Source organism: Oncorhynchus nerka, linkage group LG14 (assembly GCF_034236695.1).
Source record: "Oncorhynchus nerka isolate Pitt River linkage group LG14, Oner_Uvic_2.0, whole genome shotgun sequence".
Taxonomy (NCBI): domain Eukaryota; kingdom Metazoa; phylum Chordata; class Actinopteri; order Salmoniformes; family Salmonidae; genus Oncorhynchus; species Oncorhynchus nerka.
In genome coordinates, this window is record NC_088409.1 from 41,183,327 (window position 1) to 41,243,782 (window position 60,456).

At 41.2% G+C, this 60,456-nt stretch overlaps 2 protein-coding genes, 1 long non-coding RNA gene and 1 pseudogene across 7 annotated transcripts; 1 reads left to right on the forward strand and 3 right to left on the reverse strand.

Moving 5' to 3' along the window:
• Positions 1-3,217: 3,217 nt before the first annotated feature.
• LOC135559462 (protein rapunzel-like) lies at positions 3,218-19,502 on the reverse strand. Its single transcript, XM_029679708.2, has 3 exons — positions 19,401-19,502; positions 5,229-5,318; positions 3,218-4,730 (listed from the first exon to the last, which is right to left on the reverse strand). Exon 3 carries the CDS (start codon positions 4,678-4,680, stop codon positions 3,505-3,507), a length of 1,176 nt encoding a protein of 391 aa, XP_029535568.2. The 5' UTR covers positions 4,681-4,730; positions 5,229-5,318; positions 19,401-19,502; the 3' UTR covers positions 3,218-3,504.
• Positions 8,319-9,999, forward strand: LOC115141093 (uncharacterized). Of its 2 annotated transcripts, XR_003865325.2 has the most exons (6): positions 8,319-8,436; positions 8,647-8,714; positions 8,941-9,033; positions 9,146-9,322; positions 9,561-9,602; positions 9,774-9,999. It is a non-coding gene; the product is annotated as an uncharacterized LOC115141093 (long non-coding RNA). The 2 variants fall into 2 exon arrangements; XR_003865326.2 differs by lacking the exon at positions 9,561-9,602 and having other exon boundaries at positions 8,323-8,436.
• Positions 19,503-19,903: 401 nt separating the features above from the next.
• On the reverse strand, positions 19,904-29,094 carry LOC115141092 (uncharacterized). Of its 4 annotated transcripts, XM_065000075.1 has the most exons (4): positions 28,945-29,094; positions 24,773-25,298; positions 24,460-24,665; positions 19,904-21,994 (listed from the first exon to the last, which is right to left on the reverse strand). In XM_065000075.1, exon 4 carries the CDS (start codon positions 21,923-21,925, stop codon positions 20,741-20,743), a length of 1,185 nt encoding a protein of 394 aa, XP_064856147.1. In that variant the 5' UTR covers positions 21,926-21,994; positions 24,460-24,665; positions 24,773-25,298; positions 28,945-29,094; the 3' UTR covers positions 19,904-20,740. The 4 variants fall into 4 exon arrangements, with proteins under 4 accessions (XP_064856147.1, XP_029535567.1, XP_029535565.1 ...); XM_029679707.2 differs by lacking the exon at positions 24,773-25,298; XM_029679705.2 differs by having other exon boundaries at positions 24,460-24,917.
• Positions 29,095-42,084: 12,990 nt separating this feature from the next.
• LOC115142236 (uncharacterized) lies at positions 42,085-54,855 on the reverse strand (annotated as a pseudogene).
• Positions 54,856-60,456: the final 5,601 nt, after the last annotated feature.

The window sequence follows — 60,456 nt, forward strand, 5'->3', positions numbered from 1 at the left end:
ACTTTTGTCATTTTAGTGCTCTTTCTTTATTGCATTGTCTGTAAGCGTTCAAAATACACTGAAAACATCCAAAATCCATCATCTATACAGCTAACAACAACAATGCGATGTCAAAGCAAGTTGACATTGAGGTTAAAAAAAGTGTGTTTATCAATTTACCTGACTTTGAGAACCATTACTTTATACAAAATCAAGACGTCAATTTTCTTTTAATGCTTTTTCTATACAAAATCTGAAAATGTCAACTACATTTGAGCAAATTTGGAATTTTACCTCATTGTTGTTGTTGTGGATTTTACCTTTATTTAAGCAGGGAGTCACCATTGAGACCAAGGTCTCTTTCATAAGGGAGCCCTGCATATACAATTTCATGAGACAAAAAAAATACAGTATAAAACAAGTAAAATACAGCAGAATACAAATATTCCAGAAAATCCGTTACATTCCTCAATAAGAACGTCCCCAATAAGCACCAGAACATCCAATTGTAATGTATTTTGTAGTTGCTTCCAGCAATGAGGTGCTTTAAAACTAAAAGCGGATTTACCTATATTTTAACAGAGAAGTTAGGTAAGTCGTAAGCTTGTGTAATAGGGCTTTGTAAAGAAAAAAGGAATAATGAAGTATACGGGACTTTAATGAGGACCAGGCAAACATTTGCTACAGGATGCAGTGGTGAGTATTAAAACGGTCACCTGTGATAAAGGGCTATGGTAGACGGCATCCAAAGGTTTAAGAGAACCCGATCATGGGAGAACCAATGAATACATATGTAGTCCATCTGAAACAGTTTTGCAAGAAGTAGAGAACAACACATATTTCGTTTTTCCCACAATAAGTTGTTTTAAAGTTTTAAACCAACCAGGGTTTTCTGTAAAGCAACAAATTCAGATTGTAGCTATAACATAGCCTGGTCAACAGTTGGGGAAAGGCATACATAAATGCAACAGCGTCGTCTGCATACAGATTAATATGACACGTTTTAACAGATAGACCAATATTATGTACATGAATAGTAAAGAGAACAGGTCCCAGTACAGACCCCTGTTGTACTCCTTTTGTAATATCCAGGAATCTAGACTTGACACCATCAGAAATCATGCATTCTGTCCTATCTGACAGATCATTCTCAATCAATTTGCAAGAAGCCTGATCCAGGCCTATTTCAGTCAGCCTTTGAATGAGAATATAACGATCAACCGTGTCAAAGGCCTTGGAAAGGTCTACGAATAAGGCAGCACAATGGTTTTTATGATCATGATTCACATGTAAAAAAATTCATGTGAAATGTCACACGTGTCCAAAAACCACATGTCTGACTTGTGAACATTTTCAGGTGATTTGTTCACATGTCCGAAAACCACTTGCTTTTTTACGTGTTCTTTTCAGATGTGATTTTTTTCACGTGTTCTTTTAGTTGTAACTGTGGTGGACCTTTTTATTATGTATTGATGTTACTCTTGAATCACTATGATAAATATAATAGTTTTTCTTGAGTGTATTTTTAACAAAGCTGGGATTTACTTTGAAGTCCAAAGTGTAGGAATACAGGTGAAATGAGTTATTGACACAGACATGGTGGCGTAGCAGGAAGATCAGAATGCCGTGAACCAAGAGGTTGTAAGTTCAAGGCGAGGACATGTTGAATAATAATTACTGTATAAATAAACATACACAATGTATGTCAAATACGTAAGTTGAAGACTATGTGACATTCATGGGACATCCTAGCGACTCCTTTTTGTTTGCAGAGTATCACCTGTGAAATTTCATGTGAAAGAAATCCACGTGAAACTTAATATTCTCATATGTGAAGTGTTCCAAAATCACATGGTTTCACATGAGAAAGGTTAAGTGATCACATGTTCCAAAACCACATGGTTTCACAAGTGAAATAACATTTTACATGTGCAAATCATAACACTTTCAGACTCTGAAGATCTACTTCAGCCCTTTTCAACTCAGGTGTGTGCAGAATTAAATCACATTTAATCACGCACTGGAGTCGCTAGTGCGCGATGAGACAAGGACATCCCTGTCGGGCAAACTCTCCCATAACCCGGACGGCGCTGGGCCAAATGTGCGCCGCCCCATGGGTCTCCTGGTAGCGGCCGGCTGCGACAGAGCCTGGACTTGAACCCAGACTCTCTAGTGGCACTACCCCCACAACATGATGCTACTTCCCCCGTGCTTCACTGTTGGGATGGTGTTCTTCAGCTTGCAAGCATCCCCCTTTTTCCTCCAAACATAATGATGGTCATTATGGCCAAACAGTTCTATTTTTGTTTCGTCAGACCAGAGGACATTTTTCCAAAAAGTACAATATTTTTCTCTATGTGCAATTGCAAACCATGGTCTGGCTTTTTTTATGGCAGTTTTGGAGCAGTGGCTTCTTCCTTGCTGAGCGGCCTTTCAGTTTATGTCGATACAGGACTCATTTTACTGTGGATATAGATACTTTTGTACCCATTTCCTCCAGCATCTTCACAAGGTTATTTTACTGTGCTGTTGTTCTGGGATTTATTTGCACTTTTCGCACCAAAGTACGTTAATCTCTAGGAGACAGAAAGTGTCTTCTTCCTGAGCGGTGTGACAGCTGCATGGTCCCATGGTGTTTATACTTGCGTACTATTGTTTTTACAGAAGAATGTGGTACCTTCAGGCGTTTGGAAATTGCTCCCAAGGATGAACCAGACTTGTGGAGGTCTACAATTGTTTTATGAGGTCTTGGCTGATTTATTTAGATTTTCCCATGATGTCAGGCAAAGAGACACTGAGTTTGAAGGTAGGCATTGAAATACATCCACAGGCAAACCTCCAATGGACTCAAATTATGTCAATTAGCCTATCAGAAGCCATGACATAATTTCCTGGAATTTTCTAAGCTGTTTAAAGGCACAGTCAACTTAGTGTATGTAAACTTCTGACTCACTGGAATTGTGATACAGTGAATTATGTGAAAGTGAAATAATCTGTGTGTAAACAATTATTGGAAAAATGACTTGTGTCATGCACGAAGTAGATATCCTATCCGAGTCGTTGAAAAACTAGTTTTAATGACTCCAACCTAAGTGTATGTAAACTTCCGACTTCAACTGCATATAAAGAGGGAAAATGCAGTTCTAGTTATGTAAAATGTTGAGGGATTTCTTACAGACAATACAAACATCAGGCTTTTATATTTACACACTTCCTAAAAACTCTATGATTTGATCAATTTAGAATATGTATCAAGACCCAAAGTTTAATTTACATTATCAGAGGCAACACAGAGTTTACATTACAAAGAATAGATTAACAGGTAAAACAGTCTTTGGTAAGTATCATGCTTTATAATAAGTGTTAGCCAGTGTTCCTCCTCATTAGTATAGCTGGGGATCAGAACTCAACTGAGAAAGAGAGAAAGTACTTGGGAATGTCAGTCTTAGTGCAAAGACCAAATTGGAATTAATATAATCTTGGTATCTATGGCTAATTATTATAAATTTTTAAAGTGAGAAAACGTCAATTGCAGTGAACGCAAACATAGAAGTTCTTGTGCTCCTCCCAGTAGTGTAGCTCTTCGGCAAAGCTCCAGACACAGGCCAGGTCTTTGCAAGTCTTGACCGTGTGGACTGCACATGCACCTGGCAACTGCTCAAACAGGAGCTCAGCTGTACCCACTACGGTGAGTTTCTTCTGACCCTGGATCAGCTGCTGGATGTGGGCCTTGTTCAGAGGCTCGGGTGAGGCACTGTAGGACACCATGATGTTCAGCTTCTCGTCTGTCGCTGGCACCTGAAAGCGATTTTTTCCTGTGGGGCACTGGATGTTATTTTTGTTTGAGAACAGGCCCGAAGGGGAGCTGAATATACGGACAGACCAGCACACCCAGTCATACTTTTTTTTAAGCTTCTCCAAAATGGCGTCAGCCAGCTGCTGGTTGCTCAGGTCAGAATGGTCCCTAACCAACCTCCGGGAATCCAGTTCAGCCTGCTTGGAGAAGCTGGTGATGCAGTCCTCGATGACAGCATTCATTTTCACCTGTACCTCCTTCATCTTTTCACCCCAGTCTTGAAGAAGCTTCTCTTCGTCATCACAGTCCTTTAGTGCGGTGTAACCCATCAGAGCGATGAGGCCTATGCAAAAGAGGTTCTTCAACCTGGCACAGAAGTCTTCCATGGCTCGTCGACTTTTCTCTTCATAGTTAAGAGTAATCTCCAACACTGACTCTCCAGAGAAGTTGTCTCCCGTCACGGCACTGTAGAGGGTATGTAGGTTTTTGTCGCAACCTGTTTTGACGAAATGCTCCATGAAAAGCTTCTTTTTGACCTCACGAAACTTGGGTTTGGCATTGAGGATGTCCATGTACTTGCGGAACTGGTTGGAGATGTTCTCCTCTACAGAAAAGTAGGCAGCGTCCGCGCCGCTCTTCTTGATTTCTTCGTTAATTCGCTGCATCTCCTCTGAAATCACCTCCAGGTGTTCACGAACCTTCTGGAACTGCTCCTTCATGAACACAGCTTCCTTACTCTCCACATTGTCCAGGGCCAATTTCACGATGGGAGCAGCGATGGCGAAAATAGGGAAGAGGTCACCTGCAATACTGGCCACCACCTCAGCTCCCTGTTCAAACACTTCCATTACAGTCTCTACCATGTTCTTCTTCTCTGATACAATCTTCTGTAGCTGGCTGGCCATCTTTGCTGGTATTGTTATTATTCAGTGCACAACAAATACCAGTATAACATCTGAAAAAAGAGCATAAGGGCATGGTCAAAAGGATGTTCGGAACTGTTATACATCTTTTTACCCCTTTTTATCCCCTAATTTCGTGATATCCAATTGGTAGTTACAGTCTTGTCCCATCGCTGCAACTCCCATACGGACTCGGGAGAGGCAAAGGCCAGGAGCCATGCGTCCTCCGAAACTCGACCCCACCAAGCCGCACTGCTTCTTGACACAATGCTCGTTTAAACAGGAAGCCAACTGCACCAATGTGTCGGAGGAAACATTGTACACCTGGCGACTGTGTCAGCGTGCATTGCGCCCGGCCCGCCACAGGAGTCGTTAGAGCGCGATGGGACACAGACAATCCCTCCCAAAACCCAGACAACACTGGGCCAATTGTTCAAGGCCTTAGTTAAAATGAAGGAAAAGTTCAACAGCAATACCAAAGTCTTAAAAGCTAGGCCCATATAGTTGATTACCTCCCTCCCTCCGTACAGTATATTATTTTCTGAACTTACGTAGAGCTGTTCCGCTATTGTTGGACTGTAGCTTGCTTCCCTGCTCAAACTCTAAACTAGAGTGGATCTCTGCTGGCCTCACAGTGAGAACTGATAAAGAAAGAGAGAGGGATCAGTGTACATTTCAGTAACCAAGCCTGCTGGGATTACAGCTGGACACACCCAGTGAGCAATAAGGCAACAATGCAAAGAGAATTCACAAGTGAGGGATGACACATAGGGGTAGATACTCTATGGAGTTTCAAATGTGTATTTCAAGGTAGTGTTTTAATGGTTTTATGTTATAGAAATGTTTTAAGTATTTACCATTTATTGTCTGCATTATACACTCAATTCAAGTGTGTTGTATAACACATCAACAAAGTGCCAAATGGGGAAAAAACAACCAACTAATGAAGCTCTGATCTACAGTATGAAGCATGCACAGCAAGCAGAAAGCCAATTAGTAACTTCAAACACTATGATGTACTAGAGTAGACTGTGACTGAAGGGGTGGTGCTAAGTGCATTGTAACAGTGTACATTTGAGGAAATCACATACAGTATCTACCATTGGAATAACATAATACAAGCAGGAAATAATACTAATTTCAGCCTGGAGGCCATTTTAGATTTAATACTATCATTATATGTGTTACAGAAAAAGTTAAAGAACATTTATTATACAGTATAACGTATACACCGCTGCTGAAATAAATCATGGTGAATTGTATTTGACAATTGGCATGAAATTACTTCCAGGTCAAAGTACAATGTTATAAGCTCACAGTTTATTAATAAAAACCTAATCCATTCTCCTTTGGCCCTTCAACTACCACCACCATCCCCACCACGCTCGCTCAGCCAGTCCAACCAATGCCACAGAGGGTGTGGGAGTGATAAACTGTCTGTTGGAGATTAAACTTGCTGAGCAGGAGTGCATTTTCCACAGTAATGCCAGTAACCACAGCAACAAGACAATGGAAACTATTCTGTCAGCGTCTCAGTCTGCCTTTGTCTGCTGCTGAGGTCTGTCCCAAGTGGGTTTACACTGCATAAGATCAGTGAAGATGTCACCCTCATTTCTCAACCTGATCTATTCACCTACAGCTGTCAGGGGAGGCACAGTCTTTTTGCCCATAGAAAACAGAGACTACTGAGAGAGAATTGTCTAAGAAAATCCAAGAACTCTAGAACAATCTCAATACAGCCACTAGGCTACCTGGGGCGGCAGGTAGCCGCTGGGGCGGCAGGTAGCCAAGCTGTTAGAGTGTTGGTCCAGTAACCCAAAGGTTGCTAGATCGAATCACCGAGCTGACAAGGTAAAACATCTGTCGAACTGCCACTGAACAAGGCAGTTAACCCACTGTTCCTAGGCTGTCATTGTAAATAAGAATTTGTTCTTAACTGACTTGCCTAGTTAATTAAAAAAATAAGAGATTTTAACTCTATTAAATCATCATCAATGATTCAAAGCTGACAACACCTTGGATGTGAGACACATGCATTTGACCATTTTCTCACGCCACACCTCATATGGCAGACATTAGATGAATGTAAAATGTTACTAATATAAAATAAAAAATAAAACAGCCTCAGCAACATTTATATTAATAGTTAAATGGATGTTTTGTGCAAAAGGTCCCTTCAGTCAAATAGAGCAGCTCATAGACTTTCCAAGACGGTCCGTGCTATTCGGGCTCCTTGGGATGTCCACACCTCTATCAAGTATAAATGTAAATTAGTTAGGTTTAGTGTTAGTTTAGGGTAAGGACGTCCCAAGGAATCTGGATTGCAGTGACCGGTCATAAAGTGAGAGACTGGCGCGGTATTTGAGAGCTTGGCGGTGACACAGACATAAAATGGTTTTTTGTTTTTGTTTTTACAAGCGGCAGAAATGATTTGTGTGTCTGTCTAACTTGCATTTATTAGGACACTAGATACACTGCTGCTGCTATATTGAACCCCCCTCCATTTGTTTTGTACAATGCTGCTATTCGCTGTTTTGTACAATGTATAGTCACTTCACCCCTACCTACATGTACAAATTACTTCAACTAACCTGTACCCCCACACATTGACTCAGTACCGGTACCCCCTGTATATAGTCTGGTTATTATGTTATTGTGTTACTTTTTATTATTTTATGTTTTACTTTAGTTTGTCTGGTAAATATTTTCATAAACTCTTCTTGAACTGCACTGTAGGTTAAGGGCTTGTAAGTAAGCATTTCAAGGTAAGGTCTACACTTGTTGTATTCGGCGCATGTGACAAAGTTTGATTTGAAATAGCTAATCCTGGCTACCAATGTTCTAGCATTAATTTATTGAGGCAAGCAGATCAGAGATGTCAAGGTGATACTCAAGCATATGCCACGTGGTCATATTTTTCATGTTTTATTTTGTTATTTTGCATTTAATGTATGTATATAATTACTGCTGCTAGGGGAGCTGTGACGTCGATGAAGTGAGTTAGTGAGATATTTAACATTTCTTCTTCATTATGGAGAATGACTAGTTCTGAAAATGAAAGTTTTTCCGTCTCATCATTTTACCCTATTAATTCAGGTATGTAATGTGCAAAAATGCAATATGACTCAACATTTTGAGGTAACATGGTTAACTACATAGTCCATGCGTTTGGTGATATTTGAAGGCAGGTTTTGGTGATGTTTGAAGGCAGAAAAACTGGTTGGTATTTTCCCCATTGTAATTAAGTTAATGGAGTTAGGCAAGGTTGCTAATGGTTTACATGAACGAGAAGGGATTAACATGGCGTCCAAAGTACAGAAAGTTTTTGTTCAATGTTTTAGATACAATTTGTTTTATTTTCTATGAACAAAGGCTCCGTTTACTTTAGGTAATATACGTAAATATGTGATGGCATGATAAAATGTGTTAGTGTTAATATTTGTACGAAAATAGCATTTAACAGTTCGCTAGCTTGATGCTAACCAAATTTTGCTTGGCTAAGCGCTATAGTAGTTAGCTCTAGCCTAGTTGGTTTCAGTCAATGTCAGTTTAATGTAATGGTTGTAGTGTAATGGTGTAATTAAATTGTTAAATTCCTGCATAAAATGGGTATTATGCCACCTCCTGGTGGATTAGTGTGTTTACATTGTCTAATACACTCAGTGATAAAGGTATGGGATTCTGGGTAATCCACAGCAGATCTATGGAGAATTGCTGTGTGGATGAGTTGAAAATTGATTGGTCCCGGGATAGAAATGTGTAAAGTTGACATTACATCATAAAATCCACCTTTTACATCGTACATTAGCAATTTATGTTATTAGTAACTAATGCTTTTGGTTTGGCGTCAAATAAGCCAATCTTTATATGTTATTTGCCGAATCTCAGTTTGCCATGTGAGTTTTATGCTAGCTAAAGTTCCCTCTTTGAAGTTGGTAGCTAACTTGAACTTGAATGAATCTTCTTTAGGAGTGCTATTTATATCCGGTCGACTACTCATCATTCATCCATACTGTGTCCCCCCCCCATGACTGCAGGTAATTTGACAAATGTATAAAGTACATGTTTTATACATTTATGAGCACCAGCTAGCAGCGTAATAGCCTGGTTTTGTTAGCTTAGGAAAATGTGGTACATTCTAGGTGTATTATATTTCTTCGCCACAATACAATTGTATATAACATTATTGCATATACTGTAGTATATTCTTCTTTTATTGACTTAGTGTTTTTCTTTTGCTGTTTTTGTATAACGTACTTTGAGGTCACTGATACTCCACTTGATGTGGAAATTGTCGAACCAGATCAGAACGCCTTCGAAGACCACCTTCAGGCACGGACTGAGGTTTTTGACCAGGTAAAAATGAGTGTCCGCTGTTAATTTATTTTCTGGACTTCCAAGAAATATATAAGAGATGTATTTGTGATAATATGAAATATAATTGCATTTATTTCTATTCTCAATCAAGGTGAGACTTGAACCTGGACAGGGCACATGAGAAGGAAAGCCACCTGAGAAGAATCAAGGGGACCAAGTGCTTCGACATCTGGGTGAATGACTTGGGTTGGAAGAAGGACGAAAGGAAGGCGAGACCTGGGAAAGCTTGGTGCTTTTTCGCTCCTAGCTGGGGTCAACATCCGTTAAGGTGAATATAAAAATCTCAGATGATAACTATATGCATTTGCCGCTTCGCGGCATCACCATGCTGTCAGCAGTACCAACACTGGCCCAGTGGTTTCTCCATATAGTCAATCTCAAGGTTAACCACTGGGTCTCGTTAAGTAACCTCCACTTCCACGTAGGTACTGTTAAGGTGTATGACTCCAGTGGTCATGACCCCACGCTGGAGTTTCTCTCACAACTCATCTCTCTATCTTTTCCAGGGACCATCCCTTATAACCCCACTAACATCAAATATTAGACAGGTATCCTTTCTTTTCTGTCTGCCATTAACATTATTGCATGTCTAATCAAACATTTAAATTAAATCATTCAATAACTGTATTTTTACATACCTGACATTCATTGAACCTGTGTGTTTGCTTGTTTACATCTGTCTCCTACCCTGTTCCCTTTACTCTGCTCCTGTTCTCCAGGATCCAAGGATTCTGCCTAACACCCAGACATGGATCCACCTGATGTTCTCCATTATCAACCACCCTCCAACTTTTCATTACATGAAAAATGTAAAGAAGAAATTCAAAGACAACTCAGTAATGAACGTTTCTATAGAAAACTGAGTGTTGATCCCACACAGGTGTTCCAAAAGGATATATGCTCTAATCTGGAGCCCTATTAAACCACCTCATCTCAAAACCTGAATATGAATATCTTTGCTGCAAATGTGCCATACGTTCATGCCTGTACATTTTACCGAAATTACACAAACCTAAAACACAACAAGGCAATTATCCAGGCAGACCAGTGGTTGCAGGAATAGGCTCAATGCTAGAGCCATTGTTGAACTTTGTAGACTCTTTTATTAAAACTCATGTGCAAGCATTGCCATCATATGTAAAAGACTCTATAGACTTCATAAACAAGATCTCACCAATAACGGGTTTAAAAGAAGACTATTCTGGTCACATTAGATGTCGAGAGTCTATATACCAGCATTCCCCATGTGGGGGGGCTGGCAGCACTAGCACACTATTTGGGAGACAGAGATACTAATGAATATCCACCAACAAACTTCATTCTAGACCTGGCAGAATGTTTTGAAGTATAACTATTTTAGGTTTGATGATGAATACTACCTCCAAATGAGTGGAACATCGATGGGCTCCACATTCGATCCGAGCTATGCAAACCTTTATGTGGGTCTTTTTGAAGAACGTTTTGCTAATAATGAAAACGAAAATCCATTTTTGAATAAAGTCCTGAAGTGGTATCGATATATTGACGACATTTTTTGCATATGGGAAGGAACTGAACAAGAGCTGTCAGATTTTATGGCACTACTCAATGACATTGACCCCAATTTCAAATTCACTATTGAATGTGACACTCGTGACAACGTGTTCATTACCTCGATATGTGGATTGAGAAATCAAATGGAACCCTGTTTACAACTCTGTATAGAAAAGAAACTGACAGAAATACTCTATTTACAGGGGGACAGCTTCCATCCTGAGCCATTAAAAAGAGGACTTCCAAGAAGCCAGTTTTTCAGACTGCGCTGTTATATGCCACTCCACAGAGGACTATCTAGAAAAAGCAGAGGAGAGGCGCATTAGGTTTCTAAGAAGAGGCTATTCGCCACAATGTGTGGATGAACTGTTACAACAAAGACCCGCTAAAGCTAAAGAACACTCCGTAATGTTCACAACCACATATACTTTGAATTCGCGAAAAGTGGGAGGTGTGGTCAAGAAACACTGGCATATTTTATCATCGGACCCAGCTTTGCCAGCTGAATTTAAAAATCCACCACTTATTGTGTATAGGAGAGGTCGCAATTTAAGCGGTAAATTGGTTCATGCCAACTGCCAGCCACAAAAGAAAATCAGCCAGGCTCTTTTACGCTCTCTACCAAATGGTAGCTATAAATGCAGAGGATGCGCACAGTGCAACAATATGATGAAGTGTGAATATTTCTGCCACCCACACACAGGAAAACGGTTCCAAATAAATGTCATCATTACGTGTTCTACCACCCATGTTATTTTTGTGGCATAGAGAAAGTTAAGATATCAGACAGGGGAGGTGATATTAATAATACTCTGAGCAAAAGAGAATGTTTTTGGATTTTCACCCTCCAGACATTATTTCCTAAAGGACTTAATGATGAAATGCCTATGTATGTTATGTTGTGAATTTGAACATGAATTATGTGCCTACTTAAGATTACTCTGATGTTTTTCGTACAATGTACCCAATGATTAATGAAAATTTGCTATGTCCTCATTGTGGTTTTATGGACGTGTTTAAAGCGTCTTATTTATACACTTTTGTAGTGTTTGTGAAATGCATATTGTTATATTTGGTAGGACTTATTTGTTTTTCCGTTGCCTCCAAGCCCTTTCCATGCGTGGAATGGATGTGGGTGGAGCTAGGTCTACATAAGGGTGCTGATTTTTAAAAATTCACAAAAGCTGTGACGAAGGCAGTGAGGCCGATATGTAAGCTTATTAAATATCAGTGATACTATCAAGAGCTATATACACTGCTCAAAAAAATAAAGGGAACACTAAAATAACACATCCTAGATCTGAATTAATTAAATATTCTTATTAAATACTTTTTTCTTTACATAGTTGAATGTGCTGACAACAAAATCACACAAAAATTATCAATGGAAATCAAATTTATCAACCCATGGAGGTGTGGATTTGGAGTGACACTCAAAACTAAAGTGGAAAACCACACTACAGGCTGATCCAACTTTGATGCAATGTCCTTAAAACAAGTCAAAATGAGGCTCAGTAGTGTGTGTGGCCTCCATGTGCCTGTATGACCTCCCTACAACGCCTGGGCATGCTCCTGATGAGGTGGCGGATGGTCTCCTGAGGGATCTCCTCCCAGACCTGGACTAAAGCATCCGCCAACTCCTGGACAGTCTGTGGTGCAACGTGGCATTGGTGGATGGAGCGAGACATGATGTCCCAGATGTGCTCAATTGGATTCAGGTCTGGGGAACGGGCGGGCCAGTCCATAGCATCAATGCCTTCCTCTTGCAGGAACTGCTGACACACTCCAGCCACATGATGTCTAGCATTGTCTTGCATTAGGAGGAACCCAGGGCCAACCGCACCAGCATATGGTCTCACAAGGGGTCTGAGGATCTCATCTCGGTACCTAATGGTAGTCAGGCTACCTCTGGCGAGCACATGGAGGGCTGTGCGGCCCCCCAAAGAAATGCCACCCCACACCATGACTGACCCACCGCCAAACCGGTCATGCTGGAGGATGTTGCAGGCAGCAGAACGTTCTCCACAGCGTCTCCAGACTCTGTCACATCTGTCACGTGCTCAGTGTGAACTTGCTTTCATCTGTGAAGAGCACAGGGCGCCAGTGGCGAATTTGCAAATCTTGGTGTTCTCTGGCAAATGCCAAACGTCCTGCACGGTGTTGGGCTGTAAGCATAACCCCCACCTGTGGATGTCAGGCCCTCATACCACCCTCATGGAGTCTGTTTCTGACCGTTTGAGCAGACACATGCACATTTGTGGCCTGCTGGAGGTCATTTTGCAGGTCTCTGGCAGTGCTCCTCCTGCTCCTCCTTGCACAAAGGTCGGAGGTAGCGGTCCTGCTGCTGGGTTGTTGCCCTCCTACGGCCTCCTCCACGTCTCCTGATGTACTGGCCTGTCTCCTGGTAGCGCCTCCATGCTCTGGACACTACGCTGACAGACACAGCAAACCTTCTTGCCACAGCTCGCATTGATGTGCCATCCTGGATGAGCTGCACTACCTGAGCCACTTGTGTGGGTTGTAGACTCCGTCTCATGCTACTACTAGAGTGAAAGCACCGCCAGCATTCAAAAGTGACCAAAACATCAGCCAGGAAGCATAGGAACTGAGAAGTGGTCCGTGGTCACCACCTGCAGAACCACTCCTTTATTGGGGGTGGCTTGCGAATTGCCTATAATTTCCACCTGTTGTCTATTCCATTTGCACAACAGCATGTGAAATTTATTGTCAATCAGTGTTGCTTCCTAAGTGGACAGTTTGATTTCACAGAAGTGTGATTGACTTGGAGTTACATTGTGTTGTTTAAGTGTTCGCTTTATTTTTTTGAGCAGTGTATTTAAATCTAAAATATTGCTAGAATGGTTTTCACAGCAGCTTCATAACGTGTTCGGTACTGTAAATTGTAACGTATCTCTTGATGGTATTTGTTAGTTCAACATTATTAATTGTATCTTAAGACATACAATATATATATTCAACCACAAGGGTACACTAATGAGCTATGATTTTGTTTTTGTTTTCATAATTGAAGACTGAAATTATTTGAGTGTAGATGACTTGCCTCGTTAAATAAAGATTTAAAAAATGTATAAATCGGGATCCTAGTCAGGATTTTGTTTGTCAATTCAGCAAAGCTGTAGGCAATTCTGGGCTAAATCAATGACAAACAGCCTAAATGTTCAGGCTTCATCATGATCTGTGATCAAAACAGGCTGGGGTGTTTTCGGTTCCGTTTAGTCTAAGGATATGCATAAGAACGCAACTGCACTGAAATGAATAGCCTGATTCAATGGGATTCTCCTGAATAATTCATGCTTTTATCTGTTAAGCTGTTTGGTCAATGTATAGACCCATACCGATTCTAACATTTTGGTATTTTGCATTAGGCATAGCACTACATTGCAGAGCATTTAATAAACCAACCACATTTTCCTGGGATGTTTAGGCTGCGCAAGACCTTCGATAGCCTAGTAGACTGCGGAAATAATTGTGGAGTTTATCATTGTTATAGCCTAGATCGCTTTATAAAATCTGGTCCGTTGCTTTTCCTATGGCTAAGCAAACAAGTGGCAGCATATGCTTTTTGCACGTCTATAACAAGGCCGATATCCACACATACCCCCTCAAATCGAACCCTGCTTTTAATCATAAGACATCTCAACAGAAATGTATAGACGAAGGATTGCATGGTGACAGTGATTGTGTCTGTTATTCCGGTAAACTGGGAAGTGGGGGGGAAACAAGGTCAAATCATGACATCAGTGATTTTCAGGTCAGAGAAAGATGCCAGAGATTCCGAGTTGGATGACTGTTCAAAACAAAACAAAAATCCTAGTCAGCTTGTTTTTTTTCCAGAGTTCCCAGTTGTCTTGAACGCACTGAAGTCGGAAGTTGTTTTCAATGCACCACTAGAGACCTAGGCTACCTCCAACAAAGATAATTAAAGGGGATATCTAGTTAGTTGTACAACTGAATTCATTCAACTGAAATGTGTCTTCCGCATTTAACCCAACCCCACTGAATCAGAGAGGTGCGGGACGCTGCCTTAATCGAAATACGAGTATTCAGTCGCACGGGGAAGAGTGGGTTAACTGCCTTGCTCGGGCAAAACGACAAAAAAGTTAATCTTGTCAGCCTTGGTATTCAATCCAGCAACCTTTAGGTTACTGGCCCAACACTTTAACCACTAGGCTACTAAGAAGCCCTTGATTTCGTATGGATGCAAGAAATAGGAATATCTACACAGTAATGGTGGCTGCGATATCAACTAGCCTCGTAATTTTTGCATTGAGGTGATAGGCCTATTTTAGCTAAATCGACAAATGAAATTGATGAACCAAACAGACACTTAAACTAACACATAACGCGTAACAAATGTAGACGTTTTTAAGGCGTTCATGGTAAGCTCATTCTTAATAAAAGTACACGCAAACTGACACGTGACATGACGTGAACACTATGTATGTGTACATGTCCTGTGACATGAATGTGTTAGAAACAAACTTGTCTCCATTGACAGTCCATATTAATTCATGGTGTAATTTTACAGCACGGCGCTAGGAAGACATTAGCTGACTTGGTGAGAGGTATCATTAGCTTCATTACACTTAATTCTGGCATGAATCACCCCCCATATAGGTGTGTTTTGCATCGGCTCAAAGTTGATTGCATTCGATAAGAGAACGGGCTGCCTCCAGGGAGTGAGCCAGGTGCCCTGTTCAAAGCCCATGGTTAAGTTGGCTCAAAGCAAAAGTGACATAATTATGCACGTGTAGGAATTAGTAGGATTGTGTTTACCCATGCAAAAGTGATTTACTTTTGATAAAAACGCGTTATCTGCCTCCCCAATGAAAAATAGTTTCCATTTTCTAACATGGATTTTATGGAAAATAGATGTATGTTTCTGGAAGATGCACCATGCTGCCTTGTTGACAAAATGACCGAGTGGCACATATTACTGTTCTATTTGAGAATAGCGCTCTTCCCTTCCTGCTTTCGGCCATTGACGTGACGGACCTTTGCCCGGTGCCCCGCGGCTCAGCATAATCGAATCCGCCCATTGTCTTGCCACAGCACTGTGAACTGCGGCACATTGAAGCATATGATTGGTCTAGTTATAAGGGATCAAGGGGATTGGATGCGGGCTTTAAAGAAATTCCCCTCAAGATTAGAGCAGAGTTGAATGGGGAGAGAGAGCGTTCTCCGCAGAGTTTGTAAAAGTGTACAAAGAGCGGCATGATAGCTCTGGTTTATGTACAATGTCAACATAATGATGTTGTTATTATTCCCGTCCCTATAAGGGGGAAATAGTAATGCCGTCTTTTTTTCGGCACCAACTCCCCCATAGTTGGTCGGACAAAGCCCATAGGAAAGATTAATGGCGTTTTTGTAGGGTTTTGGGATAAATGCCGAAAATAAGGTCTTTGGTAAACAAAGACTTACGAGCTCTAATACGTTTTGTTCTATGAAATAACATTCATCAGCCAACATGACTTTTTGTGATAAAAAAAAAATCATTTTGGATTCATTCAGAAAGGTCATGTTAACTGACTGCTATTATCTCATAGAATAAAATGTATAAGATCTCATAAGCCTGTGTTAACCTCAGACCTTATTTTGGGGGTTTATTCCAAAACTCTTTCACCATATTTTTTTTCCAATAGGGATGGCTGAACGAAACAGAGGTAACTCATTTCTGGGTTTTAGGTCTACAAGCTGGCGAGCTCTATTGCAGAATGCAGCCTTTTGACAGCACCTACTAAAGTCAATTTAATCCACACTTGTATTAGTCCACTTGTTTTAGCAGAGAGGTTTGGTAGGGTGACCTGATTTGTAACTATGAAAATAATTTTGTCAAACAGATTGTGAACTCATAAATATACAAATGATTTGGTAAGGGAGGGTGTAGGGGCAGATTTATGTCATCTTGTCTTCAGGAGATTGTATTATCTATTTACTTTATTTAGTCTGATCAGTGGAACAATTCTCATTCTTCATAATGGGGTAAAATATAGGGTAATTAGTGTGCTTGTCAGCAGGAACACTGTTTTCCCCCATAGTTATTTTATTATTCCACTTCTTCCAAATTTGCCACTGTAATCACACATATGAAATCTGATATGCCTATTTGTGTCTTTGAAAATGAATTATATGAGACTATGTATTTTTGCAGCCATTCATGGACAGTTTGGAATAAGTTTGGAATAAGTCACACGGGCCTCAAATAGAATTTCATTTGAGTATTGTGGACATATTTTGTCTAGGTAGAGTAAGACGATAGCAAGGATCTTCAACTAGTAGACATAAACCACCCAAATATTGACATTCATTAGATTTTTCTTGAAGGTTGGGTGATTGAGAAATTCATTGTTATAACAACAACATTTTCAACACTTGGGAAGCATAGATCAGGAGTGGCCTACCCTCCTGGAAAGCAAGCAGCATTTTCTTCCAGCCCTAATTACAAAATACAAAATGTTTGTGTCCTTAACTTGAAAGCAGTCTATGGACAAGTACAGTTGAAGTCGGAAGTTTACATAAACCTTAGACAAATACATTTAAACTCGGTTTTTCACAATTCCTGACATTTAATCCAAGTAAAAATTCCCTGTTTTAGGTCAGTTAGGATCACCACTATATTTTAAGAATGCGAAATGTCAGAATAATAGTAGAGAGAATGATTTATTTCAGCTTTCATTTCTTTCATCACCTTCCCAGTGGGTCAGAAGTTACATACACTCAATTAGTATTTGGTAGCATTGCCTTTAAATTGTTTAACTTGGGCCAAACGTTTTGGGTAGCCGTCCACAAAACTATAGTTTGTCAACAAGAAACTTGTGGAGTGGTTGAAAAAAAGAGTTTTAATTACTCCAACCTAAGTGTACGTAAACTTCCGACTTCAACTGTATACTGCAATCTATGATTTGGTTTCCCACTGCCATCAACCATTAATATAAGTATTTCTTGTGCAGAGCATTTGAAAAGTGATAACAGTCATCGGCACGTGTCACATACAACTTTCCACCTGAGAACAGGGATCAATCCCTGCTTCCAACCTTCCCACTGTTTCTCCCATCTCATTTCATTACTGTCTGAATAAAGTGTCAAACCAACTAAATATCGTTACAATTTCAGCCCCCAAAAAGTGTTCTTTTGAGTGTTCATTTCATGTTCAAAGCACCTGTGGTTTTAATTTTGCACTCTGGTCATAGGCCTAAGGACCCACAGACCCCTCAGCTAGGGGTTGTGCCAGGGGGAAATTAAATTTGCATTGCAAATCTCACTCCACGCTTTCTTCAAAAGTTGACAGCCCTGTCAAATGTAATTGATTAGAATTTATAATCCAGCAGATGGCCGGATACTATTAGATCAGCAGCTATCATAAAAATGATGGTGCAAATGGCTTTGAAAAAGACACAGCTCTCATTGATAGAACATCTGCATTAGAAGCCTGTTCAATGATGGATGGAAGTGAAATGGCATGCATTAGGATAGAAAAACATCCATCTCATTTGATTTAGCCACCCACGCTGCCATGCTAAAAAAATATGAGACATTTCAGCTCTCCACTAAAACCCTAACTCCCAGGGGTTGTCTCGTGGTCTGAGTGTATGTGAAGTATCTCTACCGCACTAAAGCAGACAAATTATCCAGGGTAAAGTGATGGTGATTGTACATTTTCAGATGTGAAAGAATTAGGCCAACATACAGGTTGAATCAAATTTGTTTCCACGTCATTTCAATGAAACTACGCTGAATTGACATCTGTGCCCAGTGGGTACAGAGTCAAAAGGGCTATATCTGTAGCTCTACAAGGGAGGCATATCTCAGGCCAAACCATTCACCAAATAACAAGCAGGCCAGTCAACCTTAAAATGTACATTAACTGATGTCCACTGAAGAGCCTACTGTTAGGCCTACTGAAGTAATAATGTCAACATCATAACTTATCCATTTGTATATCAATATCTGGCCATCAAGATAGATATTTGGTAGTTTCTTCTTTTCATGGTTTGAGTCCTAAATTAAATTAAAATTATTTCAAGCTGCAAGAATAAATGGCAACATTTGAGTGGCCCAAACGAGCAGTAAACTACAGTATCTATGTAGATTAAGGACTAGTTGAGGGAGGTGGTCAAATCATCCTGTGAAGTTTGCCCACATAAACATTGACCGGCCATGACTGGCTGCATTTAACAAATGGACATAGATCTTTGCAAGCTGAGAAGTGCAATCATATTACAGTTGTTGTTGTTAAAAGCTGTTCATGTGGCCTCTTAACGGGAAATGTATCGATTAGCTCGTTCAACAAGGGCTCTAATTGCTTTATTTCAGTATCTTGTTTAACTCCCTATACAGCCAGCATACCTCGTGGATTAATATGATAAGGCCTTGCAACAATACGTCAATTGATTAAATTCAGCTCTGTTGCCACTGCAGTACTTTAATCATGACAATATATAATTATGACCACGAGAATCACTTCCTGGAAAAAGCCAGCACATTATGTCACATATTTTAGGCTACCAACGCCCATCTACTGTATTGACAGAAGTTCACATTGTGTTTTGCGCAATTTACAGTAAAACATTGGATATTATTTAAATGCGCACATGACATTATAAAGTCATGTATTCAAAGATGTCGTCGGATCTCAAAATGTCATAGCCAAGTTTACCAGACGACTCGTTAAAGAATTGCTTAACTAATGAAAACCGCTGCGAAAACTTTTGGAAAACATCCCAATAACTGTTTAAGCCTATTGAAGAAACATTGAAATGTTCATATGCAATAATGCTTGTCTAAAAACTCACCTTTTCATTCGCTGTAGTTTGAGGAAGAAAAGCAAATAATTGGTATGATCTGTTTTTCTCTTCCTATTGGTCATATGGTTATCATATTACAGTTAAAGTGACACACCCATAGAGAGAGAGCTAAACTTGGGTGGTGGTTAAACAAGTTGTTGAACAAATGTCAGCATATTTTCCTGGTCAACATGGAAACTATACTAACTTACACTCCTTTGACAAATAACTGACAATAGAATTTGACCAATGCTATTAAAACATCTGCTGATGGTAACTGTGCTTATATTGCTGGGGCTGATGATTGTTTAGGGAGTAATGTAAATAAACTGTCACACATTATCACTATCGATGTTTATGACTCCGTGTACCTCTGCTTAAACGTTTTTACATAAAGTACCCTCTAAAATTATGTTATCATGCCAATTAGGCTCATTTCCTCAGCTGCAGGTAGAGATAGAATATACAAGTCATAATTTACTATTGCATAATGATGACCAGTAATAACAATGTCCTTTAAATTGTGGTTTATTATGAATAAAGAAGACCATAAACATTTTATAGCTGTATGAAGGATATCAAATGTGTGAATATAGACAGAGATGTAATGTGGTAAGGCTATAGATTTGGACCGTGTGGTGTGTCTATCAACAGCATTTTTCAAAGGAGCTTGAGTAAGTCCTCAGTACATTGATGAGGAGAAATAGTTGTTTGCAGTAAGCTTACATAACATATTATTACGCTGGCTGGTGTGCTAATTTACAGTATGGTCATCATGAAATACTGGAATGCAGGTTAAACAAGGTATCTTACTCTTCTATTTGGTGGGAGGAAGTACCAGGTTCTCATGCATTGTCACTGTTGTTGAGTAGATAGCCACTGCCTGGCATAAAATGTCTCATATATGTCCATTAATACACATGTGCAAATCCTGATAGTTTAAATCAGGTGTGTCAAACTCATTTTGCCCAGGGGGCCGCATTCAGTCTTCAAAGAGATCGAGGCGCCATACTGAAAATTGGTTATATTTCTTCACCTTGAAATTTTGCACAAGACAGTCCACTATCCATTGCTTTTCCCCAAAATAATCTGACCCCGCGGACCATGTATTTGACACCTCTGGTAAATGATAATTAACTACACAAAAATATACAAGGTCGATAAACAAATAAACATTTTGCAGTCTGTAACAAGAGATTATATTTCACACAATCACTAACTAAAGCGTCAGCTAGGTTTGAGATATCAATAAAAACATCTCGAAACTCAGTTATAAACATTCATGAATTGCATTTGTAGTTTTCCCCATTATGTCTACTCTATTTTGCATTGCACTGTTTAAAAAAAAGCTACTCAGGATGAATGCATAAGTACGCTTTTTTGTGTTTTCCATAGTAGTAACAATCCTCTTGGAAGTTGTTGGACTCCACCACTTCCTTATAGTGGCTGACAGCATGCACCAAGCAGTTGGGGAGACTTCTGCTGAGGACCTGAGCCACATCCATCATGTTTCCCTTCAGTTTCTGCCCCTCAATTTCTTGCTGAATCTGACCCTTGTTGATAGGCTTAGGCTGTACACTGAAAGAGATCACCACTTTGATGTTGTTCTTGGTCAACACATCAAAGTAATTAGCTCCTCCTCTACTTCCATGGTACTTCTTTCCAGCTAGCCAGTTGAAAAAGAAAATGCGCTCCTTGTCATTGAAGACCCTGATAGACCAGCTCACCCAGTCAAATTTCTTAATAAGGGTGTCTAATAGGGATTTGGTGAAGTCAAGGTCAACACTGCCAGGTTTCTCCTGAAGATGATGTTCCATGTCCAGTTTGGCTTGATCAGCGAAGTTTTCTGTGCAATCATCCACCGCTGCTTTCATGCGGTTCTCAACATCTTCCATACGCTCCTGCCACTTCTTCACCATCTCATCCCCCACAACCCCTTCCTTGAGGCTGGCATAACCCATGACAGCAATGATGCCCACCACAAAGAGCTTCTTAAGCCTGGCACAGAAATCTTCTACCGCCCTTCTACTCCTTTGTTCTGTGGAAACCACTGTCTCCAGCATGGGGTCACCTGAGGTATTGTCCCCGGTAACGGCATTATAGAGCGCGTCCAGGTTCAAGTCCGTGTCCGTGTTCTCATAATGGCTGAGGAACTTCTCCATCTTCTTCTCTTTGAACTTGGGCTTGGCGTTGACAAAGTCCTGGAACTTTTCGTACTGGCTGAGCATTTGTGCCTCACGGTCAAAGTTCTGCTTATTCAAGGAGGTCCTCTGCAGCTCCAGGGCGATTTGTTCGATCTCAGCCTGGATGCCTTCCAGTTTTTGGTTGACCATGCTGAACTGCTCAGTCAGGTAACGTGCATCCTGCCCTTCCGGGTTGCTGAGGATCTCAGAGGAGGCTACAAACACGGCCTCCAGGACGGGATGGAGCTGACCCACAGTGGCTGCCAGGACTGCGGAGGCCTGTCCCATGATCTCCACCCCCTTCTCGATCTTGCCCCTGTTCTGCACGAGCCATTCTGCCACACTGGTCATTTTGAGGGCTTTGTAACAAAGTAACAATGGCCAAATAGGTCTTCAAAGACTCTTTGACTATGTTGATGTCTGAAAGAGAAAGAGGAACAAACGATAAAACTATTGTGAAGGTTTGTTGAGGTGAAATAATACATGTGTTAAGGCAGCAACATCAGATTTGGTCTTTTTTTATTTCTAAGGATTAGCTAGCTATTAGTTTGAAGAAGTTTGTGTTGGAGATGGCTCGATCATCATCGTCTTCAGTGGTGTAAATTACTTAAGCAAAATTACTTGAAAGTACTACTTAAGTCATTTTCTTGGGTATTTGTACTTTACTATTTATATTTTTGACAACTTTTACTTTAACCTTTACTTTACTACATGCCTAAAGAGAAAAATATACTTTTTACTCCATACATTTTCCCTGACACCCAAAAGTATTTGTTACATTTCGATCATCATCGTCATCAGTGGTGTAAAGTACTTAAGTAAAAATACTTGAAAGTACTACTTAAGTCATTTTCTTGGGTATTTGTACTTTACTATTTATATTTTTGACAACTTTTACTTTAACTTTTACTTTACTACATTCCTAAAGAAAATAATATACTTTTTACTCTATACATTTACCCTGACACCCAAAAGTATTCGTTACATTTTGAATGCAGGACAGGGAAATGGTCAGAGAACATCCCTGGTCATCCCTACTGCCTCTGATCTTGCGGACTCACTAAACACACATGCTTTGATTGTAAATTATGTCTGAGTGTTGGAGTGTGTCTCTGGCTATCCGTAAATAAATTTAAAAAACAGATAATGGTGCCATCTGGATTGCTTAATATAAGGAATCTGAAATTATTTTTGATACTTAAGTATATTTTAGCAATTACATTAACTTTTGATACTTAAGTATTTTAAAAACCAAAGTAAGTAATTTTCTATTAAGGTATCTTTACTTTTACTCAAGTATGACAATTTGGTACTTTTTCCACCACTGATTGTATCTAGCACAAAAAACACGAACAGCATCTAACACAGATTACATCAGACAGTTGGAGTCAAATAGAACAAGCTACTCTCAGCAATAAAACAGACGGAGAACATGTTGGGACTTGCAAGAGTCTAGTTTCATGCCACACCCAGAGTCTCAGGTTTATGACAGGTCTATGACAGGACTCGAGCTTCACAGCTTCAGTGGCACTGACTCACTTCAAACCATGATTTAAAATTAACATACTGAATGTTTATGGGGACTCAGAGCAAATATCAAAAGCAGTGTGTGTACTCTCGCTTTATGACGTGGAGAGTTGCGCAACACTGCAGTGCTGGCTTTTTGGAGTTGAATTGACAAGCCTAACAATAGCCAAGACCCAAATCAAACACAGATGTCCACAACCTGGGGAAAAAGGGGATTTACTTTGTGGACATATTATTTTCAATGTAAAATACACAAAAGAGATGAACTCAAACATATCTCATTCCCCTGAGACAATATCCACTACAGAAAAAAGGCACACCCAGATCCAAGGAAAAAAAATCCACCACTGCACTTGTTCTGTACTGAATTTTTTTTTCTTCTCCCACACACTAAAATGTCAGTTAATTGAAAGCAATTGGGTCATTGAATTCACAGCAACTCTATGTACAATGTAGCATCAGTCATTTACATTAGAGGAAAAACACAAAATACAGATTCCTATGTACACCCATAGACCGTGGGATTACCAGGTATTGCTGCATGGCAGGATGAATGGTGTCATTTTACATGCTTTCCCAAGGACTACCACGGTACTAATTACGTTAGTCCTATTAAATAAGCTAACATCACTAGTTATTGCTATCCCATTTTTAAGTTATAACATGTTTAAAAAAAAATGTTGTGAGTACATTAATTAATTTCAATTTTGAAATATTTTGTAGAATTCACTTGTAACTCATCACCACATTGAATTGAAGGCATTCTAATAAATAAGAAAATAGTGAAGGAAAATACTTACTGAGCAATTGTCCTGGTTTAGGATATGTCAAGTCTTCACTAGCGAACAAAAATGGTTGACTGTGAGAATGGTAGTCCAAGGGTACAATTAAGAGGAAGAAAAAGGCGAGCCCAAACTATTTTTGTAACCAACCATTTTTACCATGTAACCATTTTGCCTTCTTTTCAATATCACTCAACTTCTCTCAAATACTTTGAACATAGGAGTGCTGAGTAAAATTGTATTGCTACCCATTATTTTCCTTGCCACTTGGGGAAGAAACCAGCCTATAGAGCTCTTATGGAGACCACATCCTTGAGTCATGAGATACCAGCAAGACTACATCCACTTCAATTTCACCTGTTTGTCTTGTCAGTGCACAAAAAGAATGATCTTTCAAAACCAGTTCCTCACTTTTTCATATAGGTCTCAGGGGTACTCTATACTTCTCAAACAAGATCAGGTCATCAAAGAATAGATAGTCTGTGTAAACAAAACTTGACACCCTTGATGGTAATTCAAACTTCCCGGAGAGACAGACAAAATGGAGCACGATAAAGATAAGAGGAAGAAACTCACCTCTAATAGTCCAATAAGGTACACAGGGGGGTGAAGTCCAGTTATCCAACAGTCCAGCTGTGCCTATGAACACCAGCCTCCTAGTGTTGGGATGTATATGTAGTCTCTCTCTCTCTCTCCTCTCTCTCGTCACTCCCCCTTTGGAACTCCTCCATCCCCTCTCTGCATTCCAACGGGAACCCACTCAGAGGGACGAGGGGCAGGCACTGAGACAGATAACATCCTGTAAACATTGCCCATGCAAGGACACCACACTGCCATATACACAGAGTCTGGAGGATTGTGTGTGTGCGTGTGCATGTGTGCGTCCAACCGTGCAAGTGCGCAGGAGAGCAGAAACAAGGGACGCCACAAGCAGCCCTTTGCCACAAATACAAAACCCGGCTTGTTCTGTCTCCACTGAGGTTGCTATGGCCACTGCTTCTTGCCTCTTGCCTGCTAAACAAAGCCACTGAGTTCTGTAAAGTAAGCAAGGATTTTTACAGATAAGCAATTGCAGTTCCCTAAACAGAGGCATTTTTTGGTATTTTCAAAATAGCACACATAAGGGACATCAGAGCTAAAACGTGTGACTTTTTGAACTATTTGAAACTTGGAAATGCATTGTCATTGAAGGCAAGTTATTGGACATTTGGATTGACGCGTAATAATGGAGTTGAAATACACCCTGGAGCTGCAGTGCCCTCAGAGTCACTCCGTCACAGTGCTGAGCAGAGCAGTGAAAGGACCTCTGTGTCTCTGTATCCACACCATGGGAGACAGCGCTCACCCACTGTCTTTGTGCTTCAGCTCTGACCGTGACACACACTGCCTGATATGACCAATCAGTCCAGTTAACCCTAAAGAGGAGGAGATAGAGGAAGAGGAGGGGATATCTGTCAGGTCAGTCATATTGAGGAGGAGTTGGCGAGCTCGCCGGCTACCCCCAGTGTTTTTTGGGTCTCCCTGTATCGTCCCGCTTTCAGATGTCACACTATGCTAAGTCATTACCATCGGAAAGGGGAGGATATGTTTCGCAGGGGCTCAACGGTAGGTGGCATGATGGGTGGTATTGACTGACGGTGGGAGACACGCAAAGCATACTTCCTGAATCCTACTTCCCAAATATTCCACATTACGTCATTTGAGATGTCCCCTATCCTGTCAAAAAAAATTACAGTTCACTATCCAGTGTGTGAAAATCCAAATTCATTCATCCCCCATTACCCATTTGCCAACAGGTTTTGTTGTTCATTTCTGAAGAACAGACTGGAAACTTCAGAAAGATTCCATCTCACATAAAATGTTATCAATGGAAAATAGGGCCTCATTTGAAAAATCATGGCCTTTGTAGGGGATTTAAGCAGACAAGGTGGAACAATGGTAAAGTCATTAAAATAATGACAACCAGGTGAACAAGGTGTGCCAGACAGGTCAGTGTATTGTTAGCTGATGTTTTGTCTGGTTTTACTCAGCTAATAGCCATATCAACTTAACATTCCTGTTCAACAGCTTTAATGTTAATAAACAGGTGGAATAAGCATTGTTTCTCTTATTATTTTATGTGCATAGTGAATCTGCAGACATTATGGCACACTTTGAACTTCTTTGTCTTCTCTTTGATGATCATTCTATGACGGTTTAGTCTATATAACTAAAAGCTCACGTCCAATGTTTTATCTGCTATCTCTAATAATTCCAGACTTGATTAGGATGTACAGTATATTTTGTCAAATGAAAGTGTAAGGGAAATGTTTATGTTTGTGCTATTCTTATAACAAATTTCTGTGTTCTATTCATGTGCTGTTCTAAATAACGAATTTCTGTGTTCATGGCACAGAAGTGGCTGACTGTACAAATCCTCACTATCAGTAGCTGCAATTTGGCAGTACGCCCAGACCTTGTTTTGAGAACGAACGCAAGATATCTCCGTTTCAAGGTCTCAGCATAGAGAGAATGAAGTCTCGTGAGGTATTGGTCTGTCACGTGTTATGAACCAGTATTGGCCATTCACATGGATGAAACAAAACGGTAATGATTCATTCATTATGCGAAATCATACAAATATAACTTGTCTGTGTATAGTCATATATACGACAACGGCTGTGACTTCCCAGGCAGAGTTCCTGATTGACATGTGTACTATGGTGCATTGAGTTGGTTGGAGCCTCTCCAGCACGCTGGCAATAAACAATGATTCATTAAGATTGACTTCGAGTGTCCCTGTGTAAGAATTTCCACGACAAAAGGTAAACAAAAACAGTTGTGTCTTCTCATGCTGAATGGCTGTTGAAATAGAAGATTACCTCAATACTATTGACCACACTTTCTGACCTTGGTCTCTAGTGTTTCCTCCTTGCCACAAGATGTCATCCAAGACATATTGTACCACTTTGCCAGGGGGGGGGAGGGGCCTGTTTGGGCAATAATTATACATATTTTTGCATAATGGGGATAGACAGGATGTCCTTTGTCTATCATTTGTTAATGTTAAGAGAGGACTTAGCACCCGTCATTCCTGGATTTGAGCAACTCCCATGGGAAAACAAATGTGGGTTGGAATGACAGTTTACTGGAAACAGGGTTGAGCAACAAAAATGAAATTGCTTCTCAGGCATAGTGTGTGCTACATTATACGACGTGAGATTCAGCTGGAGGCTCCAAGGTTTGGTCACAGCCAGATACATACTGTAGGTGCATCAACATCATATGTCTGCATCATGAACATATGTGAGTGCTAACATGAGCATAAACTGTGATATCACAATATAATATCATTTCATGGCATACTGCTTAGTTATTAGGTCACTTATGTTATGTACAGGTGTGGTATTTTAATTTGATCACTTTGTTGTCGCTGAGAATATTCCTTCACCGTATTCAAATGAGCCTCGTGATTTACATAAATTCACTGAAAACCCACAGTTTTCTTTCTCTCTCGCTCGATCAAACGCTAAAGCACCAGACAGAATAAATGTCCTACTACTGTAGTTCCTACAACTGCTACATTCAAATGTACAAAAATGTATCTGAAATGCAACCATACACATTAACAACCATTATTTTATATAACTTAATAAGACAAGATAGATATTGGTCTCCACTACATACAAGTGAATCTGAAAAGCATCCATAGGCTACACCTAAACTATAGCCTACTGTAGCATATCAAAACTAATTTCCAGTTAGAAATCATCCCTTTTGTTTTAAAATAATCAAATCCTGCTGCTGCAGGATTATTTTATTCTTGAGAAGGAACTGGTCAAATTAAGATCCTACACCCCACTAGTCACAAACTGGTTGAATCAACTTTGTTTCAAGGTCATTTGTCAAGCTATTGTGACATGGAAATATCAACTACAGGATTATGTCATCATGGTAAGCAATTTCCAACATAGACAAATATGTTGAATATCTACCTTCGAAACAATGTTCAGGTCTTCAACGTTAGTGTATATCGACTATCAGAAAATAAAAAGAATAGGCTGGGCAGCACCCCCTACTGGAGAATTGATCTACGTACAGATATTAATTTGGTCTCCCATCCAAGATTATATCCAAGACCTGCTTATATTTGTCACTGACTATTACCAGTGCTATCGTGAGAATGATAATTAAATAGCTTCCCTGTTTAATAACTAAATAGATTCCCTGTTGCTATTAAAGTAATTTCAAATGGTAGGTTTAACAGAGCAAATGAAATGTAACCATACTTTCTAAGTCATATATCATCAATATTTAGGCATATAAAACATTTGTGAAGACATCAATAGCCATTGTTTCAATTCAACCCAGGGTTCAACTAAAAATAGACAATAGGCTACATGCACTGAGTATAGCAAACATTAGGAACACCTTCCTAATATTGAGACGTGTGTGGACTTGATTAGCATGTACATTATATTTCCTCAAATGAAAGGTTATCAAAAACGGTTGTCTCTTATCATGTTGAATGGCTGTTGAAATAGAAGATTAGCTCAATGCTATTGACCACACTTGATCTTTCTGACCTTGGACTCTAGCTCTAGTGTTTCCTCTTTGCCACAAGATGTCACTTTAGTTCACTGGAAAGCCCCCCAGTGTCTCTTCTAAAACAGAAGGTGCCACTTTGCCAGAGAAGGGATTAAATTGACGCAGGGCGGTGTTTGGGGAATAATGGGGATAGACATGATGTACTTGTTCTATAAATAGTTTGTCTTGAATATGGTTGGTTGAGGGTAAACTGGAAGAGCCTTTCATGTCATGAATAGTCTGGTTTGTGGATTATTGTTGCCCCTTACTTCACTGGTTTTTAATTTGCAGGACATTTAGAAAGATTATACAGTTATTTACTATGACTAAGCAGCCTATAGTGACAACAAAACTGGCCTTTGAGAAACACATGAAAATACAGTTGTAGGTCAGAACTGTTTGCTGTTAATATAAAAAGAAACCATCCTTTATTCCGCATGACCACAGTTGTGTTACTTGGAATGAGGGATTGCTCTGCAAACAAAAAGTTGTTACCTTTAAGAGAGGATTTAGCACCCGTCATCCCGGATTTGAGCAACTCCCATGGGAACACAAATGTGGGTTGGAATGACAGTCCATTAGAGAAAGGGTTGATCAACAGCCATGAAAGTGCTTCTCGGGCACAGTGAGTGCTATGAGACGTGAGATAAAGCCGGAGGCTCCAAGGTTGGATCACAGCCAGATACTGTAGGTGCCTCAACATATGCCTGTGTCAACAACATACAGTGCCTACAGAAAGTTTTCACACCCCTTGACGTTGTCCACCTGTTGTTGTGTTACAGCCTGAATTTTTTTTTTTACTGGCCTACACAAAATACCCCATAATGTAAACGTGAAATTGTGTTTTTTGAACTTTTTTTTACATATTAATAAAAAATGAAAAGCTGAAATGTCTTGAGTCAATCAGTATTCAACTCCTCTGTTATGGCAAGCCTGAATAGGTTCTGGAGTAAAAATGTGCTTAACAAATCCCATAATAACTTGCATGGACTCACTCTGTGTGCAATAATAGTGTTTTCCATGCTTTTTGAAAGACTACTTCATCTCTGTACCCCACACATAAAATGATCTGTAAGGTCCCTCATCAGCAGTGAATTTCTAACACAGATTCAACCATAAGGACCAGGGAGGTTTTCCAATGCCTCACAAAGAAAGGAACCTATTGATAGATGGTAAAAAAAGGCAGCATTGAATATCCATTTGAGCATGGTGAAGTTATTAATTACACGTTGGATGGTGTATCAATACATGCAGTCACTACAGAGATACAGGCATCCTTCCTAACTCAGTTTCCGGAGTGGAAGGAAACCGTTCAGGAATTTCACAATGATGACAATGGTGACATTAAAATAGTTACAGAGTTTAATGGCTGTGATAGGAGAAAACTGAGGATGGGTCAACAACATTGTAGTTCCTCCACAGTACTAACCTAACTGACAGAGTGAAAAGAAGGAAGCCTGTACAGAATAAAACATATTCCAAAACATGTATCCTATTTGCAACAAGGCACTAAAGTAATACAGCAAAAAATGTGCCAAATCAATTTACTTTTTGTCCTGAATACAAAGTGTTATGTTTGGGGCAAATCAAATACAAAACACCACTGACTACCACTCTCCATGTTTTCAATCATAGTGGTGGCTGCATCATGTTATGGGTATGCTTGTAATCATTAAGGACGGGGAGTTTTTCAGGATAACAAATACATGGAATGGAGCTAAGCACAGGCAAAATCCTAGAGGAAAACCTGGTTTTGTCTGCTTTCCACCAGACACTGGGAGATTAATTCACCTTTCAGCAGGACAATAACTTAAAATGCAAGTCCAAATCTACAGTGGAGTAGCTTACCAAGAAGAGTGTGAATGATCCTGAGTATACAAGTTATAGTTTTGACTTAAATCTACTTGAAAATCTATTGCAAGACCTGAATCTGGCTGTCTAGCAATGATCAACAACCAGTTTGACAGAGCTTGAAGAATTTTTTAAAGAATAATGGGAAAATGTTGAACAATCCAGTTGTGGAAATCTCTTAGAGACTTACCCAGAAAGACTCACAGATGCAATCGCTGCTTCTACAAAGTATTGAGTAAGCAGTGTTAATACTTATGTAAATGTGATATTTCTTCATTTCATTTTAATAAATGTTTTTTTTAAAACAACACTTTGTGATTATAGGGTATTTTGTGTGGATTGGTGAGATTTCTTAAAATATTTTATCGAATTTGAATTCAGGCTGTAACACAACACATTGTGAAATAAGTCAAGGGGTATGAATACTTTCCAAAGGCACTGTATGTGAGTACTAATATGAGCATAAACTGTGATATCTCAATGTAACAAGAAAAGTATAGGTTAAAGTTGAAGTGTACTGCTCTGTCTTCAGCTACAAGGATAGCTTCTCGCTGTCCTCTGTCCTGCAGATGTTTCCAGGTCACAGAACACGTAACATGATGACAGACAACTTGGATTCAGGAGATTCAGCACCACTTGGTTGATTTAAGGCTTCCTCTGGGAAGGAAGGGAGGTCCCACAGGAAACTAAATTAAAGTGACAACAAAACGAGGACCACTCCTTTGTGCCGATACTTCACTACACTACGGCTGAGGAATGGTGTTGAACAAACTGTACTCACAGTGAGGCAACATTATTCAAATAATTATAGGCTACAATGCATTAAAATTTTGTGTGTTACAGAAAACATTGCTTTTACTTTTGACCTTTTTCAGTTTCAATATGTTCTGTGGACACAAGGTAAACAATGCTGCTATGGCAATGAACTATTTGATAATGATTAACGCCACTAACAAATACAATTTCTCACTCTCCCATTCCCTCTGTCATGTGTTATTAAGTAGAGTAGGTTAATCATCCATAAATGCTGCGCTCTAACAGAACTTTGACCAATCTGAGTCATAACCCACTGGCCACACACTGGTTGAGTCAACGTTGTTTCCACACCATTTCAATGTAATTACATTGAACCAATGTGGAATAGACGTTGAATTGATGTCTGTGCCCAGTGGGAAGCCACTGATCTGTATGCACACAGCCGCTCTTGTGGTGAGGGACGCTAGTCTGTCTCACAACCACACAAACAGGCCCGAGCCATCAGCCACTCCCACGGATCGATACAAACTCAGGGTAGATCAGAGGAAGCAGATAAAGGATCAGAGGCTGGGATAGGGCAGCTTATTGATTGCAGACAAATTCATCCGAAAGGTCATTCTTGCCCTTAAAACCAAGCGAACCACCTTCATACAAATTGAAAATTAAATTACTCTGACTGTTGTAAATCTTGTTTAAGCATATGTTTTTACCCCCCAATTTCAGCATTGCATTTTACTGGAAGTTTCGGCAGAGCGGCTCATACATTAAAATGTCTCTAATGCACGCAGGTGGGAGCAATGTTAGAAAATGTGGACAACAGCTAAATTCCAATAATCTGTTTCATTGTAACCAGATTGTACATTCTATTGTGTCTCAAAACATATTCTGAGGTCTATTTGCTTGATTGAGTAGCACACAACCCAGTGAGGCAGTGTAGCTCTCTTTAGAATCTGGCCTCATCAGTATTTGAGAGGGGGAGGTGGTCAGCCAAACAGTGACGTGATTCCTTCACATGCCTCATTGTTCCAGTGTCATTGGCCATGGCCTCCTGCTGTGGACCCCAGTCTTCCACACACAGGCCCACTCTGCCAGCCAGACAACTAATACCATTCATAGGAAGAGAGGACTGCCACAGCGTTTACACCTGCATTGCTTGCTGTTTGGGGTTTTAGGCTGGGTTTCTGTACAGCACTTTGAGATATCGGCTGATGTACGAAGGGCTATATAAATAAATAAATAAAATAAATAAAAATAAATTTAGGGATAGCCCCCTTTTTTTCAATTTTTGCCTAAAATGACATAGCAAATCTAACTGCCTGTAGCTCAGGACCTGAAGCAAGGATATGCATATTCTTGGTACCATTTCAAAGGAAACATTTTGAAGTTTGTGGAAATGTGAATTGAATGTAGGAGAATATAACACAATAGATCTGGTATAAGAAAATACAAAGATAAAAACAACTGTTTTATTTCTACCACCATCTTTGAAATGCAAGAGAAAGGTCCCAGTTCTAGCCATCACTCTAGTTGTAATTCCGATGGTGTCCACAAGAAAGCAGCAGTGTATGTGCAAAGTTTCATATGGATAACTTGAAGCATGAGTGAACTACATGACCTTTAGTGTGAAGTCACCCAGGTACATTTGGGCAAATCGTGAAGGAGACATTGGCATTCATATTATATTTTTCAGCAAGAATATCGTCAAATCTGCATACTTGGAATTTGATGTAGCTTTTCCTTATTAGTAGCCATATTATTAGTTCAACATTTGCAAAACAACCCGTTTTCATAACTTCATGACTCTGAATATTCTTATAATTGTTGTCCAAAAGGAAAAGGCATGCTGTCGCAAAAGGTTAGCAAAATCGATCATGCATGCTATATGGACCTTTTTAGGATATGTAAAACGATTTTATCAAACAAAAAGACACTTCATGTTATCTCAGGGACCCTTTGGATGATAAATCAGAGCAAGATTTCAGAATGTAAGTACGCATTTCACCATCAGAGGTGAATTTATCAAACCTATCACGGTGAAAAAAAGTGTTTTGTTGTTAGGAGCTCTCCTCAAACAATAGTATGGCATTTTTTCTCAGTAATAGCTACTGTAAATTAGACAGTGCAGTTATATTAACAATAATTAATATTTTAGCCAATATAAGACACTTATATGTACCGGCATTTGTTGTTTCTCTAAAATCTGCAACGGTGACAAAAGACGCTGCATGATTTACAACTGTCCCGTTGATGGGGCGCCGATCCCTAAGAAGATTAATTTAAAAATGTATATTTAAATTTCTTTATTTCACCTTTAGGAAAACATAAATCTTCTTCTTTACACGAAAAAGGAACACAAGACGAGTATCTTTAAACTATAACATAAATCTCTGATTTGTCACCGTCTTAATGGTTAGTTCGTGGATAGCTCCCCTCTCCTGGTGGCCATTCCCCAGAGGTAGTTTGCCTTTCTCTTATTTTCACCTTCCGAAAGGTACGTCTTCTCCTTTGGAGGAGCAAACACTCTTTCCTTTCTTTTTCTCTCTGCCGGTTCCCTCCTCTCTCTTGTAGGGGAAAGAGAATAGGTCATTAGTACCGTCAGCTGTGCTTAATTGCCTTTGGTCACCTTGACTCCCATGCCTGGTTGGGCTACTATCCGTGAGCCCAGCCTGCCCTTTGGTGGTCCTTCCACACATAGCAATTAAACACTGAAACTGTAGATGTGCAGAAGATGAATGTGCAAGTAGAGATACTGGGGTGCAAAGGAGCAAGAAAAATAAATAAATACAGTATGGGGATGAGGTATTTGGGTGGGCTATTTACAGGTGGGCTATGTACAGGTGCAGTGATCTGTGAGCTGCTCTGACTGCTGGTGCTTAAAGCTAGTGAGGGAGTTATGAGTCTCCAGCTTCAGTGATTTTTGCAGTTTGTTCCTGTCATTGGCAGCAGAGAACTGGAAAGAAAGGTGGCCAAATGAGGAATTGGCTTTGGGGTTACCAGTGAGATATACCTGCTGGAGCATGTGCTACGGGTGGGTGCTGTTATGGTGACCAGAGAGCTGAGATAAGGTGGGGCTTTACCTTGCAAAGACTTGTAGATGACCTGGAGCCAGTGGGTTTGGCGACGAGTATGAAGCCAACAAGAGCGTACAGGTCGCAATGGTGGGTAGTATATGGCGCTTTGGTGACAAAACGGATGGCACTGTGATAGACTGCATCCAATTAGTTGATTAGCGTGTTGGAGGCTATTTTGTAAATGACATCGCCGAAGTCAAGGATCGGAAGGATGGTCAGCTTTACGAGGGTATGTTTGGCAGCATGAGTGAAGGATGCTTCGTTGCGAAATAGGAAGCTGTTTCTAGATTTAATTTTGGATTGGAGATACTTAATGTGAGTCTGGAAGGAGAGTTTACAGGCTAACGTGACACCTAGACATTTGTAGTTGTCCAAATATTCTACGTCAGAACCGTCCAGAGTAGTGATGCTGGGCGGACGGGCAGGTGCTGGCAGCGATCAGTTGAAGAGCATGCATTTAGTTTTACTTGCATTTACAGTGGGGCAAAAAAGTATTTAGTCAGCCACCAATAGTGCAAGTTCTCCCACTTAAAAAGATGAGAGAGGCCTGTAATTTTCATCATAGGTAGACTTCAACTATGACAGACAAATTGAGAAAAGAAATTCCAGAAAATCACATTGTAGGATGTTTAATACATTTATTTGCAAATTATGGTGGAAAATAAGTATTTGGTCACCTACAAACAAGCAAGATTTCTGGCTCTCACAAACCTGTAACTTCTTCTTTAAGAGGCTCCTCTGTCCTCCACTCGTTACCTGTATTAATGGCACCTGTTTGAACTTGTTATCAGTATAAAAGACACCTGTCCACAACCTCAAACAGTCACACTCCAAACTCCACTATGGCCAAGACCAAAGAGCTGTCAAAGGACACCAGAAACAAAATTGTAGACCTGCACCAGGCTGCGAAGACTGAATCTGCAATAGGTAAGCAGCTTGGTTTGAAGAAATCAACTGTGGGAGCAATTATTAGGAAATGGAAGACATACAAGACCACTGATAATCTCCCTCGATCTTGGGCTCCACGCAAGATCTTACCTCGTGGGGTGAAAATGATCACAAGAACAGTGAGCAAAAATCCCAGAACCACACAGGGGGACCTAGTGAATGACCTGCAGAGAGCTGGGACCAAAGTAACAAAGCCTACCATCAGTAACACACTACGCCGCCAGGGACTCAAATCCTGCAGTGCCAGACGTGTCCCCCTGCTTAAGTCAGTACATGTCCAGGCCCGTCTGAAGTTTGCTAGAGAGAATTTGGATGATCCAGAAGAAGATTGGGAGAATGTCATATGGTCAGATGAAATCAAAATAGAACTTTCTGGTAAAAACTCAACTCGTCGTGTTTGGAGGACAAAGAATGCTGAGTTGCATCCAAAGAACACCATACCTACTGTGAAGCATGGGGGTGGAAGCATCATGCTTTGGGGCTGTTTTTCTGCAAAGGGACCAGGACGACTGATCCGTGTAAAGGAAAGAATGAATGGGGCTATGTATCGTGAGATTTTGAGTGAAAACCTCCATCAGCAAGGGCATTGAAGATGAAACGTGGCGCTGGGTCTTTCAGCATGACAATGATCCCAAACACACCGCCCGGGCAACGAAGGAGTGGCTTCGTAAGAAGCATTTCAAGGTCCTGGAGTGGCCTAGCCAGTCTCCAGATCTCAACCCCATAGAAAATCTTTGGAGGGAGTTGGAAGTCCGTGTTGCCCAGCAACAGCCCCAAAACATCACTGCTCTAGAGGAGATCTGCATGGAGGAATGGGCCAAAATACCAGCAACAGTGTGTGAAAACCTTGTGAAGACTTACAGAAAACGTTTGACCTCTGTCATTGCCAACAAAGGGTATATAACAAAGTATTGAGATAAACTTTTGTTATTGACCAAATACTTATTTTCCACCATATTTTGCAAAAAATTCATTCAAAAACCGACAATGTGATTTTCTGGATTTTTCTTTCTCATTTTGTCTGTCATAGTTGAAGTGCACCTATGATGTCAATTACAGGCCTCTCTCATCTTTTTAAGTGGGAGAACTTGCACAATTGGTGGCTGACTATATACTTTTTTGCCCCACTGTAAGAGCAGTTGGAGGCCACGAAAGGAGAGTTGTATGGCATTGAAGCTTGTTTAGAGGTTAGTTAACACAGTGTCGAAAGAAGGGCCAGATGTATACAGAATGGTGTCGTCTGCATAGAGGTGGATCAGAGAATCACCAGCAGCAAGAGCGACATCATTGATGTATACAGAGAAGAGAGTCAGCCCAAGAATTTAACCCTGTGCCACTCCCATAGAGACTGCCAGAGGTCCGGACAATAGGCCCTCCGATTTGACACACTGAACTCTATCAAATCAAATCAAATCAAATTTTATTTGTCACATACACATGGTTAGCAGATGTTAATGCGAGTGTAGCGAAATGCTTGTGCTTCTAGTTCCAACAATGCAGTGATAACCAACAAGTAATCTAACTAACAATTCCAAAACTACTGTCTTATACACAGTGTAAGGGGATAAAGAATATGTACATAAGGATATATGAATGAGTGATGGTACAGAGCAGCATACAGTAGATGGTATCGAGTACAGTATATACATATGAGATGTGTATGTAGACAAAGTAAACAAAGTGGCATAGTTAAAGTGGCTAGTGATACATGTATTACATAAGGATGCAGTCGATGATGTAGAGTACAGTATATACGTATGCATATGAGATGAATAATGTAGGGTAAGTAACATTATATAAGGTAGCATTGTTTAAAGTGGCTAGTGATATATTTACATAATTTCCCATCAATTCCCATTATTAAAGTGGCTGGAGTTGGGTCAGTGTCAATGACAGTGTGTTGGCAGCAGCCACTCAATGTTAGTGGTGGCTGTTTAACAGTCTGATGGCCTTGAGATAGAAGCTGTTTTTCAGTCTCTCGGTCCCAGCTTTGATGCACCTGTACTGACCTCGCCTTCTGGATGATAGCGGGGTGAACAGGCAGTGGTTCGGGTGGTTGATGTCCTTGATGATCTTTATGGCCTTCCTGTAACATCGGGTGGTGTAGGTGTCCTGGAGGGCAGGTAGTTTGCCCCCGGTGATGCGTTGTGCAGACCTCACTACCCTCTGGAGAGCCTTACGGTTGAGGGCGGAGCAGTTGCCGTACCAGGCGGTGATACAGCCCGCCAGGATGCTCTCGATTGTGCATCTGTAGAAGTTTGTGAGTGCTTTTGGTGACAAGCCGAATTTCTTCAGCCTCCTGAGGTTGAAGAGGCGCTGCTGCGCCTTCTTCACGACGCTGTCAGTGTGAGTGGACCAATTCAGTTTGTCTGTGATGTGTATGCCGAGGAACTTAAAACTTGCTACCCTCTCCACTACTGTTCCATCGATGTGGATAGGGGGGTGTTCCCTCTGCTGTTTCCTGAAGTCCACAATCATCTCCTTAGTTTTGTTGACGTTGAGTGTGAGGTTATTTTCCTGACACCACACTCCGAGGGCCCTCACCTCCTCCCTGTAGGCCATCTCGTCGTTGTTGGTAATCAAGCCTACCACTGTTGTGTCGTCCGCAAACTTGATGATTGAGTTGGAGGCGTGCGTGGCCACGCAGTCGTGGGTGAACAGGGAGTACAGGAGAGGGCTCAGAACGCACCCTTGTGGGGCCCCCGTGTTGAGGATCAGCGGGGAGGAGATGTTGTTGCCTACCCTCACCACCTGGGGGCGGCCCGTCAGGAAGTCCAGTACCCAGTTGCACAGGGCGGGGTCGAGACCCAGGGTCTCGAGCTTGATGACGAGCTTGGAGGGTACTATGGTGTTGAATGCCGAGCTGTAGTCGATGAACAGCATTCTCACATAGGTATTCCTCTTGTCCAGGTGGGTTAGGGCAGTCTGAGAAGTAGTTGGTGAACCAGGCGAGGCAATCATTTGAGAAACCAAGGGTTGAGTCTGTTGAGTCTGCCGATAAGAATGCGGTGATTGACAGAGTTGAAAGCCTTGGCCAGGTCGATGAATACGGCTGCACAGTAATGTCTCTTATCAATGGCGGTTACGATATCATTTAGGACCTTGAGCTTGGCTGAGGTGCACCCATGACCAGCTCTGAAACCAGATTGCATAGCGGAGAAGCTACGGTGGGATTCTGAATGGTCGGTAATTTGTTTGTTAACTTGGCTTTTAAGAAAGGCAGGGTAGGATAGATATAGGTCTGTAGCAGTTTGGGTTTAATAGAGAGGTCACATAGGGTAACCATGAGTGTCCACCAAAGTCTGCTAAATAGGTATATATAGTTGTACTTGTACCAGTGTTGTGTTCCAGAATGTTAATTTGTTTTACAGACAGACAATTATACACCATACAAGTTGCAAACGTGGAACTTGCAATGGTATCATTCTCAAAGGACAATGTAAGAAATTGAAACAATTTGAAGAGTATATATTGTATTTTATCCATGCTGAAGTTCTGGAGTGACTGGTTGTAAGGTATATGTGCATGTAAGAGAGTGAGATGTGAGTGCGTGTGGGGGTGAGTGAGAGTAAAGAGAGAGGGAGAGCTAAAGAGAGAGAAAAGAGAAAAAGAGAGAACAGAGAGAGAACAGAGAGAGCACATGTTTCACAGCACAGATCAATAGACAGATAACAGTACAACTTTAATTCGCTAATGGTTGTATGGACAGACAAATAAAAGGAATCCTAAAGGACTATTTATAGTCCTGCTATAGGGAACCACCCAGACTGAGGTTGAACATGTGACATTTCCCCTTAAAGTCTACTGTCTAATTATGAAGCCAAACAGCCAGTTATGATGTGAATTGTTTATATGGGGATTCTATGTAGATTCCAAACTATTACTTCCTGTGCGTTGACCATCATAGATCGCTGCTGTGTGGTTTCCTGATTTCCCTTCCTCCATTTCCTCTTTCTCACGCTTTCGCTCACACTCCCTATACTCCCCAGGGGGAAGGCCTCTTAGCCCCCTCCCCACACACACTCCATAGCCCCTAACTCCCAGCTCATACAAGGCTACAGTGGATGAGTCCTCTAACTGAATTGGAACTACTCTGTGTGTAGTTTAGTGAGGTGGGTAAGTATGGGGGTGGAGGGCAAACAAGAAATTCTGGCTCTTATCTCTGAGACAGAGAGAGAGAGAGAGAGCGAGCGAGCGAGAGAGTGATTATATACTTCACTTGCTTTGGCAATGTTATGTGTTTCCCATGCCAATAAAGCCCTTGAATTAAATTGAATTGAGAGAGAGAGGGGACATGGAGAGAGAGAGATAGAGGGAGAGAGAGAGAGAGAGAGAGAGAGAGGTGGCATAGAGAAAGAGAGAGAGTGAGAGAGAGAGAGATTACAGACACATCTGCTGAGATTCCGATGTGATGTATGAACAGCTATTAGGAGAGGAATTTGGCTGGGGGAAATCTAGTCTAGTCTGCGAACACAAACTTCGTGGGGCCTTAAAGGGAAGGCACTGAGGGCATGGGGGGAGACCGGAAGTGTTGTCCAACATGAGGGAACTGTTTGATGCAGTACAGATGGCAAGAACACATGTTTTGTATTCACTGAAAACACTTTCCCCATGGTTTTTCACTATAAAGATGTGTTCTACTAACATTCCACACACTATTTCAAAGAGTCCCATATACCACTACTCCTAGAGAAGTGTGTAAGTGACTACAGCCCCAACCTCTAAATGCAGAACCTCCAGCCAGGAGAGAGACCTTTTAGAGAGTCGATCCAGAGTGCTGGGCTGGACCTGCTGCTGTTCGTCACTGAACAAATGTTTTGACGATTTTTATCAGATTAGCCCTCTTAAAGAGCAGTGGGCTGGTCGATGGTCCACTCGGACTGATTGGTAATAACATTATCCTGGGCTGAGATTGGCAGAGACAGCCAGGCAGAACCATCCTGCCATTGATCCAGACCCTCCAGGGCCACTCTGATGCTTCCCTCCATCAAATCACTCATTTGTTTATGAAATATTGATATTAGCTGCGATCTCTTCCTGAAGACGGGTAAACGTGGCTAGTAGGAGAAGAACGTGTCTTTAAACAGGCCTTTGCATCTACTAGATAGGGTTTATTAGAATTCCTGACCAGGTTCAAATATTACATCTAACAAACCTGTTGCTGATTGTTCGTTAATGTCTCCTAACATTAGGGGGCTCAGCCATTCTGTGCAAACAACATGATGTGTTTCGCGTCCTGTCTCCTCAATGCTGATTGTCACAGAGTGGAAGTGTATAGGCATAGATTCCAATGGAAATGTCAGCCGTCGCTTCTTTTCTATTTCATCCGTATCTTGGGGCGATTTGGAGATGGAAGACAGGGATCAATACTCTGACATTCAGCAGTGCCACTGATTACATCAGCTACACATGGTCCTGTTAAATTATAGGAATCTTTGAATACTTTATGAAAGTGAAAGTAAAAATCTAGAAGCTTTGAAAAATATGTTCAGTATAGTATTATTTTAAGGGTTTGAAAAGCTTAACATTTTAGCACATATTGCAAATAATCTGGTATAAAAAAATAAATGCTCATGCACAATATGTGGTAAAAACCCTCAAATGTTAATCCCTAACTGCTTTGAGACAGCTGCAGATTGTGGAGAATCACCATGCAAAATCTGTCATTCTGAGGGAGTCTTGGAGAAGACCAATGAGAAGCCTGTTGATCTGTTTGGTGATAGCGCCCTCTGTCTTCAGAGTAGCACCGGCTCCATGTCACCATTCAACCTTTCTCGTTCATTATGGAGAAATCAGATGAACAAGGTAGCCTTGGCTCCTTCCCCACAAAGCAGACTCCCTCAATAGATCAGGCTCGCAAACAGAAGCTTTGATCGTTCCATATTGGCAGTTGGAATTGACATGCTATCACAGGGAAAGCTCTTACTGCAGGAGTAGAGCTCCATGGATCCATAGACGTTACCCAGGAAAAGCCCACAGAACCACTAATGAATACAAGACGTTCCATGGGCTTATGCTGTATGGTTTATGTAATAAGAGCTGAACTAACCACCAACCTACAGTGATAAACAGACCATGGAGAGGGACAACATGGCTCCAATCCTGTATTTAAACAAATAAAGTTGGCAATGGAATTCAACTTTGTGGCATTGTTTATCCTGGTGTGATGATGCATTTCACCAGTGGTCTGCAGGACAGGTTTTATGGTGTGTTTGAAGAGAAGTGCTCTTTAATGGTGAATATTTGACACACCCATCGGTCTGCAGCATTCTATCTCTTTTTAACACCACCTGTTTTTCAATGGTGGTAAATGTGTGATCAATGAGACCCTTCTTATGGAACTCATACCCTTAACTATGAAACTCAACCTTCAGAGAGGAGAAATGTTACCCTATTATGTCACCCTAGTAAACAACAAGAAATCTCTTAACCCTTGTTTCCCTCACACATCCCCATAGCCACATTAAGAGAGGGTGCATGGAAGACAGGAGGATGATTAAAAAATGTCTATTTCCAACTGCACTGTATATTACAGACTGCACTCAATCCATTTTGACAGGCTTGATTGACGATAGTGTAGCACTGAGGCTAAAGCCCTGGCAGAACCATATAGTTACTCCACCGGCCAAGAAATGATGGCCGTTTCCACCGCTCTCCACCTCCAACACCGATAATGTGTGATTCCATCATGCTGATCCAAGCACTTTGGAGCTCGTCTTCAGGATATTAGCGCAGCCAAAGGTTATTCCTAGACTATCAAGCTTAAGCAGTGGTCAAGAAATGCTGTAGCGGCCCCGGTGAGTGCAGGTGCACCAGCTTGCGTTAATGGCAATAGACGTCAACATGTCCACACAAGACAGGCAAGACACACATACACAGTATACATCCAATAACAGCTGATTGCAAAGCATAATGCCAAATGTTGTTTTTATTATGACTGAATTAGTAGGAATTAGAAAGATTCCTCAATTAAACATCACTTCACATACATGCTTCACATACCCCCCTCCACTGGATGTCATAAGGTGAAAGCACCAATTTGTAAGTCGCTCTGGATAAGAGCGTCTGCTAAATGACTTAAATGTAATGTAAATGTAATGCTGTAACGACTGGCATAAGTAATCTGTTCACAAATAGGCACAGCTCGAGAGGTAATACCATTAAAGTTCTGCTACTGCAGCATGCCTGCTATGGGTTCAGAAGCAAGGGTTTGAGTGTGTTGTGAAGACAAGGCACAGTAGAGAACACTGCCAAGTTGTTTTCACGGATGGCAAAATAGCTTCCATGCTCTCTTTCATTGTAATGTAGGCCAGCCTGTGTCGTAGAGAGACAAAATGAGAGCACAGCTCAGCAGTTGCAATCTCAGCAAAATCATCTCTGTGGAATTGTGGGCAGCAAGGTTATTCCTATTGGCAGTATGGTAAGATGCATTGAGTTAAGCTATTTAACTACGAGAGAGTATTGAGTAAAATGTGGGTTGGTCACTTATAATAAAATGCATATTGGGGTGGAAGGGTAGCCTAGTGGTTAGAGCGTTGGACTAGTAACCAAAAGGTTGCAAGTTCAAATCCCTGAGCTGACAGATAAATCTGTTGTTCTGCCCCTGAACAGGCAGTTAACCCACTGTTCCTAGGCCATCATTGAAAATAAGAATTTGTTCTTAACTAACCTGCCTAGTTATATGAAGATAAATATACAGTTCATTCAATACTCTGCAAACACTGGACAATTGTAACACTGCCTCCAATTAGCCATACATTCAGATTTCTGTACAGTTGCCACCAAAGCTACTTGCTATGCATAGTATTCTGTAATGGCTAAGACAAACTGCATGGCGTATTCACAAAACCTCATCACCATTTCCCACACATCCTCTTTGAGTCGGTCAATTCAGAATTTAGAATAACCCTTCAGGTTGATTACATAATGATCCATATTTTTCTAACTTGTTGCACCTCTATCAGCATCACACTGAATGTACGCACAGCACCACGTTCTTGTGGCAGTCTTTAGGGAAGCTCCAGGTGGCCTCACTCTCCTTATGGTGACTGAAAGGATGAACCACGAACCCTGCCAGGTGCTTCTCCAGGACCTCCACCACGGCCTGGGCACCGCCCTTCGTCTCCGGCCCCTCCATCAGTTGCCGGATGCAGTCGCGGGGCACCGGTTGGGGACTGGTGCTGTAGGAAACCACCAGGTTGGTATCGTTCACCTGCAGCACATTTAAACAGTTCTGAACGGCCATGTGTTGGAAGTCGTCCCTGGCACACCAGCTGCTGCCAGAGTGGTTGACCACTCGGACTGACCAGCTCACCCAGTCGTACTTCCTGGTGAGGAATACCTGTACTTCCTGAGCCATGTCCTGAAGATTCCGTTCCTCTTTTTCCTGGAGAAGACGCTGGGCACCAAGGTAGGCCGGTTCAGGGAAGGCTGCTACGTAGGCCTCGATGCATGCCTTCATCTTTGATTCCACTTCCTCGAATTTGCTTCTCCAGTTGCGGATGGTTTCCTCATATGGGCGGGGAGGGTGAGGGCACAGTGACCCAGCAGGGCAATCAGGCCCAGGCGGAAGAGCTCCTTCATCCTTACACAGAAGTCCTCCAGTAGGCGCCTGTTCCTCGCCTCATACCTGAGACAGATGGAGAATCAACCACTCAGTTGTTATGAATAACAATAAAATAAATCATCCTATTTACCATAATCACAAGTTAACAGTTCAAATTGATAACACAAGTGTTCTCAAACTAAAATACTCAACAAACACCATGCTCCCCAGGTGCATAAAGGTCCATTTAGCATGGTTAAGAACACTTTACCTCTCCACCACCTCCAAGATGGACTCCCCAAAGCTGTTGGTGCCCATCAGAGCATCATACAGCACATACAGGTTCTTCTCCCCTCCGGTCTTGGAGAAGTGCTCCAGAAACAGTCTCTTCTTGACCTCCTGAAATTGTGGCTTGGCCTCCAGAGTGTCCATGTACTTCTGGAACTTGTTCCTGATGTTCTCCTCCACCGAGAAGTACTGGGAATCCAGACGACCCTTTTAATCTCACAGTCAATGTCCTTCAGCTGGGTGGACAGTACGTCCAACTTGTTCCCCACGGCCTGCTCTTTGACATAGAAGAACTCTTTGCTTTGTACGTTGTCCAGGGCTAGTTGTAGGACAGGTGCGGCTGCCACACAGAGAGGGAAGAGCTCCCCTACTGCGCTGGCCAACACCTCCGCCCCTCGCTCAAAACTCTCCATCACAGCCTCGATGGCCTTCACCTTCTCTAGAGGACTTGCAATGCTCTGGAGGGAGAATCAAAAGGAAAGTTGAACTATGTGTCAATTCTTGATTAGGTGTGCCGGTCTCCAGAAAGCATGCTCAAAATTAGGACGTAAAAGCTGCATATTGCTCTCAAATAAAGTGGTTTAATGCCCTATAATAACAATTGACATTCAACCCCTTATGGGGTCTGTGAGTTTTCCCTGCAGAGTAACACAGATAAATTATAAATTCAGATATCGCTATTGGAAATGTACAAATAGGATTGATAACATTGTTAAAGATCAAAACACACATTTATGGGTCATATCACTGTTACATCTAAAAGGGAAATCAACAGTTCATACATACATTTTTTTTGCACTAAATTAATGTTATTTACACATTGATTCTTAAAGAATATAAGTTCAACAGTTGTACACCATCAGAACCTAAAAAATAAGCTTCTTTTACCTCAATGTTTTTCAACAAAGTAAATGTAAACAAACAAGCCTCAAACAATCCTCAAAACAAGCCTCAAAACAAGCCTCAAAACAAGCCTCAAAACAAGCCTCAAAACATGGTTAAAATTATAATGATTGTATCATGGATGGTCAGTCCTTGCATCCATAGCTCTGTTTATGATTATTTTATTTTTATGTTACATTTCTCTAGCCCCATACCTCAGCCTTTTACTAAAACAGCTATGGGGAGTGTGCTTTGATGTAGTTTCTACTGCTGATTGGCCCTTTAATGATTGACAGTCAGTGAAAAGAAATACATAGAATATGATAATTAAATCTATAAAGTACTCTAGTCAGACAGCAAGTGTAATCACTGGCCATGAATGTTACTATACCACTATTTACAGACACGTTTTTAGAGATGCTTGTAATCAAGAGCTACATTTTTATATGTCTGATATTGTCAAGGTCAAAGGTAAAAATGTGTATAATATTGAATGAGATGCAACATTTGCATGTAAAACAAATGACAATCTAAAGCCAAAAGGGATGATACATTTATCATGTCATAAAATGACTGAAATGGACAGAGGTGTGAGCAGCCCTTCACTGGGTCTGTTTATGTCTCATTTGGTTTCAGAACCGACCAAACTCAAGCAATATATATTTAAAAAATCTAATTTCATCCCTTTTCTGCAATCTCTAATAGGCTAAATTATTACACCACAATCCATAGAGGATGAACGGTCATACAGACACTGTGCCATTTTCAAGTACATGATGTCCAATTAACAAAGTCTAAATAAATAATCACCAATTAGATGGGTTTTATTGAAATATCTTGGATTAGATTTTTACCAAAAGTTGTAATTTCCAATGTTTGAGAAAAAAAAAGAATAACAACATATAGAATTTTTTTATACTGACTTTATTTTACTTTTACATTTGCATTACTCCAACTGTAATGAATAACTAATGCAGTTGGGTAGGTCGAATAATATAATAATTCAGTGTTTTTATTCATGCCCATGTGTGATGGAGATGCATTGTATGGGTACATTTACGCACGCATTTAGCTAAGCCCCATGAGTAACATTGGGCACACCTTGCAGTCCTGATCCCTGTCTTGTTGTTCGAGAAACCCATTCCTCTCTTACAACAGCACAGCGTTTCTTTACCTGGTAATGGCTCGACTTGTCCTTCACGCCCGATCAGCCCCAACAGCTGCAGTTAAGATTTTCTTCTCACGTTTTCTCAAATTTTACCACAGTTCTCTCTTCGCTGTAATGTTGAAGAGAGGTCCTGAAAGAGAGGAGGAATCACTGCCACGCATTTAATATCTGCAGTTTGGCATGTGGGGAGAGAGAGCGAGATAGAGAGCATGAGAGAGAAAGAGAGAGAGAGAGAGAGAGAGAGAGAGAGAGAGAGAGAGAGAGAGAGAGAGAGAGATACACTACCCATATTTATTTTCAATTATTTTCCTATTTATACTTGAACTATTTGCACATCGTTACAACACTGTATATAGCAATAATATGACATTTGAAATGGCTCTATTCCTTTGGATATATTGTGAGTGTAACTGTTCATTTTATCTTGTTTATTTCACTTTAGCTTATTATCTATTTCACTTGCTTTGTTAATGTAAAATAGAACCCACTGAATTGACTTGAATTTAATTACATTTAATTGAGAGAGAGAGAGAGCGAGAGAGAGAGAGAGAGAGAGAGAGCGAGAGAGAGACAGAGAGAGAGAGAGAGAGAGAGAGAGAGAGAGACCGAGAGAGAGAGAGAGAGAGAGGAGGAGCGCACACTACGCGGTGGAATATTTTTGGATTCCCTCTCCCCTGTCTTAACCATCAGTGCTGACATGAAGAGGATTTTGGTAAGCTCTTATGAGAGAGGGAAAGATAGATGTGACTGTGACTGTACTTTTCACTGATTCTCGGGTACAGGCATTTGGCTGAAGATCTTGGAAGAGACTATTGCGCACTTTGTGTGAAAGTGTCAACTCTTGAAAATGGGTGTCTGGATGTGCACACATTGTGTATTCTGATTCTTTTTTTTTTTTACTCGGCAAGTACAACACGTTTGTATAAATGTGTGATAGTGTAACATGTTTTAGCAGTTAAGACATTGATCGATGGGTGAGACGTCGATACCTTTTACCGAGCGCATCTCCCCTACAGGGAAAGCTTTTATCTGCTACCTATAGACCATACAATATTTTCTAGCCTAGTCTTTTTGTACAACCAGCATTGTACATAAATAAAATAAGAAAATGAATTGAAAAAACTCTCTTGTGACAAAAACCATTAAGTGCATCAGTTTTAATCTCTCTCTCTCTCTCTCTCTCTCTCTCTCTCTCTCTCTCTCTCTGAGTGCGTGCCACAGACTCATGAGCTACTCCCCATCCCCCCATGATGAGAAACCATTACGCAAATCATTATTTGTAAATCATCCTAATCTGATTATAGATTTGGTGAATGCACAATTACACCTTTTTATTCACTTAAATGTTAAGAAAACGATTGCACAACACAATAGAATTTAATGGCATTTATTTGCAGTTTAATAAAAACAAATATCCTATTTTTCAATGTATTTGAAGCATACAGGGGCCAGTCTCTGAAGCATTAAGTTGTGGGAGCTGCACATATAGGCCAATGTCACATTAAATAAGTGCTTATCTTATGTGTCAGACAGTTGGCCTACTTGTCTTAATACATCTCAGTGTTGGTCCACCGACTCAGGGGAGGGGAGTGTGTGTGGGGGTGGGGGGGGGGGGGGGGACCTGTTTATCTGGCTGGCATGGGGACATACCACAGAGGAGTAGCCTGTATCTGTGTCCGCTGTCTCTGTGTCTCTTCTTTAACAGTGCAGTGGCCTAAAAACAAAAACAGACATTTAAGTAAGCCTACTCTCATAGTAACATATTTGACCAAATAATGTATTTTTCATTTAGGCCCACCATGAGGCTTATCCAAACGGACCATACATTGATTTCCTAATACAGTGAGGTAAACACCAGGCCCTCTGGTGGAAATATACACTCTTAGAAAAAAGGGTTCCAAAAGGGTTCTTCAGCTGTCCCCGTAGGAGAACCCTTTTTGGTTCCATGTGGCACCTTCTGTAGAAACGGTTTTACTTGGAAACAATAAAGTGTTCTTCAAATGGTTCTCATACTGTGTGGGGACAGCCAAAGAACCCTTTAAGATTCTAGATAGCACCTTTTTTTCAAAAAGTGTAGGCACAGCATCTTCACATTCACTTATATGGCATCGTGTGTTGGTGCCTACAGTAGCACAGTGTTAGCAAATGTTTACTTACCAGGATTCCACGTCTATTCTGACACCTAGTGGTATGAAATAATGCTACAGCAGGGGTATCCAACCCTGTTCCTGGAGAGCTACCCTCCTGTAGGTTTTCGCGCCAACCCCAGTTGTAACTAATCTGGTTCAGCATATCAACCAGCTAATAATTAGAATCAAGTGTGCTAGATTAGGGATGGAGTGAAAACCTGTAGGTAGGAAGCTCTCCAGGAACAGAGATGGAAAGCCATGTACTACAGCCACTACCTGATTGGCTTTATTCAACACATGGACCCAATCCCAAAAGGACCTCTAGACCCTATAACCTATGCACTTGTGGAGATCTGATCATATTAGACATCTGCAATCAATATGGTAATAGCTCCACCTTGCCCTCTGATAGGCTAAGTGGAAGTTTCGCCATATTGCTTCTGAACCTTATTCGAATCAAATCATCTCAGATCCTCACAAGTGCATAAGGTCTAGGGGTCCATTTGGGAAATATGAAAGGAGCAAAGCCCAGGTAAAAAGTTAGATGAAAACCTGCCTCAGTCTTCTGAAAACCTAACCCTGGGATACAGTTTTATTTTTCAGCAAGACAATTGCACACATTTTAATGCCAAAGGCACACCAGAATGGCTATCCAAGAGGTGCTGCTGAGTGGTCTAGTCTCAGAACTTGAGCAATTTTGACAAAAACAATGGATATATGTTGCCCTAAGAGTTGTGCAAAGTTGGTGGAATCTTATTCCAAATGATTCACAGCTGTAATGGCTGCCAAAGGTGCTTCCACCAAGTATTAACTAAGGGGGGATGGAGACTTATCCAATTCTAATAATTCAGTTTATTTTGTATTTGTTTTTGAAACATTTCTATAACTTTTTTCACTTTGAAAATGTGGAGTAGGTTGTGTAGATCTGTAGGGAAGAAATCAGGTGTGCTCCTAGATACGAATGAAATACCTTATTAGATTTAATTTTAAGGCAGATAAATGTGAACTTCCTATTGCATATTTCAAATATTTCTAAATTATATTATTTTATACTAATACAATTGCTCAGAGAAATACATTTTGTTTAACAAGTCTCAAAAGATAGAGAAAGAAATATTGTGAGGATAACTACACAGATCCTTTTTCTAATTATATTATTGATTGTAGTCTTTTTTTTATCTAGGGTACAAATAATATGTATCATCATATCATAATCATCATCATCATTTTGAGATAAACCAAGTTAAAATGATGATACTATTGTGAATTCCTCAATATGCATAAAATCAACCTAATACGAGTGATATTTAACTTTCAATCTTTATTGATAGTGCTGCAATACACAACCAGGCAACTAAAGAACAACATAACAAAAAACAGGCTATGACGTTTAAATGAGGGGCATATATATTCAGAAATCCCTAAAGTGGTAAATATATAGTCCCATCTATTCATTTTAACAGTGCAGAATTACAACTATTTAACAGCCATACATCTCAGTTGAAACAACATGAGAGGCAGGGACTGGTACCACAGAATAGCCATTCCATTGAATATAGGGTTATGAATCACAGATATGGAGAGCTCTCTTGGATCTGTGAGTATAGACATGGCATCAGTAACACTGGAAATCTTAGTAGTGGGGTTAATAGCACAGAAGAGATCAAATCAAACAGCAGTGCTTTAGACCACAAGAACAAATGAAGTAAAGAACAGAAAACAACCCTTTCTTAGGCAAGACACAGTAAGGGGACACGGAACATGGACCACAGTGTAAGATGAAACAATATTGGTTAGTCATGAGAGGATACTGTCCAAAATCAAAACTACTATGGCAAACTAAGATATATAAAATCCCCAAAACATCTAGAAAACAAATGCCCATCATGTCTTTTAGAGTGATTTTTTTTGTCTCTTACGTTACTTTTGGTGTAAATTGCTTCAAAATATGTCAAATATATAATAGATTACGTAAAAAAACATTTAGAGTCTGGCCCACCCACTGGGGAGCCAGACCCAGCCAATCAGACTGAGTTTTTCCCCACAAAAGGGCTTTATTACAGACAGAAATACTCCTCAGTTTCACCAGCTGTCCAGGTGGCTGGTCTCAGACAATCCCGCAGATGAAGAAGCTGGATGTGGATGTCCTATGCTGCCGTTGTTACACGTGGTCTGCAGTTGTGAGGCCGGTTGGATGTACTGCCAAATTCTCTAAAACGATGTTGCAGGTGGCTAATGCTAGAGAAATTAACATTTCATTCTCTGGCAACAGCTCTGGTGGACATTCCTGAAGTCGGCATGCCAATTGCACACTCCTTCAAAACTTGAGACATCTGAGGCCTTGTGTTGTGTGACAAAACTTCACATTTTAGAGTGGCCTTATATTGTCCCCAGCACAAGGTGCACCTGTGTAGTGATAATGCTTTGAATCATCTTCTAGATATGCCACACCTGACAGGTGGATGGATAATTTGGGCAAAGGAGAAATTCTCACTAACAGGGATGTAAACAAATTTGTGCACAAAATTGAAGTGAAATAAGATTTTTGTGCATATAGAAATGTCTACTCATGAGAAATGTGACCAACACTTTATAAACAAACACAGATAGGGCTATCTGTATACCCCCTCTACCTTGTCACAACACAACTGATTGGCTCAAACGCATTACGAAGGAAAGAAATTCCACAAATGCACTTTTAACAAGGCACACCTGCATACCAGGTGACTATCTCATAAAGCTGGTTGAGAGAATGCCAAGAGTTAGCAAAGCTGTTGTCAAGGCAAAGGGTGGCTATTTGAAGAATCTCAAATATAAAATATATTTTGATTTGTCTAACACTTTTTTGGTTACTACATGATTCTATTGATGTCTTCACTATTATTCTACAATGTAGAAAATAGTACAAATAAAGAAAAACCCTTGAATGAGTAGGTGTTCTAACACTTTTGACTGGTAGTGTAGCTGCAATCCAATTTATTCTGAGTGACGCCAATTTCCATGGAAATCTTTCATTAATGTTCTCCTGGAATGAGGAGTGACAAAGTGAAAAAATTATGTTGAAATTATGATGCCAGATGATTCAATTGCACACATAAAGAGCTACTGAGATAAGGGTGTTCATGCTTGCTGTTTTAAGACAGATTCTAAAAACAGTACAACATCTGTTATGCAACTGATTCTCAACAAAGGGGTGCACAGACGAGGAGTAGCAACAGCCCAAATAATATTGTACACATTGCAGTAGGTTGCAATTTTAGCATATAAATCTTGGTGGGGCAAACTCAACAATTGTTTTCTAGCTGCATGTCAGCAAAGCCACTGCACAACACAACACTGATCAATACATTAATTGCATTATAATGGTGACAAACAGTGCCCACAAACTGTTATGGCCCACATAAAGCTGTCCCGACAGCGGAGCTTTCCTTTCAGCACCATGGAATGAATCCTTACCACCGCTACACCTGGCTATCAGCAGAGCCTCATCTGGCAGCGAAGCAGTTTATTCAGCCTCATTGCTGCCTTTTTAAAACCTAAGCTGATATGGCTGACTTGCTTAATCAAATGTGGTTTCTATTGACTCCTTGTGGTTTTGTGTAAGTGGATAAGAACCACATTCTCCTTCAATAATAATGAACGCCAACATGAGTTTTTAACTTTTGAACCATACATAAACAATATTAAGTTTATGTTCAGTAAATTCATCATGTTTGTTCTTATATCATTAACACTTAGCCCTATAGTATAAGCTGAGGTAAGTATAAGCAAGTACAAACAAACGAGCTGCGACGAGGTAGGCCTATTCTTTCAGGACTTTCAAAATGGACAATGACAGAAATTCAGATAGATGTTAGTTCAGATACAGTGCATTCGGAAAGTATTCAGACCTCTTGACTTTTCCTACATTTTGTTACGTTACAGCCTTATTCTAAAATGGATTAAATTAATTGTTTTCCTCGTCAATCTACACACAATACCCCATGATTACGAAGCAAAAACAGATTTGTAGAAATGTTTGCAAATGTATTAAAAATTAAAAACAGAAATACCTTATTTACATAAGTATTCAGACCCTTTGCTGTGAGACTCGATATTGACCTCAGGTGCATCCTGTTTCTATTGATCATTCTTGAGATGTTTCTACAACTTGATTGGAGTCCACCTGTGGTAAGTTCAATTGTTTGGACATGATTTGGAAAGGCACACACCTGTCAATATACGGTCCCACAGTTGACAGTGCATGTCAGAGCAAAAACCAAGCCATGAGGTTGAAGAAATTGCCCACCCACACAGACAGTGTGGAGAAGAAGGCGCAACAGCGCCACTTCAACCTCAGGAGACTGAAGAAATTAGGCTTGTCACCTAAAACCCTCACAAACCTTTACATATGCACAATTGAGAGAATGCCAACAGTGTGCAAAGCTGTCTTCAAGGCAAAGGGTGGCCTGTCGGCCTGTATCACCACCTGGTACGTCAACTGCACTGCCCACAACAGCAAGGCTCTCCAGAGGGTGGTGCGGTTTGCACAACGCATCACCGGGGGCAAACAAGGACAACAACAACCCGAGCCACTGACTGTTCACCCCGTTTACCATCCAGAAGGAGAGGTAAGGCAATACATAGGCCATAAAGGCAAAATCATTTCATGCAGCCTTTCATCTACCACCAACCTACTGAAGCGCAGCTCAGAGTAAATATTTATTGCATTTTCCTTTTCCAAATGGGCGGTAATTTAGAATGCATAAGATACTGTATTTACGGTAGAGACATCGCATCTCCCTTTGTTCCTTAGTCTTCCCGCTCTTTCACTCAAACCCAGACCCTTTTCTTTGTTTAACCAGCTGTCAAGCTATAAATTCTCATACAACCCAAAGATTCGTAAATTCCCTCCCAGACTCCCTCCGCCTACCCAAAGACTTCATGGTACAAAAATCTGTTGACTACCAAACCGAGGATCTAAGCTTAACCTTGCATAATACCCTAGAAGCAGTCGCACCTCTAAAAAACCTAAACATTTCTCACAAGAAACCAGCTCCTTGGTATACAGAAAAGATCAAAGTCCTGAAGCAAGCTTACAGAAAATTGGAACAGATATGGCGCTCCACCAAATTGGAAGTAATCTGACTAGCTTAGAAAACACGTATTGTGCAATATTGAAGAGCCCTCACTGCTGCTTGATCATTCCTTTTCCAACCTGACTGAGTAGAATTAAAAACAATCCAAAGCTAACTAAAAACAGCATTCCCCAAGTGAGGATATCCTTCGCTTCAGCAGTGATGAATTAATGAACTTCTTCGACGATGACATCATTCATTAGAAAGCAAATACAGACTCCTCTTTTAATATGCGTTCTTATCTGCCGAAAATATATCAGTATGTCTCTGTGGATGGTTTGTCCTCTAACAAATCAATGGTAAGTTTCTGTGTTCCTCAAGGTTCTGTTTTAGGACTGTTTTAGGTTCTGTATTCTACCTCTTGGTCATGTCATTTAGAAACCCAATGTCAACTTTCACTGCTATGCAGATGACACAGTTGTACAAAACATGGTGAAGCCCCAAAATTGCCTACTCTGGAAGCCTGTGTTTCAGACAAGGAAGTGGATGGTGGCAATTGTTTTACTTCTAAACTCGGACAAAACAGAGATCATAGTTGTACGTCCCAAGAAACAAAGGGATCTGCTAGGGGACCTGGAACCATCGGCCTGAGGAGGGAAACATGAAAGAAAGGTGAGATCCGGTAGTTAGTGGGGAGTTTGAGATGATAGGTTACCTCATTGACCCTCCAGAGGACCTTGAAGGGCACCACAAACTGGGAGCTCAGCTTCCGGCAGGGCCGGCAGAGCAGGAGGTTCCTGGTGGAGAGCAAGACGCGATCACCAGGATGGAACACGGGAGCCTCACTGCGTTGGCGATACGCCTGAGCCTTCTGACGGCGGACGGCATGCTGGAGCCTCAGATGGGTGGAACATTTCGTCCACTGCAAGGACCTTGGTCTGGCTCGAAGTCAGCGGAGGCGGGGCCGGCTGATATCCCAGGATGCACTGAAAGGGAGTCAGCTGGGTGGAGGAGTGTCGAAATTAGTTCTGGGTGTATACCGCCCAGGGAAGGAACCGGGCCCTCTCTCCTTGCGGTCCTGGCAGTGACTCCTTCCCCAGCTCCTGGTTGGTCCTCTCCACCTGCCCGTTCAAGACCCACAAAGTGAACTGGGGACCACAGCTGGGAACAATGTCCTCCAGAAAGCTATAGTACTGGAAGACCTGTTGGAATATTGCCTCAGCGACCTGGAGAGCAATGGGTAGACCAGAGAGAGGGATAAAATGGCAGGATTTAAATAATCTATCAACAATAAACATAATAGTGGTAAAACCCATCAGAAAGGTGGAGATCAGTTACAAAGTCTATGGACAGATGTGACCAGGGCCGCTGAGGCATGGGAAGGGGAGTTGACATAGTGGGTGACGTCCTGCGCCAAGGTGGGCCACCGTACTTCTTGCAGAGGGATTGGATAGTGCGGGTGATACCTGGGTGTCCAGTGGTGAGAGATGTGTGTGCCCAGGTCAACAGCTGATCTCTCACCCCCGTTGGAACGTAGATGCACTCCGGAGGGCAGGTAGCAGGAGCAGGTTCCCTCTCCAGAGCCTGGTGGATGTCCACATCTACGTCTCAAAACACAGGGCCAACGACACTGGGCACAATTGAAGGGCACTTACAGGGCCCCTCCACCGGCGTGGAACCACAGGGTACGGGAAAGCATGTCCTCCGACATCCTGGTCCCCAGGCGGTCATTTTCACGCTCGACCATACAATGGTGGGGTTGTGATGTTGGAACCACGGGATTACAGAGAATTACCTTGTGTAGAAGTAATGAAGAGGGAAGGCTTTCCTGATGCATGGGTCCCATGGTGAGGGTAAATGGTGCAGTGATGTGCGTAAATGTGCCGGATCCCGATGGTCGTGTATCCAGGGCTTGGATAGGAAAAGGAGAAGTATGATAAGTTCAGGGAGCATACGAGGGCCTGATCAATGAAGTTCCCAGCAGCACCAGAGTCCACCAGAGCTGTAGAAACACTTGAAGGACAGTTAGCCAGTGAATTAGGAACCATAAAGGGTTTGGCGGAAAATGATGATAATGAAATACTCAGGCCTACTCTGGGATATGGAAAGTCACAGGGCCGCCCTTCTGCTCTAGTGGACCCCGGGTTAGAGCACACCGAACACCGCTGAAACTGGTGCCCCCCCCTGATTGCAATAGGGACAGAGCCCCAGCTGTCTCTGGCAATGCCACTCTGCCGCAGAGAGGTGTGTGGCCCCTGCCTCCAAGGGTTCAGGCTCTGCCTCAGGATAGCCAAAGGAGGGGGGTGAGTGGGTAGGTGCACACTGGCGCTCCCAAATAAGAACATGGTTGACGTTTTACTGTTAAGATTATCCTACCAACGGGACTTTAAAAACTGTAACATCTTCTGTTTCACCGAGACGTGGCTGAACGAAGAAACGGACAATATAGAGCTGGCAGGATTTTCCATACAACGGCAGAACAGAGACGCTAAATCTGGTAAGACGAGGGGTGGGGGTGTGTTTCTTTTTGTCAATAACAGCTGGTGCGCAATGTCTAATATCAAAGAAGTCTTGAGGTATTGCTCGCCTGAGGTAGAGTACCTTATGATAAGCTGTCGACCACACTGTCTACCAAGAGAGTTCTCATCTGTATTATTCGTAGTTGTCTATTTACCACCACAAAGCGAAGCTGGCACTAAGACCACTCTCAACCAACTCTATAAGGCCATAAGCGAAGAAGAAAATGCTCACCCAGAAGCGGCGCTCCTAGTGGCCAGGGACTTTAATGCAGGCAAACTTACATCAGTTGAACCACATTTTTGGTCGTAGTGAATGGATTACTGTACCGTCATAACAGGGTTGACCTTTGGGTTGCCGAGCCAGCCCCTACTCAGAACCCTGATGGTTATAGGGGTCGTGAGGAGCCAGGGGTCACAGGACGCCCGCTCCCTCGCCCATCAATACTCCCCTTAGACAGTCAGATGACATGCCTGTGCGTGATCCCGCAGTCTTCACAGAAAAGCCCCCTGTCTTTTCACGCTGTGGGCGGCTGTCCCAGCCACCTAAAATACTTTATCTGTAGGTTTCCTCCTATAGATTCCTGACATATTTTTTTTTAATAAATGGGAAAAGTGAACAGACTATCAAAATGTGTTGTTCATTTTATACCTGAAAAAAAACTAAACTGTTCATGTTGGATATTATTACTAGGTTTGCTTTGTTAGTGAATTGACATCACCTGTCCTATTTTATAAAAGGGAAGATGTTATGGGTGTAAGTTGGCACGTTGGTAAATGTTAATTGCTGCAACAGAAATGTTTTTACCAGTGTGCTTGATGTACCCGGATGTACTACAATGTGCTGAACAAGACTGGTTACTCGCTTCATTGACTCCTTCTCGTCATTTAACACCCAAACAAATGCTGCTATGGCAATTAACTATTTGATAATGATTAACTTCACTAACAAACACAATTTCTCACTCTCCCTTTCCCTCTTTGTCATGTGTTATTAAGTAGAGTAGGCTAATCATCCATAAATGCTGCACTCTAACATAACTTTGACCAATCTGAGTCATAACCCACTGGGCACACACTGGTTGAATCAACGTTGTTTCCAAGCCATTTCAATTCATTTACGCTGAACCAATGTGGAATAGATGTTGAATTGATGTCAGAGCCCAGTGAGAAGCCACTGATCTGTATACACACAGCCACCCTACTGGTGAGGGATGCTTGTTTGTCTCAATCACAGAGACAGGCCCAAGCCACGAGTCAGTCCCACAGATCGATACAAACTCAGGTTAGATCAGAGGAAACAGATAAAGGTTCAGAGGCTGGGATAGGTCAGCTTATTGATTGCAGACAAATTTACCCCAGACGTCATCCTTGCCTACAAGCCAAGTGAATCACCCTCAGACTTTAAGCAAATTGAAAATGTAATTACTTTTACTGTCGAGAATCTTGTTTACCCCCTAATTTCAGCAGAGCGGCTCATACATTAAAATGTCTCTGATGCACGCAGGTAGGAGCACTGTTCGAAAATGTGGACAACAGCTACATTCCAATAATCTGTTTGATTGTAACCAGATTATACTGTCCATCAGGGGTGGAAAAAGTATGCAATTGTCATACTTGAGTAAAAGTAAAGATAACTTAATATAAAATGACTCAAGTAAAAGTGAAGGTAACCCAGTAAAATACTACTTGAGTAAAAGTCTAAAGGTATCAGATTTTAAATGTACTTACAGTAAGTACAGTGGTGGAAAAAGTACTCAATTGTCATACGTGAGTAATATTAGAGAGTAAAAGTAAATGCTACACATCAAATTCCTTATATTTAGCAAATCAGATGGCACAATTTCCTTTTGTATTACTTTTTTGACAGCCATGAGCACACCTCAACACACATAATTTACAAAGGAAGCATTTATGTTTAGTGAGTCCAACAGATCAGAGGCAGTAGGGATGGCCAGGGACGTTCTCTTGATAAGTGTGTGAATTTGACCTTTTTCCTTTGCTGCTAAGCATTGAAATTGTAACTAGTACTTTTGGGTGTCAGGGATAATGTATGGAGTGAAAAGTGCATAATTTTCTTTAGGAATGTAGTGAAGTAAAATGTAAATAGTAAAGTAAAGTACAGGTAATCAAAAAAAAGTTGTACTTTAAATCATTTTTACTGAAGTACTTTACACCGTTGCTGTCTATTGTGTCTCAAAACATATTCTGAGGTCTATTTGCTTGATTGAGTTGCACACAACTCAGTGAGGCAGTGAAGCTCTCTTTAGAATCTGGCCTCATCAGTATTTGAGTGGTGTAGGTGGACAGCTAGACAGTCACGTGATTCTTTCACATGCCTCATTGTTCCAGTATCATTGGCCATGGTCCCCTGCTGTGGACCCCAGCCTACCACACACTGGCCCACGCTTTGCCAGCCAAACAACTAATACCATTCATAGGAAGAGAGGAGTGCCACAGTGCTTAGTAGGGAGACCACATAGGGTAACCATGAGTGTCAACCAAAGTCTGCTAAATAGTTAGATACAGTTATACTTGTACCAGAATGTTATTTTGTCTTACAGACAATTTTACACCATTTAAGTTGCACACATGGAACTTGCTATGGTGTCAATTTCAAAGGACAAGGTAAGAAATCCAAACAATTTCAAGAGTATGTATTGTATTTTATCCATACTGAAGTTCTGGAGTGACTGGTTGTACAGTATATGTGCATCTTAGAGAGTGAGACGTGAGGGAGTGAGGGAGGGTAAAGAAAGAAAGAGAGAGAGAGAGAGAGAGAGAGAGAAAAAGAGAGAACAGAGAGAACAGAGAGCACATCCTTTATAGAGCACACTGAATTGTTTAGATGAATATACAGATTGTAACTTTAATTCACTAATGGTTTTGTGGACATACAAATAACAGCAAGCCTGGGGGACTATTTATAGTCCTGCTACAGGGAACCACCCAGACTGAGGTTGAAGCTGGTACTTTCCCTGAAAGTCTACTGTCTATGAAGCCACACAGACAGTTATGACGTGGATTGTTTATATGGGGATTCTATGTAGATTCGAAACTATTACTTCCTGTGCGTTGACTATCATAGATCGCTGCTGTGTGGTTTCCTGATTTCCCTTCCTCCATTTCCTCTTTCTCACGCTTTCGCTCACACTCCTTATACTCCCCAGGGGGAAGGCCTCTTAGCCCCCTCCCCACACACACTCCGTAGCCCCTAACACCCAGCTCATACAAGGCTACAGTAGATAAATTCTCTAACGAAATTGGTTGATGTACTGGACAGTTTAAAAGAGGAACTACTCTGTGTGCAGTTTGGGGAGGAGGGTAAGTGTGGGGGAGGAGAGCAAACAAGAAGTTCTGGATCTTATCTCCGAGATATGAGAGAGAGGGAGAGAGAGAGAGAGAGAGAGAGAGAGAGAGAGAGAGAGATATGACACATACACATCTGCTGAGATTCTTGGCTGCTGACGTGATGTATAAGGGGACAGAAATTTTGCTGGGGGAAGTCTAGTCTACAGTATACTGCACAAACTTAGTGGGGCCTTGAGGGGAGAGCACTGAGGGCATGGGGGGAGACCGGAAGTGTTGCCCAACATGAGGGAACTGTTTGAGGCAGTGCACATGGCAAAGACACATGTTTTGTATTCACTGGACACACTTTCTCTATGGTATTTCACCATAAAGATGTGTTCTGTAGACATTCCATACACTATTTCATAGAGTCCCATATACCACTACTCCTAGAGAAGTGCGTAGCTGAACACTCACAAGACTACAGACCCAACCGCAGATCCTCCAGCCAGGAGAGAGACCTTTTAGAGAGTCGATCCTGAGTGCTGGGCTGGACCTGCTGCTGTGTGTCACTGAACAAATGTTTTAATGCTTTTTATCGGATTAGCCCACTTAAAGAGCAGCGGGCTGGTCGATGGTCCACACCGATGGGTAATAACATTATCCTGGGCTGAGATTGGCAGAGACAGCCAGGCAGAACCATCCTGCCATTGATCCAGACCCTCCAGGGCCACTCTGATGCTTCCCTCCATCAAATCACTCATTTGTTTATGAAATATTGATATTAGCTGCGATCTCTTCCTGAAGACGGGTAAACGTGGCTAGTAGGAGAAGAACGTGTCTTTAAACAGGCCTTTGCATCTACTAGATAGGGTTTATTAGTATTCCTGAGCAGGTTAAAATATTAAATCCAACAAACCTGTTGCTGATTGTTCGTTAATGTCTCCTAACATTAGGGGGCTCAGCCATTCTGTGCAAACAACATGATGTGTTTCGCGTCCTGTCTCCTCAATGCTGACTGTCACAGATTGGAAGTGTATAGGCATAGATTCGAATGGAAATGTCAGCCGTCGCTTCTTTTCTATTTCATCCGTATCTTGGGGCGATTTGGAGATGGAAGACAGGGATCAATACTCTGACATTCAGCAGTGCCACTGCTTACATCAGCTACACGTGGTCCTGTTAAATTATGGGAATCTTTGAATACTTTATGAAAGTGAAAGTAAAAATCAAGATGTTTTGGAAAATGTCTTCAGATTAGGAATATGTTCTAGTTTTGAAAGGTTTACCATTTTACCACATATTGCAAATAATCTGGTATGAAAAATCAAACATGCTTATGCACGATATGTGGTAAAAGCCATCAAATGTTAATCCCTAACTGCTTTGAGACAGCTGCAGATTGTGGAGAATCACCATGCAAAATCTGTCATTCTGAGGGAGTCTTAGAGAAGACCAATGAGAAGACTGTTGATCTGTTTGTTGATAGCGCCCTCTGTCTTCAG

Excerpts from the sequence above, each read along its gene's own strand:
- LOC135559462 (XM_029679708.2), bottom strand. The coding sequence starts at position 4,680 with ATGGCCAGCCAGCTACAGAAGATTGTATCAGAGAAGAAGAACATGGTA.
- LOC115141092 (XM_029679707.2), bottom strand. The coding sequence starts at position 21,925 with ATGACCAGTGTGGCAGAATGGCTCGTGCAGAACAGGGGCAAGATCGAG.